Raw genomic sequence first — 62,506 nt, forward strand, 5'->3', positions numbered from 1 at the left:
GTTGGCTAGGGTGTAGGTCTGGACAGAACTTCAGGCCAAAATCTTGCAAGCGAGCCGCTGGGTGAGTTGAAACGAGATGGAGCACTTGCTGAGTCATTTCCTGTAGTGCTGGAGCCACAGGTTGAAGCGTATGCGTCCTTTGAGACCCCCTTTGATATATAAGAGACCCTATACAGCTTACTTAAATGTTGTCGACACAGTCACCTATTGCATCACTTCCTTTAGGGCTTCGGCCTCCTAATTGATCATTGTAGTAGGCTATAATTGAATGCCCTCTTTCATATATATATGATACCTCCACCACTGGGACGTGGCAACAATTCTCCAAATCCATATGGGGAGGGGGGGATGCTTGTGGACAGTAGGGGTTTACCCTAGACATAAATAGGAAGTAAAATCAGGAGAAGGAATGACCTCTCACAAATATTTATTGAATAAATTGTTTCAAATAACCCTCCCTCATTAAATCAATGAGCTTGGTGTTTTGCTTTCAAAAATTAGTTATAGAAGAAGTCTAAACTGCAGAAAATAAACACATCCTAGCTGCCTTTTAAGGATAGCTTGGAATATCTGTCTATTTTTCAACCATCGGACCCTAGTTTACGACAAAAACAACCCAATTGACGGCAGCTCCTTTGCCGCGTGGTTTTTAGAGCCACGAGTATTAGAGGGGGCGGTCGATAGCAACCACCATAGCAACCATGACGGTCAAGTGACTGGATTCAGCCCCGTTGAAAAAAATAGAATACCTCCCTACACACTCAGTAGTAGCTTAATGATATTTTAATTATTATGACCATGAAGTCTTTATTTGTATGGGTTTACATTTCATCACGTTCTGTGTAGCATGGAAAAATCGGAGAAACACTCCCATTCAGAATGCATTGGTTTACATTTCGTTCTTTGGGGCACAGTTATTATTATTATTTATTTTTTTCAGTTTTTGTGGAGGTGCTTCAAAGATGCTAATTTTTCTGCAATAATCCAAAATCCAATGGAAAAACCCGTTGGCTTTTTGTCAAGGGAAACCCAGGTCGACGCTCACTTCCGGGTTTGCCAACATACGTCATCCCTCCACCACTATATACTGTAAAAACACATGTTCAAGTTGAATGATAATGCATGAATCTATTCATGCTATTCATGACAATTATTTTGGCCATGGTGGATCCAGATCTGCTCCGGAGCATTTCTTCACCTCGGTCAACAGCGCAGGGTTGCCAGGTCCTGCCTGCAAAAAACGTCCTGCCCACATACCGTTCAAAATCCACCCAAAATGTCCGAGAAGCAGCCCAAGTTGTTGTTTTAGCAGCGAAATGCATTGTGTGTGCGTGTGTGTGTGCGTGTGTGTGTGTGTGTGTGTGTGTGTGTGTGTGTGTGTGTGTGTGTGTGTGTGTGTGTGTGTGTGTGTGTGTGTGTGTGTGCGTGTGTGCGTGTGTGCGTGTGTGTGTGTGTGTGTGTGTGTGTGTGTGTATGTGTGCTTAGCACGCTATTTTATGTTGAAATGCGACGTAATCCAGTGTTCACGAAAACGTACACTGTCAACGTATGCTTTTGGCTACTGGGTTGGCTCTCAGATAAACGGGTTTCTAACAAGATGATATTTTAGCGTCACAGGGTTTGGGAGGAAGGTGCGGGCCTTCTGAGAGGGGGTTCCGGGGGTTTCCTTCCGGGCGGGAGTTTTGGTTGTTGTAGTTTTCCGGTGGAGCTGTGCCTGCCTGTCCGATTGTGGAATCCAATAAACCTGCTATCAAGCTTACTTCGCTCAATACCTCGCCTGTGGTTATTACAATATCATTAAAAGTTACATAAAGTAACGGTTTAATAACACAAACGCAGGAAACACGTGAGCTGCTAGTTTAGCGAAAGCAGCGTCCCCAACCTGACGTCGTTGAAACATGCGAGCGAGACGATTAAATCTTCCTAATAACTATACAACTAAAGATCAGACACAATCACTGAATGAAGATTATGCAAGTAAAAAGTATATTTCTTGCTAGAAATGTTATTAGAAACACGTTTAACGCTGAATCGATCCTAAAATATTGCATTTCCCATTCAGATAATAAAGATCATACACATTCACTGACTGAAGATTATGCAAGGAAAATGTACATTTCTCGCTAGAAATGTCATTAGAAACACGTTTAATTGTGTATCTGTCCTAAAATATTGCATTTCCCATTCAGATAATAACGATTAATATGGCTACGCGCGTCCCGAGCAACCACGAGCGGCCCCGAGACTTCAGAATGTCGTTATTTGCATGACCGCTAGAGGCGCTAAATACGCTCCAGTGGGTCGTAATTTGGGGCGGTACAAACGACCTATGCGGTCGTATTTTCTAGGAGGACAGGCTGAAATTTTAATACCTTATTCTAGGGCCTAACTTGGACCTCCGCTCCGAAACTTGGCCCGGTCGGACCCCGAGGGCAGGAAGGGGGGGCCCTTCCTGCCCGAAACTTGGCCCGGTCAGACCCCGAGGGCAGGCCCCCCCTTCCTGCCCTCGGGGTCCGACCACACACACACACACACACACACACACACACACACACACACACACACACACACACACACACACACACACACACACACACACACACACACACAATGCATTTCGCTGCTAAAACAACAACTTGGGCTGCTTCTAGGACAGGGGGTCCTTTGAGACCCCCTTTGATCTATAAGAGACCTCAAAGTACAGCTTACTTAAATGTTGTCGACCTGCAGTCACCTATTGCATCACTTCCTTTCGGGCTTCGGCCTCCTAATTGATCATTGTAGTATAATTGAATGCCCTCCTTCATATATATGATACCTCCACCACTGGGACGTGGCAACAATTCTCCAAATCCATATGGGGAGGGGGGGGGGGGTGATGCTTGTGGACAGTAGGGTTGTACACTAGACATAAATAGGAAGCAAACTCAGGAGAAGGAATGACCTCTCGCAAATATATATTTAATAAATTGTTTCAAATAACCCTGCCTCGTTAAATCATTGAGCTTGGTGTTTTGCTTTCAAAAATAGGTTATAGAAGAAGTCTAAACTGCAGAAAATAAAAACAACCAAGCTGCCTTTTAAGGATACCTTGGAATATCTGTCTATTTTTTAACCATCGGACCCTATTTTACGACAAAAACAACACAATGGACGGCAGCTCCTTTGCCGCGTGGTTTTTAGAGCCATGTAAGGATTAGAGGGGCGGGTCGATAGCAACCACCATAGCAACCATGACGGTCAAGTGACTGGATGCAACACCGTTGAAAAAAATAGAATACCACCCTACACACTGAGGAGAATAATGATATTTAAATTATTATGACCATGAAGTCTTTATTTGCATGGGTTTACATTTCGTTCTGTGTAGCATGGAAAAATCGGAGAAACACTCCCATTCAGAATGCATTGGTTTACATTTCGTTCTTTGGAGCACAGTTATTTTTATTTATTTATTTATTTTCAGTTTTTGTGGAGGTGCTTCAAATATGCTAATTTTTCTGCAATAATCCAAAATCCAATGGAAAAACCCGTTGGCTTTTTGTCAAGGGAAACCCAGGTCGACGCTCACTTCCTGGTTGGCCAACATACGTCATCCCTCCACCACTATATACTGTAAAAACACATGTTCAAGTTGAATGATAATGCATGAATCTATTCATGCTATTCATGACAATTATTTTGGCCATGGTGGATCCAGATCTGTTCCAGAGCATTTCTGCACCTCGGGCAACAGCGCAGGGTTGCCAGGTCCTGCCTGCAAAAATCGTCCTGCCCACATACCGTTCCAAATCCACCCAAAATGTCCTAGAAGCAGCCCTGTTGTTTTAGCAGCGAAATGCATCGTGTGTGTGTGTGTGTGTGTGTGTGTGTGTGTGTGTGTGTGTGTGTGTGTGTGTGTGTGTGTGTGTGTGTGTGTGTGTGTGTGTGTGTGTGTGTGTGTGTGTGTGTGTGTGTGTGTGTGTGTGTGTGTGTGTGTGTGTGTGTGTGCTAACACGCTATTTCATGTTGAAATGCGACTGGGTTGGCTCTCAGATAAACGTGTTTCACGTCACAGGGTTTGGGAGGAAGGGGCGGGCCTTCTGAGAGGGGGTTCCGGGGGTTTCCCTCCGGGCGGGAGTTTTGGTTGTTGTAGTTTTCCGGTGGAGCTGTGCCTGCCTGTCCGATTGTGGAATCCAATAAACCTGCTATCAAGCTTACTTCGCTCAATACCTCGCCTGTGGTTATTACAATATCATTAAAAGTTACATAAAGTAACGGTTTAATAACACAAACACAGGAAACACGTGAGCTGCTAGTTTAGCGAAAGCAGCGTCCCTCGCAACCTGACGTCGTTGAAACATGCGAGCGAGCCGATTAAATCTTCCTAATAACTATAAAACTAAAGATCAGACACAATCACTGACTGAAGATTATGCAAGTAAAAAGTATATTTCTCGCTAGAAATGTTATTAGAAACACGTTTAACGGTGAATCGATCCTAAAATATTGCATTTCCCATTCAGATAATAAAGATTAATAAAGATCATACACATTCACTGAGTGAAGATTATGCAAGGAAAATGTACATTTCTCGCTAGAAATGTCATTAGAAACACGTTTAATGGTGTATCTGTCCTAAAATATTGCATTTCCCATTCAGATAATAACGATTAATATGGCTACGTAACAATTTCACCAAATGCCCTGTTGGTCATATATGTGGCATACATACCTCCCGCGACCTGTAGAGGCGCTTGATACGCTCCAGTGGGTCGTAATCCGTGGCAGTACAAACGACCTATACGGTCGTAAAATTTTGCGGACTTGTTGCAATTAACAATTGCCGGTAGATTCATTTATACATTTTATTGGTTTCTGATTGTGGCAGATGATTTAATTCACATTACAGAAATGATTCGCTTTAATTAATTTTCTTACATTGGAGATGACAATAGTTGCAAATGCAAAGTCAAAATACATAAAACAGCAACATTACCTTGTAATTATTACAGAGATTGAGGGAGAAATTGAGGTGGATTTCAAGAGCGATGAAAAGGACATGACAGGAGACACCGAGAGCAATCAAGAGGCCACTTTGCCAGGGGCAGGTGATTCAGGGGCAGCTGCTCCAGGGCCAGTTGCTCCAGGGACCAGACTGCCAGGGACTGATGGGGCGACTGGAGAAGTTAAAACAAAAAAGCCATACAGGTTAAATTCACCGCCCATCATAATCAGCATTGTTGAAGCGGCGGCATCTGTAGGGCTTCATGTGCTGAACATCACCCTTTCCAGGATATAATTAAACAAACACTGTTATTTCTACTAGCTATCGCATCATAAAACCCGTCCTTAAATCAACCTAAATGATCCTAGTAAACCAACATAAATAACTAACTAAATAAAAGTTTGATTCACTACTGAACTTCGTAATTGTTGGTGTAGATACCTTCACATGGCGAAGTCGAGCTCACAAACCAGCAGGCAAGGTCGTCTACCAAGATAAAAATATATATAATTACGCTGTGCATATACAAATAAATGTCAGTATATGCATCATAAAAGGACCTCTAATACAATAGACAGTTGACAATTCAAAAGAGGCAGCCATTTAATCAATTTACCCCTGAGATACCTTCATAGGTGGTGAAGTCGAGCTAACAAACTAGCAGGCAATCGGTCGTCTACCAAGACAAATATATATATATATATAATTACGCCGTGCATATTCAAATAAATATCATTATATGCATCATAAAAGGACCTCTAATACAATAGACAGTTGACAATTCAAAAGAGGTAGCTATTTAATCAATTTACCGCAGAAGTTACTCGACGGCCAGCAATGGAAATGGATGATCTCCTACGCCGTAAAATGGTTGTTTGGAACTATTCGAAGCTCCATACCCCAGAAGTAGGCGCTACAACGGAGTCCCGTCCAATGGAAGTGTCGCCACTCTGTTATATCCATAGATAGACGGAGCATCGAATGCTACCGCCTACTGGCGCTGACGAGACGCGGGGCCTCCATCTTGGAGTGGTCATCCGCTCCACTCAGTGTAATCCGTTTGGCTGGAGCAATGAACTGTCAGCGCATTTAATCAATCATACCTCACTGAATACCATTGATTTTCATGCGGTTTTTTGTCATACGTGTAGCTATGATAAAGGCCACATGGTTTGGCGTGTTTTATTATTCAATACTAATTATACCAATAGTACGGTAATGTTAAATCTTGCTTGTGAAAAGTAATCCCCCAATTCCTATTATGGATTGTCCGCCGATTTGAGCAGGAATACGCTGAACAACAGCCCGGCATCCTGTTTCTGTTGCTGTTGCTGCTCCCGGTTGACCACTCCAAGATGGCGGCCGTATTTCTCGCGTACCAGCAGCCCCGCCCGTCTGCGAATTTTTTTTTTGCAGGGTGGTAGCGGGAAGCTCGTGAATATTCATGAGGGAACTGATCCCTGATTGGCTGGGACTTGTTGGCTGGGACAGAGCTATAGAGAGAGAGAGTTGCGACACTTCCATTGGACTCCGTTGTAGCGCCTACTTCCGGGGTATGGAGCCTCGAATAGTTCCAAACAACCATTTTACGGCGTAGGAGACCGTTCATTTCCATTGCTGGCCGCCGAGTAACTTCTGAGGTAAATTGATTAAATAGCTACCTCTTTTGAATTGTCAACTGTCTATATTGTATCAGGACCTTTATGATGCATATATTGATATTTATTTGTATATGCACAGCGTAATTATATATATTTTTATCTTGGTAGACGACCGATTGCCTGCTAGTTTGTTAGCTCGACTGCACCATGTGATGGTATCTACACCAAGAATTACAAAGTTCAGTACTACTGAATCTAACTTTTATTTAGTTAGTTATTTATGTTGGATTACTAGGATAATTTAGGTTGATTTAAGGACGGGTTTTATGATGCGATAGCTAGTAGAAATAACAGTGTTTGTTTAATTATATCCTGGAAAGGGTGATGTTCAGCACATGAAGCCCTACAGATGCCGCCGATTCAACAATGCTGATTATGATGGGCGGTCAATTTAACCTGTATGGCTTTTTCGTTTTAACTTCTTGTTGACTGAATTGTTTCTCTTTCTTAGTGCCAAATTGATTCTCTTTCTTAGTGCCAAATTGATTCTTTTTTGTTTTGCAATAGCCCTCTCTGCTCTCCTTCTCATAAATTTTTCCTTTTCTAGTTGCCTTATTAGGTCCTCCACAGTCGCCCCATCAGTCCCTGGCAGTCTGGTCCCTGGAGCAGCTGGCCCTGGCAAAAGTTATTCCTTCACTGTTGACCCCTGACTGACTGGCCCTCGGCACACAAATCCCTGGATCACCCGCCCCTGGATCACCTGCCCCTGGATCACCTGCCCCTGAATCACCTGCCCCTGGCAATGTGGCCTCTTGATTGCTCTCTCTGTCTCCTGTGATGTCCTTTTCAACGCTCTTGAAATCCACCTAAATTTCTCCCTCAATCTCTGTAACAATTACAAGGTAATGTTGCTGTTATATGTATTTTGCCTTTGCATTTGCAACTACTGTCATCTCCAATGTAAGAAAATGAATTAAAGCAAAACATTTCTGTAATGTGAATTAAATCATCTGCCACAATCAGAAACCAATACAATTTATAAATGGATCTACCGGCAATTGTTAATTGGGTAGAAATGTGTCGATTATCTACATTGTGTGCAAATCCTCAGAGAATCCCTGCCTTCTGGTTGTTTTTTAAACTGAATGTACAAATATGAATTATGTAATCTCATTAGGAGTGTAGTCTATCCTTGAATTACATAAAATGGGGAATATTGTTAGCTGCATGGATCATACCGAAGTTTAATTTGGCGCAATATGTGTGGTCCGTTGCACTTGGTTCCGGAGGCACCCTCACAGAAGGGGGGTTTCCTCCTCTTCGGTTTAGGGCGATGGATGAAAACTGTTGGGCCTGCATCGGGCCTCAACTTCAGCATCCTATCTACTTTTGTGGCTTTGAATTGGTCATTTTCAAAGTGTACCTGTAGGTAGGCTTGTAAGATCAGTTTCCATTGCACTTCAAATATCATTGGAAAGTCATAATTCTCTACACTTAGAATTATTATGCCCTTTGAAATGCTAGCAAGTGATCTGAACATTACGTTACATCGTTTTTGACTGTTGCTGACTGTCAATAAGTTTTGACGGCTGACCGTTGCCATCCATTTCTCCCTGCGCTCTTGGTCCTTGGGGAAGCCGTGATAACCCTTCTCGGACCGATTGGAGCATCCAAATGCTGCACAGCCAACCATGGTATGACCATTGATCTATAAAATGTTAGTTGTAACCAATGAACCATGACACCATTGAAGATCACAGAGCGGGTAACAACTGTTCCTCAACCACTTATGCCCCGACTTTTGAGAATAGGTTAGAGGTCAGAGTTCATGACAAAACGAGGATCCTCCCTCCTAAACCCATTTTGAATTTGCTCAGGGCTATTCTAAGTATTGTAATGGCATAAAGTATAGTATATTTGCAACGTTATATGTTAATGGTTTGCCCTATATAGTGTTCCCTGCTGTGTCCATTGTTGAATCTGTTCACACAATCGCAATCACTTGTTCTTGTCACACTAATTGTTTAATAAAAAAAAATACAATTTCATTCATCCAAGCGTAATGAGTTGTTATTCTTTAATATATTTGATACTTTGTGTGGCTTATATCTTTAAATGATCATGGTAGAACATCTTGAATACTTTGATTTCAACACAGATGTAAGGTAAAAGTTAAGGTTAGGCCAGTATGCTAACACGAACGTGAAGCTTTCCCTCAAACTTAAAAACGTATCTAAGTAATAGTAGGCTACTTATAGATAGCTTTCAGTTGCCCCCCTACCGCTCTAAATGTAAAACTGACATTTACAAATATGCAATAATGCAATAACAGTCAGACAAATACTTGTATGTGATTTTTTCATTCATATTTACCATTTAAAGGTTGGGTACGGAATTTGCTTTTTTGGCCATTTTTGCAAAATTACTTGAAATCCTTATCATAACCCGCTTACAGCCACTGAGTTAGAAGTACTGACATGAAAATTAAACAAGTCAATCATCTGTGGAACGGGCAGGGCTCGAAAAACTCCAGCCAATCATTTGGATTGCCACCTCGTTGCATTGGACAGTAAGTACGTCAATCAAACGGTCGTACTGCACTCCCCCTCCCCCGCGCCCCGCGCGCGACCCCTTCGTGCAGTACTCGTGACCCAGAGCAAGCTCCTGTTTGTTGTTATCCTGCGGTAGCTACTGGAACTAGTTAATCCACATTTGGACCTAGCAGTAGAAGACAATTTCCATGGCAGACAAGACGCCACCATCCCCACCACCACCACCACCACCACCACCACCACCACCACCACCACCAGCAAAGAGAAGGAAAACTCTTTTTCAGAGAGTAATTGATAATAAAAACGCTGAAAGAGAAAAACTGAAATCAAGAATAATCCTAGGCGCTGCTTTCGAACGTTGGCGGCAACTGAAGGACGAGAAGGGTCTAAAAACCGATGCTTGTGTGGCGGTTGACATAGTTTCAAAGTTTATACCGTTTATACTCGGTAATACCGGTGTTGAGACGAGTGTATTACTCGTTGTGAAAATGTCCACACCGCAGCAACCCTAGTGAAAACCAGGACTTCCAATACAATTATATGAAACAAACATACATTTTCTAAAAATAGTAATGATTTATGTGACCGTTTAATGTTTATAACATCTGGTGCAACCACAGCCGCGAGAACGTATTCTCAGCAGGGGGTGCTGGAAAAAAAAAACTCAGCCTACACTAGACTCGCAACTCGTTAAGGTACGGCCACACCAAACGCGTTACCTGCGTACCACGCGTATAAAATCGGCAATTTTTCCATAGGGAAGCATTGGTTTACGCGCGTATGAGGTGCGTACACGCGTATCATGCGTACCAAGCAACATTTTACTCGCTGTAGGGGCGTATGAGGCGCGTACATATACTCGCGTACATGCACGCGCGTACATGCACGCGCGTACATGTACGCGAGGAGTTCAAAAAATTGAACTTTTTAAGGTGCGAACACACCAAGCGCGTACCTCGCGTACCATGTACGTGCGTAACGCAGCGAAAATGTTGCTTGACCATTTTGTGTCAAAAATGGTCAGATACGCGCGTACGCATACGCGCGTAGATGAGACCGCCCAAAACTCCCCCCCCCCCCCCAGCCTGTGGCTGCGCTGGATTAAGGAGTCCGAGGAAGGAAACCCAAACGCCGCCGTGTTTGGATGGATGATAGAGCTTGGATCGGGTTAGATTAAATAATCTCGGATATAAATAACAATAATCGGGTTAAATAACTTCACATGGTGTGTCTGGTGTGTTTCCAGCATTCGTAGTGTTGATCAGCAGAGAAATAGTCCGCCAAGACGTTGAGGTTGCTTAGCAATCAGAGACTCTGTCCATGCAAGTGAACGGAGCGTTCACTCTTCGTCATAACTATCAAACCAAACATCCTTCACATTCACCGAGCGAACATTATGAGAGTAAAATGCAAATTTCTCGCTAGAAATGTTTCCATAAACGCATTTAATGGCGTAACTATGTTACTATTTCCACTCAGAATAAAGAAAGTTGCCGGCCGTGGCTGCCATGGACATGGCTGCTCTGGAGTCCGAGGTAGGAAACCCAAACGCCGCCGTGTCTGGGTGATAGAGTTTAGATCGGGTTAGATTAAATAATCTCGGATATAAATAACAATAATCGGGTTAAATAACTTCACATGGTGTGTCTGGTGTGTTTCCAGCATTCGTAGTGTTGATCAGCAGATATATAGTCTGCCAAGACGTTGAGGTTGCTTAGTAACCAGAGACTCTGTCCATGCAAGTGAACGGAGCGTTCCCTCTTCGTCATAACTATCAAACCAAACATCCTTCACATTCACCGAGCGAACATTATGAAAGTAAAATGCACATTTCTCGCTAAAAATGTTTCCATAAAAGCATTTAATGGCGTAACTATGTTACTATTTCCACACAGAATAAAGAAAGATGTCGGCCGTATGCTTCTGTCCAAGCTCACTACTCTCTGCCAGTGACGTCGGGTCAAGCTCAACGCTGATTGGCTATTGCGGCGCGTATGAGCGTAAAAAGTAAAAAATTTTGAACTCCTCGCGTACATGTACGCGCGTATATGTACGCGCGTATATGTACGCGCGTATATATACGCACGTATATGTACGCGCCTCATACGCCCCTACAGCGAGTAAAATGTTGCTTGGTACGCATGATACGCGTGTACGCACCTCATACGCGCGTAAACCAATGCTTCCCTATGGAAAAATTGCCGATTTTATACGCGTGGTACGCAGGTAACGCGTTTGGTGTGGCCGTACCTTTACGCTCATACGCGCCGCAATAGCCAATCAGCGTTGAGCTTGACCCGATGTCACTGGCAGAGAGTAGTGAGCTTGGACAGAAGCATACGGCCGACATCTTTCTTTATTCTGTGTGGAAATAGTAACATAGTTACGCCATTAAATGCTTTTATGGAAACATTTTTAGCGAGAAATGTGCATTTTACTTTCATAATGTTCGCTCGGTGAATGTGAAGGATGTTTGGTTTGATAGTTATGACGAAGAGGGAACGCTCCGTTCACTTGCATGGACAGAGTCTCTGATTGCTAAGCAACCTCAACGTCTTGGCGGACTATTTCTCTGCTGATCAACACTACGAATGCTGGAAACACACCATGTGAAGTTATTGAACCCGATTATTGTTATTTATATCCGAGATTATTTAATCTAACCCGATCCAAGCTCTATCATCCACCCAAACACGGCGGCGTTTGGGTTTCCTTCCTCGGACTCCTAAATCCAGCGCAGCCACAGGCTGGGGGGGGGGGGGGGGAGTTTTGGGCGGTCTCATCTACGTGCGTATGCGTACGCGCGTATCTGACCATTTTTGACACAAAATGGTCAAGCAACATTTTAGCTGCATTACGCGCGTACATGGTACGCGAGGTACGCGCTTGGTGTGTTCGCACCTTTACATTGATAAAAAAAGATATATAGCAGCCCAGCTCAATAGAGTGGCGAAGTCACGCCCCTTCCGGTAGGGCTCATGGGACCTATGAGATCGAAAAATATGAATGGGTGTCAATGGAGAGAAAATAATTATTTTCTGGTCCCAGTCTTTATATGCCCTGGATTACACATATGTTGTTTATGGATTTAAATGATAATTTTTCATGCAAAGAAAACTAAAAATGTTCGTGAAGAAGTTTGATTATTTTAGGTTTTATGTGAGGCCGCTTTGTGAACTACAGCTCTTCGCTGCTCTCGACGCATATGATATACGTCACCACACCCGCCCTTGGAACTCGGCACAGAGATGGCGATCTCTCTGCCCCACTTCACCGCTTTTTCCAAGGGGAGGATAAAAGCATCGAAAGAGGTGAAAACCATTATAAGTCGGGGCACGTGCAGAGTTTCAGTTATGCCGATGGGAAGATTGTCGGTCTTCTCCACGCCAGTCGCAGGGAGCGTGACGTCACATACGAGCCGTGTAGTCTTTCTCGTTGTGTTTTCTCTACAGCCTGAACAATTGCACAATAAACGGTCGAACTCTTTGCATGAAAAATTATCCTTTAAATCCACAAACAACATATGTGTAATCCAGGGCATATAAAGACCGGGACCAGAAAATAATTATTTTCTCTCCATTGACACCCATTCATATTTTTCGATCTCATAGGTCCCATGAGCCCTACCGGAAGGGGCGTGACTTCGCCACTCTATTACACCAGTGCATGCGCGCACAGTTGAAAATCGATCGTTGTGTTCACTTTCTTCACACCATGGTTCACATCCAGCTGCTCACAGAACAAGTTTAGCGCACCACCGCTACCCTCACACTTTTTCATGTAACCTTTTTTCAGCACTAGGTCATATGAGCATTAAAAAAATGCTGCGTCTCAAAATGCCTTGGACAGCAGCGAGGATGACTCGCTTTGCCACGGGCCGAAACAGTTCGGAGCGACCACAGCCAGAGCGAACACAGCGGGGCAGAGGAGTGTCAGGAATAGTCTTTGGTGTACACATCAGTACGGCCTATTTGCACTACTGTTTAGTGGCAATGCAGTGTTTTATTCTATGCCTTTTTATTTTCGTATATTATTTCAATGAATACAATTTATTTATTCATAAAAACAAGATCTGGTCTTCAAATCTTTTTTCCAAATATAGGTCGTCTTACAATGGGGTTTGTGTTTATATTCGGACCAATACGGTACAGCGGGCGCTCACATGACGTTAAGCATTTCCTGGTGCATAATGTGACGCTTCAGAACCTAAAATCCCGTTTCTCCCCGTTGACACGACAACACATAACCGGCGTTTTCAGAAATCTCCACTTTGGCCGGAGTTTTTAGAAATGATCGTTTTCTGTGATAAGACAGGGCCTCGGACAGGGGGTGTTGCAGCACCCCCAGCACCCCTACTTCCCGCGGTACTGGGTGCAACTTACAGCTGAATGTAGTGCCATGTTGTTAAACGAAAACCTACGCTAGCCTGGCTCGCTCTCGCGCATCTCTGTTCGCGCTCGTGCATGATTGCGCGTCCAGGTACTTGGAATGGGTGGAGTCAGAGTCAGCGTTGAAGGAGAGGGGGTAGGACCATTTGAGTTGTGTGTTTTCAAAATCTGCTGGCGTTTCGCAAATTGCATACCCAACCTTTAATATTGAAATCTCTACTGTCGTCCCATAGAATAACATTGAAAGCGCGGCGTGTTTGGAACGATTGAGGCTTACATGAACCACGTGACAACCACGTGACCACCCTGTCGGCGAGATCATAGCGTGTCGCAACTCTCTCTCTCTATAGCTCTGGTTATATCCATAGACATTTATATCTACCACTCTGGTAGAACCGACAAGTCAGCGGGAAATATGCCGGATTAATGCACCCCTCCCAGCCAATCAGAATCGAGCATTCTTAAATGAAGTAGAATAAAATATAATAATGAATACATGACAAATTATAATTATTCATAGTATTTATACAATTATTTTATATTTCGTTAGTTTCATATAAATGCATCAATTTAACACATTTCTATTTTTTTTGCCCGAAACGTCATGACATTTTCCCATCTGCTTTCTTGCAGACTAATCAACTGGTTGTCAACTCTGCATCCTCAGCATACGGGTGTGTGTGCGTTCACATACAGGTGTACGTATTTGCGTGTGTGCGCTTGTCTGCGCTCAGCCCATTGTTTGCAAACATGAACGGACCACAAGGCCACATATGCCGCTTTTCCACTGCATGGTACCAGCTCGACACGACTCGACACGACTCGACTCAGCTCGCATTTTTTGCGTTTCCACCGCGGTACCATGGTATCTGGTACCTGAAGTGGCTGCTTTTTCTAGTACCTACTCGCTCTAGGTTCCAAGTGAGCTGAGCCGATGCTAAAAGGTGACGTCGGCAGACGGCCGGCGACTGATTGGCCAGAGAGTGTGACGAAGTCACGAGAGCGACATGGCAACCATGCTGGTAACATCCATAGCAGCGCCGCAGCCAACATGTTCCACTTCTCCAACTTCTTCAACATGCCAGCTAATAATAGTAATGTGATCGATGTCCTCCATTGTTGTTATGTGGGTTCTGTCCATGTGTGGGTTGCGTATGTGTTGTTTGCGTCGCGTACACAAATACGTCACTGCCCTTTCGCGCAGCCGACCCCGCCCACGTCCAGGAGGTACTTTTTGCGGTGGAAAAGCACCCGTGCTGCTACCGTGTCGAGTCGTGTCGTGTCGAGTCGAGCTACATGTGCGGTGGAAAAGCGGCAATAGACATGCTTCACAAGCTCCCAGGCTGTCACATGTCATCCGAGCTGGCCAATGAGAGTCCGTCTTCACCCGGGGGGCCGGGAGTTGTCCTGGCAGCCGCAGAAGGGGAAGGTCCCGCAGCACGGCTGTAACCAGGGCTTCCACAGGATGTGGTCCCAGGACATCTGGTTGGGGACGCCGTGCTCGGGGCCCTTAGTCCGGGGCCCCCCGGTCACAGGGCCCTCGTTCAGGGTGCCCCGGTGTACCGCCACAATCTCGTCCACGCGCCGCAGGACCTCGGCGAATCTGCGCTCGTTGGCGGGGCTGAGGGGGCGGGACTCGGTGGGGTCATGGAGGAGGTTGTAGACCAGCGGGGGGTCGTGGGAGGTCACTTGATCGCCGTAACAGGAGCAGAACTCCTGGTCGGAGCAGCCGCCCGTGCCCGCCGGGGAGAAGACGGGCGTGACGTAGTGAACCTTGAAGACGGAGTCGCCTGGAGACAAGGACAAATAGGCTTTATGGCTGGAGACCACAGCTCCTCAGGGGATTTACACCAGCAACCTGCTTTGTTTCTTCAATAAAGGGCATTTTATTACTTATATGATTTTAATATTTAATTTTTTTATCTGGCGAGGTCGAAGAATGACAGAAATAGTTATTCATGATAAATAATGAACTTTCTCATTCTCCGATTATCACTTCAAATCACAGCGGCTGCCCTTACATGACCCTTGACCTTAGTCATTCATCCTGGCTCCTAGCAAGCTCATGGCTACGGTGTTAGGCTCTGTCGGGACCACGGCCCCGACCTCAGGGCCCGAGCGGGGCTGAGGCTGGTGTCCTCTGAGTGGGAGGGAGGGACTCACAGTCAGGGGGCTGCCAGCGCACGGCGTGGAGGTAGCTGCCGCAGTAGTGGAACATGAACTGGTGCTCCGAGCGCCGGCTCCGCCCCTCCAGCAGCGGCATGAGGTCATGGCCGTCCAGCGGCCTGAGGGGACACAACACAGCGTGGTGAAGACCCCCGCTCCCCTCATGGTGCCCTGCTCAGAGGCTGAATAATGCTCATCCGTTCATTGCAAATCAGCCGCCATTACCCCCTTGTCAGGTCAGATCTGCTTTTATTGGTCCTTTTCTTCGATAAAAACACCTCTACACCATCTAACTACACCCACTAACCCCACCCTCTCTATCAGGTAAAACACCTCTACACCTAACTACACCTACTAACCCCACCCTCTCTACCAGGTAAAACACCTCTACACCTAACTACACCCACTAACCCCACCCTCTCTACCAGGTAAAACACCTCTACATCTAACTACACCCACTAACCCCACCCTCTCTACCTGGTAAAACACCTCTACATCTAACTATACCCACTAACCCCACCCTCTCTACCAGGTAAAACACCTCTACACCTAACTACACCTAGTAACCCCACCATCTCTACCAGGTAAAACACCTCTACACCATCTAACTATACCCACTAACCCCACCCTCTCCACCTGGTAAAACACCTCTACACCTAACTACACCTAGTAACCCCACCATCTCTACCAGGTAAAACACCTCTACATCTAACTACACCCACTAACCCCACCCTCTCTACCAGGTAAAACACCTCTACCCCTTACTACACCCACTAACCCGATCCTCTCTGAGGGCCAGGTAAAACGCCTCTTTCCAGAGACGGTAATAAGTGCAATCGGTCCAAATAGGCAGAGGTACAATAGTAGCACAACTAAAGTCTTTATAAAGTTATTAGAAAATAGATGAGAAATGAGGAATCTGGTGAGCGTTGAGCGGTTTAATCAATAATACAACAGTGATCTAACCCTTTCTCACCCCCCCCTCCTACCTGTCCGCCTCCGTGTCCTGGGCCAGGTGCCTGAGGGTGGGGTACAGGTCCATGAGGCTGGTGGGCTGGTCAACCACCCGGCCCGCCGGCAGCCTTCCCGGCCAGCGGAAAATACCCGGGACCCGGATCCCCCCCTCCCAACCCCCCATGGCCTTGCCCCCTGCAGGGACAGAGAGAGGGGGTAAGCTTCCCCCTGCTAGCGTGCTGCGGTGGTGTGCTGATGACAGATGACTGGTGATGACACCAACAGCCGGTTTACAGTAACACAGACACATGTGTACTGCCAGAGGACAAGAGAGCCACTGCAAGGCACATCTGCATTCAATGCACTCCCACTTATGCATATTTATCTCAGGACAATTCATATGTATCACACACAACACTAGTTCTGATGTCTGGATGGCTCCTAACATCCTCATACAAAGACAGAAATAGGGGAATCTGCATTGAGTTATAATGCTCCCTAACTCTGAGGCGAGCAAAGTCAGAAACTCAAGTACTCATCCTTTGAGAGGCTTTTAAAGGTTATTTGCTGTTAACCGTGTCAATATTGGTGAACACGTTGATTGATGAGTCTAGGTTTGTAGGGTCTTTTGTGATATTTTTTGTCTGTATAATTGTTTCAGGGCTCTCTTGCTGAAGAGATGTGCCCCCCTGCAGGAGAACTGAACCCAGGGTTAAAGTCAGCTGATCCATTGAAGTTTATTTTATTCTATTCATTAGAAGTATTATTTAAAGGTTGAATTAGTAGTTCAATAACACAAAGAGAAATTGCACAGCAGTCAGTTAAGATTTTATAATTTATGTTCTTTTTTATCTTAAGTTGATTGCAATTTCTATAATTCTTTGTAAATTCTGCTTTATAGGCCTCAAAGTGTCTTAAGATTTTGCCACAAACTAAAATCTAGAACCTCTGTCTCTTCTGCTTTGGTGTTCCCTTCTGAATACGGACAGAAAGCAGAGAAGAGCTTTATAACCCACAAACCTCACCTTACAGATACCGTTGGGAAGTCTCACCTTTATAAAAACTGTTCCATTCTGAAGCCTCACCTTTACAAAAACTGTTCCATTCTGAAGCCTCACCCTTAGAAAAACTGTTCCATTGGGAAGCCTCACCTTAATAAAAGCTGTTCCATTGGGAAGCACCGTCTTTATAAAAACTGTTCCATTGGGATTCCCCACCTTTATAAAAACTGTTCCTTTGGGTAGCCTCACCTTTATAAAAACTGTTCCATTCTGAAGCCTCACCTTTATAAATCCCGTTCCAGCCGCCCCGTTGCGGGTCTTCTATGTGTCCGCCGTGGTCTGAGGTGAAGTACATCATGGTGTTGTTGGCCAGCCCCAGTGAATCAACCGTCTCCGTCACTTGACCTGCACAGGAGAGGTAACCTCAGACATTTAGAGGCCCATATAAATTCCATATTTATCACAAATATGTCTTGAAACGGGGCCAGAACTTGCATTAGGTAGAATGATTTGTGCATGTTGTAAACAGGAGCTTCTAATATTCATATCACTTTCTTTCCCTCTGCATCTCCAACTTACGTCAGGAATATGCATCAAATCCCACTAAAATGATGTATGGGAACCTCTGCCATCATCTTTATTTGACCTGAGGTTGGCTTGATGGTGTGAGTGTTAAAGCGGCCAGGCTAATGTAGCAGCGCTTTGAGCATCCATAAATTACTTCACCTGTCTGACCGCCACAGAGGATAAGGTTACACTGGGCGGTTAGTTTAAACAAGATTGCAGTACATATTATGGCAGACTTCACTGCATCAAATGTGGATGACCCCTCATCTGAGAAACAAGACATTTCCACAAACACAATCACACACACACCTATAATCCAGTCCATTTCCTCAACATTGTCACCATAGACACCGTGGCGACTTTTGCCAGCGAAGGCGGGGCTATTGAAGAGTGGCGTGTGAACGTGAGCCAATGAAAAGAAGAGGAGAAACGGCTGATGGGCATTCCTGCGGAGAGAATTATAAATCACTTAAAAAATTCATCCTGATTAAACATGTCCATGGCTTATTACTTGAGGAGCCTACATTGCCTAGTACTCTCTATAGTGCTCATAAATTTAAGAAAATCGAAAATATGAAACTTAAATGATATTGATAGAGCGCAACAGTGACCGCTTTATTAAACAGTTATGGTTCCAGAAGTAAATTTCCCATTTATTTTCTCCATTGACATTTCATAAAATCGTTATATAAAGAGTTTTAAGCCTGGAACAAAGCAGTGGCGTAGCCATATGGGCCTCTAAAATGAAATATATGCACTATTAGTTTGATCTAACTTTGACCTATTATGCTTATTCAAAGTGTTATATTTTGACGTCATGAACAAATTCCACTCAAGTATACGTGGTATGTATACTTTGGAAGGTTACGACATTATGGCTTCAATCAAAATCACTATGGAGAAAATGAATGGGATTTTTCCTTTTGGAACCACACTGTTGCTCTCTATTGACTAGTCCTACAGATGTACTAATACCTGGAACGTTTACCTTGATATGAAGTGTTGGGCCTCGTTCAGCATCCTCTCAGCCAGGGTCTCCATCACCAGCGGCTGCTCCACCACCTCCTGGTTCCTCATGACGATGCAGTTCCAGGTCTGCAGGAAGCAGAAGGGGACGTACCACACAGCCACCCCCCCAGCGGTGAGGCAGGTCAGCGCGACCAGGAGACCAACGCTGACACTCAGGAGGCCCAGCGCACGAAGACACACCTGAACCAGGAATCCAAACACACCCCCATAAGAAACACAGCCCGACACACTACACACCACCTGCGACACAAGGAGACACACACGTCCCAACAGGGGTGAACAGTCCAGATAAGCTGCAGAAATGCCAAAGACATTTAGAAAGGATTAACCTTTTCAAAACAGATTTGGTTGATCTTTTATTTTTTCAGCGCTAAAGACTTGTCAGTGGTCCCGCTGGGTTGTGCCCCGTCTGTCCAACCCGGGGAGCAGGGGAAGCTGCACAGGTCCCAGAGTTTATCCGAAGCCCTGATTCCATCATGGGGTGCAGCCTTGAGACCCTTCTGATCGCATGACCTCAGGTTGTGTTCCATGGATCGGTCTGATTACATGACCTCACGTTGTGTTTCTGTCCACGGATCAGTCTGATCACATGACCTCACGTTGTGTTTCACTAAACAGATCGTTCTGATCACATGACCTCACGTTGAATCTCACTAAACAGATCGTTCTGATCACATCAACTTACGTTGTTTTTCGCTTCACGGATCAGTCTGGACTCTAGCCTGCCACGTCCATTTCAACCTTGACCCTACTTTACCATGCTTCCACTTATTTTTTGCCTGCATTAGTTGGCACTCATGCAGACACATTTATCTAAAATTGTACGGTATTGAGCTAGGCACTTCAGCCCGTCGGCAGCTGTATGTAAGCCTGAGGGGCATTAGAGCCAATCAATGCACGCCCTCTGAAAGGGCAGTTTGCGCCACTGACAGGCTCAGATTGTTACAGGTTGAGTGGCTGCAGGAGGAGAACAGTGGAAACTTGGATTTAGTGGCATGCTTAGGCAGAACATTGGCAAACACAAGCTTGTGAACATATAAGAAACCAAAAAATGGATATTCCAATTTAGTGTCTCAAGCAAGCAGTGGAACCCGCACCAACAATCCTGTTCAGAACAGAAACCATTCCTCTGACCGGAGAGGGTGAGATTGATGGCCGCGGGGACATCGGCTCTTCAGACCTTGATGTGACATTCCCTTATCACAGGTCGAGTCCCCCAAGGAGGGTCAGCACACACAGCATTTAGAAAAGCACAGAAAAGGCTGAAGAGCTTCTTCGTGGTGTTGCATGAGGAAGACATGTTGCACCAATGGGAGTTAAGGCTGCAACATCGACGGATGTTTTACTTAAATAGAAAAATACAATGTTTTAATTGTCATAATTATATTGATACACATTATGAACTATTGTAGTTATTATTCATTTTTATTAACAATAATAAACTATTGTGTAGGTGTGTGTGTGCGTGCGTGCGACGTGCGTGTGTTCGTGTGTTCGTGTGAAAAACACGAACCCGAAAATGGGATGCTCATTTATTGCGGGTTGGAAACTTATATTTTCCTGTCCCAATTTGCCAGATAATATTACAATTTAGGGAAATTATAAATTTGCAGCTGAGAAATATTTTATTCAATGCACACCTCTGTATGTTGTTTTTACCACCGGCCTCAAGAAACCAACGGCTGCTCCCCAGGGAGTCCTCCCCATCCAACCCACACAGCGTTCTCTATCTTAGCCCCAACCCTTCTCACTGTTCCTCCACCAGCCTCCCTCTCAGCTCCTCCACCAGCCTCCCTCTCAGCTCCACCACCAGCCTCCCTCACAGCTCCTCCACCAGCCTCCCTCTCAGCTCCTCCACCAGCCTCCCTCTCAGCTCCACCACCAGGCCCCCTCTCAGCTCCTCCACCAGCCCCGCCACCGGGGGGCGGAGCTCATCACTATGACTGGATATCATAGCGAGGGCCAGAGCAGGCAGATACTAATTGCATTCTGCCTCACTGCTCATCGCCGTGCCAACCAAGCGCTGCAGGGTGCAAAGCCGCTGGGACGCTTTAGTCACACAAACACAAGCCCACGCCCCGTCTCTCACCTCTCACTCAGTGCGCCCCGGCATCGCTCTGCCCTGGGATGGAATGGCACATCCTCATTTAGATTTTCCTTTTATAGCAAAAAAACAAAAGGGCAAGCCGATTCCTCTTTTTGATAATAAACAAGGTAATAGAAATGGATAGAAATATATATATTTTTGTCATTCCATTTGACGACCTTGCTGCTGGTGCACTACTACCATCACTCTATGACTAGGCATCCAAAGCGACTTACAATAAGTAGTATTTGTCAGAAGAAAGAGAAACAATATATCTCTGTCAGTACAGTAAGGATGTTCATAGAACCAAGTGCCAAGCACAATGATCTCTAGGTTAACCCATTCCACATACACAACAAAGATGACTAGGATAAGATGCTGCACAATGCTAAGAACTATTTTTAAGTGCCTCCCTCATCCACAAAGAACACTTCTCCTATGTTCATGGTACGCGTCATTGGCATTGTTAGTCAAGTCCCCTTGATTACCCTAACCACCACCAGACACACACACGTACCAGCGTGAGCAGAGCGAGCCCCAGCAGCTGGGATAGGCTCCTGAGGACCTGCTCCACGTCGGCCAGCACGTCAACGGGCTGCCCGGGAACACAGTTGTTGAACAGGGTGAAGGGAAGGCCATAGAAGTAGTGGAAGCCATGCTGGTTGGGGTGGTGGCAGTGGTCTCCCCTGCTCACGCAGTTCACACCCAGGTGCCATTTACCTGGAGAGAGAGGGTGAGTGAGTGAGTGAGTGAGTGAGTGAGTGAGTGAGTGAGTGAGTGAGTGAGTGAGTGAGTGAGTGAGTGAGTAGAGCCCTGACTCTTTATTTCACGACATGCACAGTATTATGCGCTGACAACATATTTATGTATTTAGGTGTAATCAGGGTCTTGTTACCCACGAGGCCGGTGGTGTACCCCTGCTTCTGGAGCCGCTTTGCAAAGGTGGTCTCTGTGGGGGGCAATCCCCCTGACCCAGCCAGAAACAGCAGCACTGGCACACGACCACTACTGGCCAGCCCTGGGACACACACACACACACACACACACACACACACACACACACACACACACACACACACACACACACACACACACACACAGATGATATGAGCACGTACACACACAAGCATGAGCATATGACACAAACCCACATGACGCATAACAAACACAACATAGCATCAATATAGAAACATGCTTGAATGCAGATCCATGCAGTTGACTATTGCATACCAAACCCTTTAATCCGTAGTGCTCATAAGTACTGAACTACCCCCCCCCCCCCACCCCTTGCAGTAACACTCGCTGCAGCTCTGCTGATCAGTAGATGATATCAGGACCACAAACTGCTTATGTCAATGGAGTGCCCCTACATCTGCTAAATAGCAATTTAGTTTTAAAAAGCTTCCGATCTTTATAGAAAATAAAGTATGCACAAAGCACCTGCTTGAGAGAACAATTTAAAAAAAGGATTTACTTTTTACCCCACTTCTTCAAAGTTATTGATTTATTTATAAAATAGCTATTGTTTCTTATTGATAAGACCTACTCACTCAATCACCTCATGTGGTCTTAAGGTATAATTTTAGATAGTGACTTTGACATCCCTGACATTGTATTGGATTGTGTTTTATACTGTTGGGTCCATTTTCATCTAAGTGAGGCAGTGAATGTGTTAACACAAAGCTGCCTAATTTGCCCTGTTGGTCTAACATTTATGCAATTGTCCAAACATTTTTATCCATTCCATTCATTACCTCCAACCCACGCTACCCACGCACAAATGTGGTTTTAGTCAAATCGTATACATACAGCCCATCTCAATCAAAAGGATAATACGATTATCTGATTGGTCAATGTTGCGTTAGACAGATAAAGATATTGATATGCATTTAGCAATTTGGACTCCTAATAGACACTTTCACAGATGCACAGACAGTCAATACCATCAGACTGTTAAAATACCAAATGAAAAAATGTAAAGTATCAGTCTCAAACTGGTTCTCGGTTAGAATGATTGAATGTGTGTGAAGCTGTCTATCTGTCAAAAGGTTTGCCTGTGCACATCTGCCTGATGTTATTCCAAAGAGTGCAGCGCCTGTTCGGCCAGTTGGGAACAGATGGCCTGTCTCGTACCGGACACATAGACCGGTACGAGACAGACGGCCAAACACAACCGTTTATCTAATATGAGGCAGGATAATCCAGAGGAGTGCCATGGAGGATGTAATTGGCTCCTGCTGACCTAGAACGGTCTGTCGATCCCGTTATCGAGACAGTATTAAACAAAGTGGACGGTATATTTTCACTAAAAGAAGAACAATCCTCATCCTCATCTTCAAATCCACTTTACCGGGGTCGGGTCGCGGGGCAGGAGCTCTAGCAGGGGGCCCCAGACTTCCCTTTCCTGGTCCACATTGACTAGCTCTGACGGGGGGAGGCCAGTGTTGAGATATCATCTCTCCACCTAGTCCTGGGTCTTCCGCGAGGTCTCCTCCCCACTGGACGTGCTTGGAACACCTCCCCAGGGAGGTGCCCAGTGAGCAGCCTTACCAGATGAAACACCTCAACTGACTCCTTTCTAAGCAGAGGAGCAGCGGCTCTACTCCAAGTTCCTTCCAGAAAGAAGAACAAACGACTGCAACTAAAGCGTTATGCGATTGGCCGGTGGCCTGTCCAATGGCGCCCAGAGGCATTGTGTCTGCCCCGTTGGGGACACCGACTCCCCTTGGAAAATGGAAAATGAAGGGAGCGGTCCCAGACTTTTTGCAGTTTGCATTGGTCTCGCGATGCCAGGCTAGTCCTTATCCACTCCCTCGAGGAGACATTAAATTCATAGTAGAGGGCAAAAACAGACAACATATAAAGGCCATTGGACATTACTCGCCAACAATTACTGCTGATATTCATAACTGCATGACCCCCAGTGTGATATTGCTTCTCCAAGTGACATTTATTCATTCACAGTAATGAGCGACCACAGGATTAATCAATAATTAATTTTCGGCGGATCTCGGCGGCAGCTCAGCTCCCGGAGTGCAATCCCTTTCTCCTCCATGTCGTTCAATATGGACTACAGAGAGTCAAGGCCAAAGTTCGTTTCCCCCAATTCTTCTCAACCACGGCCGAGATTACCCCCACTACAAGTCTTTACTTGTTGTGGAAGTACCAGAGACGTCAGACGCAGTCTTTATGATTCATAATATCATCCGAGGCGCACATAGCTTTTGGCCGTGATATTAGATATAATATTATATAAATACAATATTATTATTATTATTATGATATTATATTATATAGATATAGAGCTCCAGGAGACCGCAAACGGCAACAAATTGGTCAATGGGGAGCAGCTCATTTGCATTAAAGCTACAGACACCAGAAATACAAAGAAGAATGAAATTGCTCATGTGACCATGAATATCCAGGAAGTGTGTGACATAATATAGAGTAGACCTAACAGCCCTAGAGCCATTTAATATAATATGCCTTTTCACTTTGTGAGTACCTAATAAGGGCTCAGCCAGACACTATGTTGTTGGGAAACAGTCAGAAAGCCTTAACTTACTTAGTACTACGGAGTTTAATAACTTTAGAGCTTCCAATGTAGGTGAAATGGTTTTGGGGAACACTTTCCTATTAACCTTTGAGCCCCTAAGAGGTAGGTTGCTAAGGAAGTTAGCAACTAGGCTTTTGAGAAACAAACCCCTGATCAGAACGTACTGTTGATACATTCATATAACTTCACATGTTCACCACTTCTACATAGATGCAAATGCTTCACCTGGAGCTGCTTGTTCACTTTAGTACTTGATGACATGTAAGAATACGTTTTACATCCCAGCCACAGGGTGCCACACTGCCATTTACAGAGGTTTGATTTGCTGACCAATTTAAAAGCTGCGGCAAAACCAACTTTAGGATCACCTCGGGATAAACGCCATCATTGCACATCAAATGTTATAGTACACCACATTATAAGTTTCAACCACATGCCCAGACATTTTCCCTTTCTCTGTTTCACACCTCATACGTTGATCATTTGAAGAGCCTATCTTTTCATCCTGATTTATTTACGGTGAAAAACAACAGTCGACTATAAAACAGTTCATCACAAAAGGTTAATATCTTGATTCCAAGACCACACAATACCATTCAATGACGAAATAATTTACCATAATTCATTATTGCAAAAGATTTTGCAACTGAATGTGGTTCTGCTCCTTTATGTACCAGGTCACGGGCAATAGACTAGGGAAGTCTATAGGGGAAGACACTAGGGAAGATATCACACACGGTCCATAATCCATGTGTGGTGTCTTCACCATTAGCTGCCCTGGTACATGAGAGGAGCAGACCCAGAGTCGTAGTGGTATGAACTGTGTTTCTCCGACAAAGACTTCTTGTGAAACGGGTCTACGGCTTTATAACAGACACAAGAGAGAACTGCAGCAGTGAGTTCGAGCAGTAGTGGAAAACGGTGAGTGGTGAGTGTGAAACTGGCTGCAGCTCTCTCCTCAGGAGGAGCATAAAGGAGTGCCTGTGCTCTACCTGAGCGCAGTGCGTAGCGTCCGGTCAGGAACGCCGCACGGCTCGGGGTGCACAGAGGAGCCGCCGCGATGTGTTGACTCAGCTTCACGCCTTCCAGAGCCAGGCGGTCTATGTTGGGCGTCCTGGAGGAAAGAGAGGTAGAGGGAAAGGGAGAGAGGGTTAGAGTGAGAGGGAGAGAGTAAGAGAGTAAGAGAGAGAGAGAGAGAATACTGTGGATACTGAATCGATGAGGCCCTCGAAATCACAATTGAAATGAATAATTGTGTTGTTTGTTGTTGGAAAGGGAAAAAGATGCAACAAAAGAGATTAAACCAAACAGATAATGTTGTTTTTGGATTATTATTATTTTTTTTTAAATCGTATTGCCTACTAAGGCTTTAAAGCACTATCTAAAAAGACAAACAGAAAAAAGTTAAACAATACAAACATTGGACTAGCTTTTTTTAAGTAAGTTTGCGTTACTAACTCAAAGATGTTTTGCTTTTTTGAAAGACAGATATATATATATATATATATATAATACGTAGATTTATATGTTCCTATTATCCACCATCTTGGGACAGGGGTAAGCAAATGACTCGTGTATCACCTTCTAGAGGAGTGGACCCCAACCCACTGCTGCTGATTACATCATAAATCAACTTATCGATGTACAGATCCTTACAGAGAAAACACAACAGGGTCATATAATTAGGACATTGTTTTAAGGTCATATTACCTTATAGTGTGGTTGCCATAGCAGCCCACGTCGCCAATCCCCAAGTCGTCCACCATGATCAAGACGAAGTTGGGCCTTGAGTCCAGTCCTAACCCGGTGACCTCATCAACCCCCAGCATCAGCACCAGCAAAGCCAGAGAGGCCAGCCGGGTGGGCCTGGTGGAGGAAGGTGAACACTAATTCAGCTACAAATCAAGAAAGACTGCCCCCTCTAAAACACCGAAGTCTGGGAGGGGGAGGAGGCATCGATTTTTCATCGAAAAAGTAGTAATTCGGCCAATGCTGTTGTTATGGAATTCGTTAAATACAGAGACTATGGTTGCCTTTTTTGACAGGACAAATACGTACACAAGAAATGCCGTAGTGTCTCTACCTGAACTGAAGTTTGATGTTTTATGGACCTGTGCAATGTGGTTCCTCCCCATTTGGTAACCGTTCTATCAACCCTCTTGGGTCCTCTCAAAATGAGTATCGGTAACAAAATCTCCCATGATGCATCCTCAAAACGTCCAAATGTTGCACCAATGTAGCCTAGGGGAGAGCCGGGTCGATTGAAACACGGGACGATTGAAACACAGCGATTTCCTCGAAAACAATGCAAGGCATTCACGTCAAATTTCGTCACTACGTTCAGCACGCAAGACTGACCAACCCCGGGAAATTTCGTGTAATGACCTGACCACCATTCAAATGTAATCCGCCGAACCTGTTTTCGAGTGCGCCAAGTAAAATCCTTCCTGCGGTAGTTTTTTTGTAATAAATAGTTGTGTTTTTCGTTTCATGCCATAATAATATGACTATACAACCGATGAATTAGTACTTAAACCTATGCTAAAGTGTGCAATGTCAGAGTTTTGAAGTTTAGAGGTAAAAAAGGTTTAAGTGTCAATAGTCGCTGTCGGGACGATTGAAACAATTGTTTCAAACGCAACAGTTGTCATGTTATCCGGTGGACCTGGTAGTTTTTGTTTAAAATAAATAAAAAGATGTTCATCTGTGTATCCCTAAACATGACTTAGGACTGGGAAATAAGTACATTTAATGCAAATTTAGTCGTCCAAAAGAAGAAAGGTGAGTTTTAATCGAAATTTTCACCCAAAAATATATTTGACCTATTTATAGCCTATTATGCGGAATTATGTGAAATTTTAGCAATGACGAGTACACTAGTATGGTGTCCGGTATGTTGCATAAAAACAAGAGTACGGTCAATAGTTTATTTTGAAAAATATGCTGTTTCATTCGTCCCGCAGGTGTGTTTCAAACGTCCCGACTAGGCGGGGCGTTTGAAACAAATGTCAACTTACGTTCAAAGTTAAATAACAGCTCGATCATCCATCACGTGTGTTGAATTACGCTTGTAACCAGAGAACACACATGTGAGTTGAGTTGTTGATCACATGTTGAAATTATTTGTATACGTAACGTCATCTTTGGAAAAGACGTCTAACTGAAAAGTGTTTCAATCGACCCGCCGGCTCTACCCATGACATGAGCCCCAAGATTCTCGACAAAACACAACATAACAGCTCACTTCCCTCAACGTGGCAGCAGCAGCAGCAGCTTTGCTGCTAGATGAGAGTGCACCTTAGGAATTGTAGTTGTTGTAGGTTTGGCGAGTCAGACGCGCAAACATTTTTTGCAACTTTTCTAGATAGCCATCTAAATTGATTACACTGAACTATGGCCTCGTCACACCTTGTGGTTATCTCCTGTGAACACAGGCGTATACACAGAGCTTTAGCAATCATTTGAAAGTATGACCTGCTATTCTAACTTTATACACGATATTAATATTTATATTACACTGCCTTTTCAGTGTGCCACCCAAATGTTTTACCAACCCCTGCTGGATTCCCCTTTTCATATTGATCTTATCAATATAAAAATCAAAAGTAGAAATCTAAATTGTTAATTGCACTCACTTTGCAAGGAAGTTACATACCAGTGTATAATTTCCACATCCAAACAGCCAACATTTATTTTTCGATATATTGAAGACACGGCCATTATTCTTTAAATAATCATTGTACAAGTGTAACTACCCCTTGTACTCATGAGTCAATGTCCTGAGTCGTAAGTCAATGTATAGTAAACCTTACCCAAAGGTAAGACAGATACAACAGAAAACATTGACTTACCTGAGAAGGTATGGCGTCATGTCTATAATAAATGGGAGCGCAAAAGACTTTAAGAGGCGCGCGCAACTAACGCAGCCATGCACGCGTATTATTACGGCGTGCACGCGTATTATTACGACGTGCAGGTGCATTACATGGTGCACTATAGAGCTCGTAAGTCGCCATTGCTCATGGGACCTATGAGACCGAAAAAAATGAATGGGTGTCAATGGAGAGAAAGTAATTATTTTCTGATCCCAGTCTTTATATGCCCCGGATTACACATATGTTGTTTGTGGATTTAAATGATAATTTTTCATGCAAAGAAAACTATAATTTAGCGGGTAGGAGTTTGATACGGTTAGTTTTTGTGTGGGGCGCTTTGTGGACTACAACTCCCGCTGCTCTCGACGCGTATATGATATACGTCACCACTACTCGGAAACAGATCCCGCAGTCGGAATATGGCTGTGTGTGTGTCTTTGGTGCACTTTACCACCTTCTTTCAAGGAGAGCACAAAAGCCTTGATCGAGGTGAAAACCACTACAAATCTGGACATGTGGAGAGTTGCGCTCATCTTAGGAAAATCACATTTATGGGGCGCGCACGTAAAGCAGCACGCACTTGAAGCCCCCCCCCCACGCTGATATTGACTCTGTCGTGCGGACGCTTGTCTTCCTGGCACTATATGGCCAATTATATATATATATATATATATATATATATATATATATAGACACACACACGCATACATATTATGTGTGCGTGTGTATGTATTTCACACACACACACACACACACACACACACACACACACACACACACACACACACACACACACACACACACACACACACACAGGAAAGCTGATTTATTCAACTTCATCAGAAAATTCCTGTGTTAGAAGTACACTAAATAACTACAATACATTCGCTACAGCAAGGCAATGCTTTCGATTTGTGTAGTTTTCTTTGAATGATAATGCAAACTGTTTACATTCTGGCACAATCTGAATGTTACTCAGTATTTATTTCCTTTCTTGGTCTGTCACACAGGAGCGTGTCTATGTTCCCCGGGTCCTATGTTCCCCTCTTTGTATGAGACTGGGGAACATAGGACCCTTTTTTAAAAAAAAGGGTCCTATGTTCCCCTCTTTGTATTGCCGCGTTTCCACTGCAGGGTGCGGAACGGATCGGATCGCAAAGGGGCGGTAGGGAGGGGGCAGTATAGCCCAGCTCAGTTCCGAGGTCGCGTTTCCACTGCCGACAGTACCCTTGGTGGTAGGCCGGATGTCAATCGCCGCGGCAGCTACGTAAACATCGTAAACAACGTCTTCCTCCGCAAGAATGCAGACGAACTTCTCCACCTCCTTGTTCGCCCAAGCAAGCTTTTTACGCGACATGTTAATTGTAAAGAATAATACCTCGAGGCTACTGTTTGTTTGTTTTTATCCCCGCGTCACCCGGAAGTGACGATTCTGTCGACCAATCAACGGAGGGGGGGTGTAGCTAGAATTCCAGGGTACCCTTTCAGGCGTCTGGTCTCGTTTTGGGTACCGCAACGGAGGAGTCCCTAGAATGGGGTCGGAACGGGTACGGCAAAGTCCGGGTCACGCCCACTTTTGGCGGTGGAAACGCGATCCGACCCGCACCTTTGCGATCCGATCCGTTCCGCACCCTGCAGTGGAAATGCGCCATATGAGACCGGGGAACATAGGACCCTTTTTCAAAAAAAGGGTTCTATGTTCCCCGGTCTGTTAATTTTTCCACCATTACTGCCAAATTCTGGCCGAGATACCTACCATTGCATGTCTTTACCTTTTGTGGAAGAGGGAGAGACGTCTGAGAACCTGACGCAGTCTATTCATACGCCGGTAAACAAACCCCGAGAAGCCCAATCCCTACGAGAGCTCCCCGCGCTACGGCCATCCGGAGGCGCACAGAGCTTTTGGCCGTGATATTATTATACAATTATATTATATAATATACATAAAGAGCTCCGGGAGTCGCAAACAGCAGCAATCACTTTCTCCTCAATGCTGCAGTTCACCCCGGACTGCACTGCACTGAGTTGGCCGGTTGAACGCTGATTGGCTGATACGTTACACATGTCACTCAGTGGCCACGCTGTTGAACGCCGATTGGTTGTCATCACGCGAATGTCGCGTCAAAGTTTAAATATTTTTAAAGATTGATAGATTGCGGGGAACATAGGACCCTTTTCCCAGAAAAGGGTCCTATGTTCCCCGCTTTTCCCAAAAAGGGTCCTATGCTCCCCGGTATGTATGGCTACAGGGGAACATAGGACCCTTTTTAGGAAAAACGGGGAACATAGGACCTTCTTTTTAAAAAAGGGTCCTATGTTCCCCGAGCGGAGAACATAGGACCCGGGGAACATAGGACCCAGGGATCATAGGGATGTCCTCCACTCACACTAGGCCATCTGGCCATGGCCGTTGGCCGTTTTCACACCTAACCGTGCTCAACTGGCCCCATTGTTCTCTGGCCTACACTCACACTAGGCCATCTGGCCGTGGCCGTTTGCCGTCGCAACTGTGGCCTGGGCCACGGTAGGCTCTTGTACATACGTCATCACGTCGTAACACGTCATCACCAAGCGTCCGCTGCATGGACCATAATAAAGTCTGCCGCCAGTCAGAGTTTTAACATCAATGGACAACAACACAGAGAACACAGTTCGCACTTTGCTGAGTCTGTTGCTTATCGTCTGCCCAAAGGACTAACAGACACTCGACTTCTCTATGGGAACAACGTGAACCAACAGTTGAACCGCTTGACGCCATGTTAACTGTTTAATGGGAAAGAAGGCTCGTTGCCTTTATTATGTCCATGGTCGTCGCATGAACTTCACGTCATCCAGCTCAGGTTGCGTAGCCGTGCGTGTGCACGTGTCGGCTTATTAGCATCTGTACCGTGGCGGCCCGTACTGTAGCAGCACACCTCTCCCAAGTGGCCAAGTTGGCCAGACTGGCCACACTCACACTGGCAGATTTGAGCACGGTTAGGTGTGAAAACGGCCACGGCCAGATGGCCTAGTATGAGTGCGCCCTTAGGCTCTGGTTCACTGTGCCTGGTGATCCTGCTTTTATTCATTGCGTGCATGTTAATGTTTTGTGGAACTTCAAAACTGACAGGTACAACACTGAGGTGCGGCCACACTGAACACGTTACGCGCGTTAGGGGGCACTCACACTGGGGCCGCGGCCCCGTGCCTGAGCTCATTTGCATACTTAAGTCTAGAAAGTTTGGCTAGTGTGACCACGCCATCCGTATTCCAGCACGGAACAGCCCCTTGGCCACGGCACACTTGGGAGAGGTGTGCCGTGGCCAAAGTAATGATGCTAATGAGATGACGCGCGGATACGCAACGTGAGCTGGATGACGTAGTCCTTGCGCGACCCTTCTTTCTTTATAGGTCCATGCCCTTCTTCCCCACAACAATCATTTTAAACAATGGCCGCAAGCGGTTAACGAGTGGGTTTACATTGGTGCGATAGTGAAGTCGAGTGTTTACTTGAAATTTGGGCCGACCACAGCATTCAGTCGCAGCTGGACACCACGCTTGGTGATGGCGTATTTATCGTATTACGACGTGATGACGTATGTATGAAGGAGCAATCGTGCCCAGGCCACGGCCTTTGGGAGCAGTGTGACCAAGGGCCAGCGGGGGGAGTGGGGAGGGGGGGAATCGTGCTGAATCTTCCTGAGGCACGGAACAGGCAAACGGCCCTAGTGTGAGTGGCCCCCTACAGTGCGTTCACACCAAACGTGACGGGCGACAGGATCCCATACAAAGTGAACGTATATTGTTGACAATGGTGACCTTGGGTGTCTTGAAAGGCGCCTCTAAATTAAATGTATTATTATTATTATTATTATGTATAGACACGTATCGGGCGAGTTTTTCGCGCGAGAAAACCGGCGACAAGTTTTGATTTGTCGCGCCACACTTTCGCCAATTCACAGGCGAGCGCGTTCACGAGGATTTGTGGCCCGACAAATTCGCTCGAGTTCAAATATTTCAACTTTGACGCGAATTTCGCGTGATGACAGCCAATCAGCGTTCAACAGCGTGGCCACTGAGTCACATGTGTAACGTAACAGCCAATCAGCGTTCAAACGTCAAACTCAGTGCAGTGCAGTCCGGGGTGAACTGCAGCATGGAGGAGAAAGTGATTGTTGCCGTTTGCGACTCCCGGAGCTCTATAGATAATATAATAGTATATAATATAATATTTGTATATATAATATCACGGCCAAAAGCTCTGTGCGCCTCCGGATGGCTGTAGCGCGGGGAGCTCTCATCGGGATTGGGCTTCTCGGGGTTTGTTTACCTGCGTTGCTATGGTTTCCGGTCTTGTGGGTTCCAATGGTTTATTAGGTAGGCCTATCCAATAAATTTCTGTCTATTCAATATAATTCAAATAATTCATTCACTGCCTCTTCTGTGGTCATTACAATATTATGAATATACTGCGTCGGGTCCTCCGACGTCTCTCCCTCTTCCACAAAAGGTAAAGACATGCAATGGTGGATATCTTGTTGTGGCGCGACAAATTCGACAAAACTTGCACAGCGACAGGTTAGGGTTAGTCGGTTAGGTTTAGTTGAATACAAATGACTTGGACTTCATGTAAGTGGTTTCCCGCCAGGAGTTGTATCTCTATCAAGCACTGAAGTCATGATCATGTACCCGAAGAAATCCTCCGTGCACTTCGAGAGGAGTGTGGACTTCACCTTAACATCGACTTTAACCTACTGTGGCCATGGCTGGCTCCGGGCCAGAGGATCACCGCCGTGTGAGCAGAAGACATTAGTGATGAGCCATACCACTCATCTCCTCTCCCATACCAAGTAAAAACCAGGCTGGAATCACCGATACCAATACCCATACCAATACCTTTAGCATATTGTATTTCCTGTATAATTTTTACGACTTCAACAATCATGAGATACTTTTACAACTGCTGCTATTCAAGGGTTGCGCAACAATATGTCACTAAGGGTGCACTCACACTAGGCCATCTGGCCGTGGCCGTTTTCACACCTAACCGTGCTCAAATCTGCCAGTGTGAGTGTGGCCAGTCTGGCCAGGCCAATATGGCCACTTGGGAGAGGTGTGCTGCTACAGTCCGGGCCGCTACGGTACAGATGCTAATGAGCCGACACGCGCACACGCACGGCTACGCAACCTGAGCTGGATGACGTATAGTCCATGCGACGACCATGGACATAATAAAGGCGACGAGCCTTCTTTCCCATTAAACGGTAAACATGGCGTCAAGCGGTTCAACTGTTGGTGTGTTCTCTGTGTTGTTGTCCATTGTTGTTAAAACTCTGACTTGCGGCAGACTTTATTATGGTCAATGCAGCGGACGCTTGGTGATGACGTGTTACGACGTGATGACGTATGCACAAGAGCCTACCGTGGCCAGGCCACAGTTGCGAGCGACGGCCAACGGCCACGGCCAGATGGCCTAGTGTGAAAGCAGGCCAGAGAACAATGGGGCCAGTTGAGCACGCTTAGGTGTGAAAACGGCCAACGGCCACGGCCAGATGGCCTAGTGTGAGTGCACCCTAAGTGCAATAGCCACCTTCACTGGTGGAGGGACACCTTTGCACTCTAGAATATATTTTTGTGTTATATTTACAGTATATATATATATATATATATAGAGCAGCCTGTCCTCCTAGAAAATACGACCGCATAGGTTGTTTGTACCGCCCCAAATTACGACCCACTGGAGCGTATTTAGCGCCTCTAGCGGTCATGCAAATAACGACATTCTGAAGTCTCGGGGCCGCTCGTGGACGCTCGTGGTTGCTCGGGACGCGCGTAGCCATATTAATCGTTATTATCTGAATGGGAAATGCAATATTTTAGGACAGATACACAATTAAACGTGTTTCTAATGACATTTCTAGCGAGAAATGTACATTTTCCTTGCATAATCTTCAGTCAGTGAATGTGTATGATCTTTATTATCTGAATGGGAAATGCAATATTTTAGGATCGATTCAGCGTTAAACGTGTTTCAAATAACATTTCTAGCAAGAAATATACTTTTTACTTGCATAATCTTCATTCAGTGATTGTGTCTGATCTTTAGTTTTATAGTTATTAGGAAGATTTAATCGTCTCGCTCGCATGTTTCAACGACGTCAGGTTGGGGACGCTGCTTTCGCTAAACTAGCAGCTCACGTGTTTCCTGCGTTTGTGTTATTAAACCGTTACTTTATGTAACTTTTAATGATATTGTAATAACCACAGGCGAGGTATTGAGCGAAGTAAGCTTGATAGCAGGTTTATTGGATTCCACAATCGGACAGGCAGGCACAGCTCCACCGGAAAACTACAACAACCAAAACTCCCGCCCGGAAGGAAACCCCCGGAACCCCCTCTCAGAAGGCCCGCACCTTCCTCCCAAACCCTGTGACGCTAAAATATCATCTTGTTAGAAACCCGTTTATCTGAGAGCCAACCCAGTAGCCAAAAGCATACGTTGACAGTGTCCGTTTTCGTGAACACTGGATTACGTCGCATTTCAAAATAGCGTGCTAAGCGCGCACACACACACACACACACACACACACACACACACACACACACACACACACACACACACACACACACACACACACACACACACACACACACACACACACACACACACACACACACACACACACTGCATTTCGCTGCTAAAACAACAACTTGGGCTGCTTCTCGGACATTTTGGGTGGATTTTGAACGGTATGTGGGCAGGACGTTTTTTGCAGGCAGGACCTGGCAACCCTGCGCTGTTGCCCGAGGTGAAGAAATGCTCCGGAGCAGATCTGGATCCACCATGGCCAAAATAATTGTCATGAATAGCATGAATAGATTCATGCATTATCATTCAACTTGAACATGTGTTTTTACAGTATATAGTGGTGGAGGGATGACGTATGTTGGCAAACCCGGAAGTGAGCGTCGACCTGGGTTTCCCTTGACAAAAAGCCAACGGGTTTTTCCATTGGATTTTGGATTATTGCAGAAAAATTAGCATCTTTGAAGCACCTCCACAAAAACTGAAAAAAATTAATAATAATAATAATAATAACTGTGCCCCAAAGAACGAAATGTAAACCAATGCATTCTGAATGGGAGTGTTTCTCCGATTTTTCCATGCTACACAGAACGAAATGTAAACCCATACAAATAAAGACTTCATGGTCATAATAATTAAAATATCATTAAGCTACTACTGAGTGTGTAGGGAGGTATTCTATTTTTTTCAACGGGGCTGCATCCAGTCACTTGACCGTCATGGTTGCTATGGTGGTTGCTATCGACCGCCCCCTCTAATCCTTACATGGCTCTAAAAACCACGCGGCAAAGGAGCTGCCGTAAATTGTGTTGTTTTTGTCGTAAACTGGGGTCCGACGGTTAAAAAAATAGACAGATATTCCGAGGTATCCTTAAAAGGCAGCTTGGATGTTTTTATTTTCTGCAGTTTAGACTTCTTCTATAACCTATTTTTGAAAGCAAAACACCAAGTTCATTGATTTAACGAGGCAGGGTTATTTGAAACAATTTATTCAATAAATATTTGTGAGAGGTCATTCCTTCTCCTGAGTTTGCTTCCTATTTATGTCTAGTGTACACCCCTACTGTCCAAAAGCATCCCCCCCCCCCTCCCCATATGGAATTGGAGAGTTGTTGCCACGTCCCAGTGGTGGAAGTATCATATAATATGAAAGAGGGCATTCAATTATACTACAATGATCAATTAGGAGGCCGAAGCCCTAAAGGAAGTGATGCAATAGGTGACTGAGGCGAGAACATTTAAGTAAACTGTACCTTGGGGTTAGGGCTGGGCGATATGGGCCAAAATGGATATCTCGATATTTTTTTACTATATCTCGATACACGATATATATCTCGATATATTTTGAATCTCCTCTAGAGCACATCATAAATGCTCGATTCAACCATGTCTGGCATAATGTTACGTCAGTAATAATTCTAGTATTACTGAAACATAAGTCTGCATGTAGATTACATGAAACAACATATTGTTTAAACTCATCAGTGCTTTCTATTGGAACAATTTAGAACTTGCACATAAGAAAAGGAAAATCACAGCAAGTTAGATTTACCAACACAGCATTTATTCAAACCGTTAATTATTTATTGACAGTTTGAATAATAATTATTATATATACACTGCCAGACGAAGGATCCAGTGCTATTCTTTTTCGAAACCAAATCCTCAGTTTCCATCCTTTTTTCTCTTTCTGGCTGTTCTCACTCACCAGTCGGAGGTACACGCACCTACAGCAGCGCGCCTTCCAGACTACGTCACACACGCGCGTCCATGAGAATCTCGTGGACTCGCAATGGGCGGGGGGAGTGAGTTTAGAGAGCCACCGGAAATAGCGAGAGAAGGGAACGCTGTGCGTTAAACAAACCCCGAGAAGCCCAATCCCTATGAGAGCTCCCCACGCTACGGCCATCAGGAGGCGCACAGAGCTTTTATCCGTGATATTATATAACCAATTATATTACATTATATTATATATTATTATATATAGAGCTCCGGGAGTCGCAAACGGCAACAATCACTTTCTCCTCCGTGCTGCAGTTCACCCCGGACTGCACTGCACCGAGTTTGACGGTTGAACGCTGGTTGGCTGTTACGTTACACATGTCACTCAGTGGCCACGCTGTTGAACGCTGATTGGCAGATACGCGTCTCTACGTTCACTTTGTATGAGATCTTGTCGCCCCGTCGCGTGAAAGCACAACGAGTATGCCGGCGGCGGCAAAAAGAAACATTGTGTCCCAATTTATATTCGATGTTCGCGATATGGGCATTTTATACATCCCCTGGAGAACATCTCGCGATACATCGCATATATTCGATATATCGCCCAGCCCTACTTGGGGTCTCTTATATATCAAAGGGGGTTTCAAAGGACGCATATACGCTTCAACCTGTGGCTCCAGCCCTACAGGAAATGACTCAGCAAGTGCTCCATCTCGTTGCACCTGCACCCAGCGGCTCGCTTGCACGATTTTGGCCTGAAGTTCTTCCCAGACCTATACCCTAACAGTCCAACATGCATATCTGAGAATCAGGCCTCTCTTCAATAATGACAAAATGTTATGAGAGAAATACAGATTCACTTTTTGTTATCTCATAAGCGGCGTGGTGCCGGCTCCTTTTGACCTTTTGACCCCAGACTTCAAAGACGTGGCCACAGGCCAGCTGTGTCTACACACATTAAGCCACAAATGTACACCTCCATCCCGCAAAAAATGGGGCCTAGAAACTAACCTCTGCCTTATGTACAGTGACTGTACTGTTGGAGGTCACGCCCCATTTCCGGCCTTTTCGAGATAGCTAGGGATGCTAAAATGTTTACACACATTTCCCGGGGCCCCGAGAACGACATATCCAAGATTTGTAGTTCTAGCCCATAGAGAAAAAAAGTTTTCCCAAATGGACTGTCATTTGGACAAAGCCCCTTCAGAAGTGTTGCCTGCGAGACCTAATGGTTCAGAATGTAGTGGAAAAACAGTTTTTGAGATAGGAAGGTCCTACCGCCCTGAAATTTGAATACCATATTCGAGGGCATAACTGGGACCCCCGCACCGAAACTTGGCCCGGTCGGACCCCGAGTGCAGGAAGGGGGGGCCTGGACTTTCATAATCTTCGCTCGGTGAATGTAAAGGATGTTTGGTCGGATGTTATGACGAAGAATCATAATGTGAATGGGAATATTCTATTAATGTCTTGATATCATCTTTCGTCTCAACACTTCTGCTGCAGCCGCTTAAAGTCTCACTCCGAGAACCTTAAAATATGAATCAATCCATTAGAAGTATGAAAATATCTTCCCGGTCGTGCAACAGGGCAAACAAGGTGTCCTTTGACATCTACGTTTCGAGACGATTGCAACAGTGCCACACATGATCATATTTGAATATGTTTCGGGGTAGTAATTAGCTGTCGATTTTGGAGGCCTTTATCAATAATGACCAGCTATAGATTTGCTTCCCGATGGAGATTTTTGACAAATTACATGTTAATTAGCATCTACACGTTAAGCTGAGTCCAATGAGATCATGTCCTAGACCTAGGTGTACCATGTAAAATACATGTTACCATTAGCTAGAGTGTAATGCTTGGTGTCATTGGACTCAGCTCAACGTGTAGATGCTGTCATTTGTCACAAATTTTTATCGGGAAGCAAATCAATAGCTGCTCATTATTGATTAAGGCCTCCAATTTCGACAGCTAATTACTACCATTAAACATGTTCGAATATGCTCATGTGTGGCACCGTTGCAATCGCCTGGAAGCGTAGATGTTGAAGGACACCTTGTTCGTCCTCCTACGCCACCGGGAAGATATTTACATGCTTCTGATTGACTAATGAATTGATTCAGCTATTCCCCCAGAAGTCTGGGGTCAAAAGGTCAAAAGGAGACGGCACCAGCCCCGTTGAAAAAAATAGAATACCACCCAACACACTCAGGAGATTAATGATATTTAAATTATTATGACCATGAAGTCTTTATTTGCATGGGTTTACATTTCGTTCTGTGTAGCATGGAAAAATCGGAGAAACACTCCCATTCAGAATGCATTGGTTTACATTTCGTTCTTTGGAAAACGGTTCTTTAGTAATAATATTTGAGGGAATTTTGTTGTTGTTTTAGCAGCGAAATGCACCGTGTGCGTGTGTGTGTGTGTGTGTGTCTGTGTCTGTGTGTGTCTGTGCGTGCGTGTGCGTGTGTGTGCTTGTGTGTGTGTATAACACGCTATTTTATGTTGAAATGCGACGTAATCCAGTGTTCACGAAACGTACACTGTCAACGTATGCTTTTGGCGACTGGGTTGGCTCTCAGATATACGTGTTTCTAACAAGATGATATCATTAAAAGTTACATAAAGTAACAGTTTAATAACACAAACGCAGGAAGCACGTGAGCTGCTAGTTTAGCGAAAGCAGCGTCCCTATTCCTAACAACCTGACGTCGTTGAAACATGCGAGCGAGCCGATCAAATCCTAATAACTATAAAACTAAAGATCATACACATTCACTGACTGAAGATTATGTAAGGAAAATGTACATTTCTCGCTAGAAATGTCATTAGAAACGCGTTTAATGGTGTATCTCTCCTAAAATATTGCATTTCCCATTCAGATAATAAAGATTAATATAGGCTACGCCGTGTTCCGGAGTCACGGGGGATTCTGGGAATTGGGGTTGTCAGTTGACAAAAGGGGCTTTTGTTAACTCGTTTTGTTGTTAGGATTAAGTGGGGTTAATGGGTTCGGGATGTTATGTGGTTGTGTGTTGTTCTATTAACATTGTTCGTGTGTTCATTGTTGTCGACACCGTCACCGAGAGTGACGTGACCATCGTTTCGTGCAGCTGTTCCGTGTTGAAGTCTCGTTCAATAAAAACCAACTCTCGTTGTCGAGCGTTCAATAAAAACCAACTCTCGTTGTCGTGCGTGCCCCCCCCCCTACTAACGTGTCTCCCCCCCCCCCTCAACAAACGTGTCGCCCCCCCCCCCCCCCCTACAATCGTGTCGTCGTCGTCCCCCTCAACAAACGTGTCTCCCCCCCCCCGGTCAACAACAGTCTACCTCCCCCCCCCCCTAAACAATCAATCGTGTCCACAATTTGCCGCGAAAGCCGTGAAACCCAAACCTCGAAACCCGCCTCCACAGCGGCACGCGTGGATACTGTAGGTATAACGCTATTTTTTACGTTGAAATGCTACGTATCCAGTGTTCATGGAAACGTACACCGTCAACGTTTTTTCTTGGCGACTGGGTTGATATATTGCAATATATACAATATTGTATTCAACTTGAATATTCAATATTCAAGTTGAATACACACACACACACACTTGTTGTCTCACCCATTGTTTAAAGGCACCCAGTGCAACTTTCGAGGCTTAAAAATAAACATTCAATTTCTAGTCTTTTTTACACGTAGTAAGTTTCAATAACTCCATACCATTACATACCGACATTTAAGCAGCAAAGATGAGACGTCGTTGTGTGGTGAGAACTGATACAAAATCGATAACAACAACAATGCCGCCATTTTCTTTATTTTTTGTAACCTACAATAAATAAAGCAGGCTTCCAGTCAATGGAAAAATGGCTTCTCTCCACTGGCGATTGTTGTTTACGATTTTCTATCAGTTCTCACCACACAACGACGTCTCATCTTTGCTCCTTGAATGTCGATATGTAATGGTATGGAGTTATTGAAACTTACTACGTGTAAAAAAGACTAGAAATTGAATGTTTATTTTTCATTGAATGTTTACATAAAGTTGCACTGGGTGCCTTTAATAAAAAAAATACTATTTAATTCATCCAAGCGTAATGATTTGTTGTTCTTGAATATATGTGATACTTTGTGTATGGCTTAGTCTTAAAAATATCATGGTTGTGTGGTCAGCTCCTGCCTCATCAGAAGAAGTTGCCTGTAAACTAAATGCTAAATGGACTGTTGCTACTCTGCTTTCTCAAGCGCTCTCTGACCACGGGTAAGTGAATCGGAATTACAAGCAAAATCAAGGAAATGCAATAGTCCAGTTGCGCAAAAATTAACATCTTGAATCGGCTTTGATTTCAGAACAGATGTAAGGTAAAAGTTAAGGTTAAGCCACTAAAGTCAGTAGCCAGTGCTACCCATGCTAACACGAACGTGAAGCTTTCCCTCAAACTTAAAAACGTTTTTTAATTTATATTTACCATTCAATATTGTAATCACTGCTGTCAGTCCCATTGAAGAACACGCAGCATGTTTTGGAACTATACAGGCTTACATGAACCCCGTGACCAGCCTGCCGGCGAGATCAGAGAATGTCGCAACTCTTCTCTCTATGGCTCTGTATTTTTCAAATAATACTGGGACCCATCGCATGCCAGCCATGGACCTATAAAGATCGCATACTCTTTGCGCGGGATAATCCATTTCTGGAGAAGGGAAGAGGGCGTCCTACTGAACGGAGGTGGGTATCCTACATTATGTTGAATGAAATGACTTAGTTCAAGCAAATTCTCCCCAAAGTATTGCATTAACATGCCGCAAATGTCCTTCAATGTATTTTAATGGTCGCCATAACATGAGCTCAGAAATGTCTTGGCTGCTGCGCCGCCTGTTTGAAGTTGCCCCCCCCCCCCAAATTATTCGAAAATAGTTTGAATCCCCCCCATCGCCCAAATGATTCGAAAAGTGCCGGTTTGTACCGGTAAAATGACAATTTGCTTCGCGATCACCAGATAGCTAGGCTAGTGGTACTCATGCTTGTCCATTGAGCACTTGACAGAGCCTCGGGAGGGTCGCCGCTGCCGCATAGCCTTTGGCACTTTTGAATTGGTCTGAAATAAAATGCCAGTTGGCATGCAGCATCAAAGACATTTCTGAACTTATGTTATGGTGACCATTAAAATACATTGAAGGACATTTGCGGCATGTTAATGCAATACTTTGGGGGTAATTCACTTGAACCAAGTCATTTCATTTAACATAATGTAGGATACCCACCTCCGTTCAGTAGGACGCCCTCTTTACTTCTTGAGAAATTAAGTATCCCACGCAAAAAATGCATCCCTGCCGGTGACTCTCATTGGATTAGGAAATTATGGGCGGAACTATTTTGTCCCGCCCACGGACGCTCTGCTTTTTAGGCATCTACGGATACAAATCACTTTTACTACACATGTACCACCTAGACGTGTTGCAAAACTACCTGCTACCCCACACATGAGACTTAGACTTACAGGAGCAGATTTGAGCAGTTGTAATGATGGACTTGTGTTCGCTCATTAAAATGCTGAATCAACATAGCGTTCTTTATCATTTTATTTGTCAGGAAATTTTTCACTGTTGTGCAACTTCTGATGCATTAGCTCATATTTACGAATGGACACATTTTGGGCATGTTCTCAGATTATGAAACACGGGTGTGCGAATGTGTTTTGCACCAACTGCGCTGCAATGATTGTAGCAAAATGATTTGTGCACCTGTAACACAGACTTGTGTACTTATAGACCCTATTTAGTGTTTACAATGGTAGAAAAAATATTTACGACTTAAAATGTACTGAACAGTAGGCCTACACATGCAAAATAAACATTTACGACTTCAAATTTACTGTGACTTCAGTGTACGCATTCAAAATCTGCAGTTACAGGTGCTAAAGACTCTTGCTACAATAATACCTTCTTACAAAACAAGGATAATATTTCCACCCACTGCGGCAATTTTCTCCCCATGGTGCGTCACTCACATATACCCCAACCTTCTCCGTTAGGCCCCATTCATCCATGATTCATTGAGGCTCTGAACTGATATTATCAGCTGGATGCTGCCCATGGAAAATCCAAAACAAAAAGAACAAAAAATATTCACTCATGTGCCAATTTTCAGTGAAATGACTTGTGACAGTCAAGTAGCCTCTGGACACTGAAGTCCACATATCATCGGTAAGCACCACTTTTTGTGTGGTCCTTTAAAAAAAAAAAAACGTTGCCTTTGCACTCAAACAGATTAACCAGAGATTAACTGTCATTTTTTTGATTTATATCATGGGTCAAGAGCTCTCACAAATCCCTGGAAACCTTCCTCTTCCACAACAGACCGAGGCTGTAGGACCCTCATTATAACCTCTCCCAGGCTTCTTCTGAGTGTAGCTGATCAAACAATGCAAATATCGATTGATCGAGCTAAACGGCCCGTTTAACCTTTAAACCCCCGTTGTTTGATCACGCACACGCCAAACCAAGCCTCAGGCCTCGTTTCCACATACGTACATTCTCGTATGCGATCCAACCGTCTCCGACCGAAAGTCCATTCGATTCTCCGTAATGTCCGTTTTTCCTCCGAGACTCCTGCCCTCCGTAAAATTTCTGTCCGGTATGTCCGTAATACACGTTCAAAAAATTTAACTTTCGCCGTCGTTTTACGGAGATACCGTGAAAGTTTTTATGTTTTTCACAAAACATGTAAGTAGGCTACCTGGCAGGCCAAACTCCTCGCCGATCTCTTTCCAAGCCTGGTTGGTTTTGTTTTTATCTCTGTATATTTCGATCCTCATGTTCCAAAGTACCGGTCTCCTAAAAACGGCCATTATCATACGTTCCCCAATCTTTTTGGCTGACCTTAAATAAATGCATGTCCGTACGTAAAACACTAGCGCCCCCTTCCGTAAATGTACGGAAGCACGGATACGAAAAACATACGTATGTGGAAACGAGGCGTCAGGGGTACAAACGCATCAGGGGTGAACAGAAAGACAGATGTGCCAGTGCCACTCACCGTCTCCCCTAGGGGGACCGCCGTCACTATGCTATTACGTCACATTGAGGTCATTGAGGTCTTGTCTTATCGCGAGCGCGATAAGACAAGCTCACGACTCAAGCAAACTATATTATTTCAAACAATCAGTTTAACCATCATTCGCACAATTTAAGTATTTGCTGTGATTAAGTTAACTCGGACTGGTTGTTATCGAATACGGTGGCTGCCGTTTTCTAAATCAAAGCAACTCAACCGTATCATGCATATTAACAGTCGAAAGCCTGGCACACTGTCATTTCAACCATTTACAGTTCTCTTAGCAGGAGAGGTGCTAGACAGAAAAGACAGCGGTTTGCGTCCCTGCAGCCTCGACAGACAGTGATGACCGTTGCCATAGAAATGCACCCTCTCTGTACCGGGATGAGGGCTGCCGCTGCCAAACCACTCACTGATGGACGGCTGTCTGCCCGAGCAGCTACGAACTACCTCGACCCCCTCAGACCACCGCTTCATGATATCGATATGTAAATATCAGAATCAATCCAAGAATAGGAAATGTTGGGATCGGCAGTATCGCTATTTTAGGATCAATCCACACAACACTACATGAAAACGCTCTGCTTACACGAGAGCAAAAACAGCATTGTCAGTCACGTGCGGCCGCCTCACGCTAGGAGCGCGCTCCGTGACGGGATCACATGACATTAATCACATGACAGGGGGTAAGTTGTACAGAGAGAACGACCCGAGCTTCCCGTAGAGGATAAATATTAGTGAGTTCATCGCCCTTAAATACAATCGGATGTCGCTGATGTGAATAGAGGATGAATAGAGGAACTTTGACTCGCTTGCAGCTGGACTTACCTCATAGTTTATCTACAGAAATCTCTCCGGGCCGCTTTCTGCAATCAATAAGCATACAACACCAGAGAGTGCGTTTCTGTTCAAACCGCACCAATAGACCCTTTTACTGTTTGTACACAATGATGACGTAGAACGCATGCGCGCGCAGTCCGGCAACGGAAGTATGGCAGAGATCAACAGCTTGTCAAGCTATCAACACAAGATCGCGAATTTTACTTCAACAAGTTGACTTTGACAATGGTGTCCGACTTCCAGATCCGTGTACTATTAATGAGTGGGTTGAAGACGTCAGCAAGTGGCCGAATATACAGTGGCCAGATATATATATATATATATACTTATTACACGGGTCTTTTCAACGTTCCGTTCACTTGCATGGGCACTTCACAACTTCCGGCGGTGAATTATTTTTATAAGCCCCTTCATGGCGAACAGGACACCTCCGCTGCGCGTCGGTGTCCTGTTCGCCCTGTCGGGGCTTATTTTCTCGATAATGACCGGCGTTCTATACATTATCCCTTACGTATTTAATAGAGAAACCGAGCTTGTAGGCCTACACCAGAGAAATTACGAGCCTATAATGCCGCGTTTCCACTGCAGGGTGCGGAACGGATTGGATCGCAAAAAATGGCGCATTTCCACTGCAGGGTGCGGAACGGATCGGATCGCAAAGGTGCGGGTCGGATCGCGTTTCCACCGCCAAAAGTGGGCGTGACCCGGACTTTGCCGTACCCGTTCCGACCCCATTCTAGGGACTCCTCCGTTGCGGTACCCAAAACGAGACCAGACGCCTGAAAGGGTACCCTGGAATTCTAGCTACACCCCCCCTCCGTTGATTGGTCGACAGAATCGTCACTTCCGGGTGACGCGGGGATAAAAACAAACAAACAGTAGCCTCAAGGTATTATTCTTTACAATTAACATGTCGCGTAAAAAGCTTGCTTGGGCGAACAAGGAGGTGGAGACGTTCGTCTGCATTCTTGCGGAGGAAGACGTTGTTTACGATGTTTACGTAGCTGCCGCGGCGATTGACATCCGGCCTACCACCAAGGGTACTGTCGGCAGTGGAAACGCGACCTCGGAACTGAGCTGGGCTATACTGCCCCCTCCCTACCGCACCTTTGCGATCCGATCCGTTCCGCACCCTGCAGTGGAAATGGGGCATTTTGGTGCGGTAGGGAGGGGGCGGTATAGACCAGCTCAGTTCCGAGGTCGCGTTTCCACTGCAGACAGTACCCTTGGTGGTAGGCCGGATGTCGATCACCGCGGCAGCTACGTAAACATCGTAAAAAACGTCTTCCTCCCCAAGAATGCAGACGAACGTCTCCACCTCCTTGTTCGCCCAAGCAAGCTTTTTACGTGACATTTTAATTGTAAAGAATAATACCTCGAGGCTACTGTTTGTTTGTTTTTATCCCCGCGTCACCCGGAAGTGACGATTCTGTCGACCAATCAACGGAGGGGGGGTGTAGCTAGAATTTCACGGGACCCTTTCAGGCGTCTGGTCTCGTTTTGGGTACCGCAACGGAGGAGTCCCGAGAATGGGGCCGGAACGGGTACGTCAAAGTCCGGGTCACGCCCACTTTTGGCGGTGGAAACGCGACCCGACCCGCACCTTTGCGATCCGATCCGTTCCGCACCCTGCAGTGGAAACGCGCCATAAGTCACTGGATGATGCTTATGAATACGTTGTCTGTGTATGGAAAGCCAAGAAGGCCACAATCCGGCCCTAGAATGGCGCGGTAAAAGTGCAAAACCGTACGGTTTGGCAAGAATTCCGTACGGAATCCGTACGGTTTTGAATGACTAATAGCCGCGGCTATTAGTCATTCACTCAGGCTATTAGTCATTCACTCCGGCTATTAGTTATTCACTCCGGCTATTAGGTATGCAGAACGAGCCCCTCCCTCTTCTTTGCTTGACCACTAAGTTTGAAGGCTGTCTAACCAATCAGAGCTGCAGTGCCTCGATGTTTCGCTGTAACATAAAGCTGTGTTGTCTTTACTAGTTTCACTACAATGTAATGACCACCATTAGCTAGTGGAAAATACATTTGTGTCTAGTAGCCTACAGTGATATATTTGTATATGTTAGGCTATATATTGAGATGGCAGTGTGCGAAATACCCGACAATATTCGGGGATGTCCTCATCCCCAGATTGTTCTCGATATGCAGTAGCCAGCTAGGCCATAACATTACATAACATGAACATGAACTGAATAAATGCCAGGTATATAGCATATCGGAGACGGGCACACAATCAGTGCATTTGCAAAAGAGAGCCTGCAGTATGACCGATCTTGTGACATGTGGTCGGAGAGAGTTGTGTGTGTGTGTGTGTGTGTGTGTGTGTGTGTGTGGAGCAAGTTGTTGAAGGAAGTGTTTCTACTTGACGTTACAATATTTCATGGATGCAAGCAAGCCAAGACAATCAATCTATATCTATAGCCTACATGACAACACACACACACACACACACACACACACACACACACACACACACACACACACACACACACACACACACTTTATACACACTGGTAAAGCAATAGGAGCCTGCATTGGCTAAAGTTGTTGCGATGCGCGTTATTTTATAACAGGGAGGGGCAAAGTTGTGCATTACATTGATCCTGAAAGCCTATGTCCTAGTATAATTAATTTGTATTCCGTTTTAGGCCATCTCACTAAAGGTCACTTAAATGTAGCCTATTTAAGCTCACCAAGTCCAGTATTCAGAATGAAAAGCATTTATTCACAAATACGTTCTATTTCTTTGACAAGCGGAGCCGACAGTCATGTGCAAGTATGCAAATTAGCCATGTGCGTCAAACAGAAGATAGACGCAATGAACTGATTGTTGTGCATTGTTGTGGATATGTAGGCTGTTTAGTTGTGGTTGCTTGTGGTCTTAGTGAAACAGTCTTGCCTTGGAGTTGGAGAAGTTGGAGTGATTGTGTGAATGTGCGAGAGAGAGCGCACCTGCCGCGGTGATGTTGGGCTTGTAATGGGCTTATATGTGATCAATGATGTATCTGTCTGATCGTATTAGCTGTAGATGGATGGTTAAATAATGTCACAAGATCGGTCATACTGCAGGCTCTCATTTGCAAATGCACTGATTGTGTGCCCGTCTCCGATGTGCTATATACCTGGCATTTATTCAGTTCATGTTCTTCTGAGTGCGCAAGAACGGTGCCAATTATTGTCGTGTTTGCATTGTAATGCACAACTTTGCCCCTCCCTGTTATAAAATAACGTGAATCGCAACAACTTTAGCCAATGCAGGCTCCTATTGCTTTACCAGTGTGTTTAAAGTGTGTGCGTGTGTCATGTAGGCTGTAAATATAGATTGATTGTCTTGGCTTGCTTGCATCCATGAAATATTGTAACGTCAAGTAGAAACACTTCCTTCAACAACTTTCTCCACACACACACACACACACACACACACACACACACACACACACACACACACACACACACACACACACACACACACACACACACACACACACACACACACACACACACACACACACACACACACACACACACACACACACACACACACACACACCCCTCTCTCCGACCACATGTCACAAGATCGGTCATACTGCAGGCTCTCATTTGCAAATGCACTGATTGTGTGCCCGTCTCCGATATGCTATATACCTGGCATTTATTCAGTTCATGTTCATGTTATGTAATGTTATGGCCTAGCTGGCTACTCAACCCAGTCGCCAAGAAAAAACGTTGACGGTGTACGTTTCCATGAACACTGGAGACGTAGCATTTCAACGTAAAAAATAGCGTGTTATACCTTCAGTATCCACGCGTGCCGCTGTGGAGGCGGGTTTCGGGGTTTGGGTATCACGGCTTTCGCGGCAAATTGTGGACACGATTGTTTAGGGGGGGGGGGGAGGTAGACTGTTGAAGGGGGGGGGGGGGGGGGAGACACGTTTGTAGGGGGGGGGGGGGGGGGGCACGCTCGACAACGAGAGTTGGTTTTTATTGAACGCTCGACAACGAGAGTTGGTTTTTATTGAACGAGACTTCAACACGGAACAGCTGCACGAAACGATGGTCACGTCACTCTCGGTGACGGTGTCGACTACAATGAACACACGAACAATGTTAATAGAACAACACGCAACCACATAACATCCCGAACCCATTAACCCCACTTAATCCTAACAACAAAACAAGTTAACAAAAGCCCCATTTGTCAACTGACAACCCCAATTCCCAGAATCCCCCGCGGCTCCGGAACACGGCGTAGCTTATATTAATCTTTATTATCTGAATGGGAAATGCAATATTTTAGGACAGATACACCATTAAACGCGTTTCTAATGACATTTCTAGCGAGAAATGTACATTTTCCTTACATAATCTTCAATCAGTGAATGTGTATGATCTTTATTAATCTTTATTATCTGAATGGGAAATGCAATATTTTAGGACCGATTCACCGTTAAACGTGTTTCTAATAAAATTTCTAGCGAGAAATATACTCTTTACTTGCATAATCTTCAGTCAGTGTCTGATCTTTAGTTTTATAGTTATTAGGATTTGATCTGCTCGCTCGCATGTTTCAACGACGTCAGGTTGTGGGCTGCTTTCGCTATAGCAGCTCACGTGCTTCCTGCGTTTGTGTTATTAAACTGTTACTTTATGTAACTTTTAATGATATCATCTTGTTAGAAACACGTATATCTGAGAGCCAACCCAGTCGCCAAAAATATACGTTGACAGTGTAAAAACCACGCGGCAAAGGAGCTGCCGTAAATTGTGTTATTTTTGTCGTAAACTGGGGTCCGACGGTTAAAAAATAGACAGATATTCCGAGGTATCCTTAAAAGGCAGCTTGGATGTTTTTATTTTCTGCAGTTTAGACTTCTTCTATAACCTATTTTTTAAAGCAAAACACCAAGTTCATTGATTTAACGAGGCAGGGTTATTTGAAACAATTTATTCAATAAATATTTGTGAGAGGTCATTCCTTCTCCTGAGTTTGCTTCCTATTTATGTCTAGTGTACACCCCTACTGTCCAAAAGCATCCCCCCCCCCTCCCCATATGGATTTGGAGAGTTGTTGCCACGTCCCAGAGGTGGAAGTATCATATAATATGAAAGAGGGCATTCAATTATACTAAAATGATCAATTAGGAGGCCGAAGCCCTAAAGGAAGTGATGCAATAGGTGACTGAGGCGAGAACATTTAAGTAAACTGTACCTTGGGGTCTCTTATATATCAAAGGGGGTTTCAAAGGACGCATACGCTTCAACCTGTGGCTCCAGCCCTACAGGAAATGACTCAGCAAGTGCTCCATCTCGTTGCACCTGCACCCAGCGGCTTGCTTGCAAGATTTTGGCCTGAAGTTCTTCCCAGACCTATACCCTAACAGTCCAACATGCATATCTGAGAATCAGGCCTCTCTTCAATAATGACAAAATGTTATGAGAGAAATACAGATTCACTTTTTGTTATCTCATAAGCGGCGTGGTGCCGGCTCCTTTTGACCTTTTGACCCCAGACTTCAAAGACGTGGCCACAGGCCAGCTGTGTCTACACACATTAAGCCACAAATGTACACCTCCATCCCGCAAAAAATGGGGCCTAGAAACTAACCTCTGTCTTATGTACATTGACTGTACTGTTGGAGGTCACGCCCCTTTTCCGGCCTTTTCGAGATAGCTAGTGATGCTAAAATGTTTACACAGATTTCCCGGGGCCCCGAGAACGACATATCCAAGATTTGTAGTTCTAGCCCATAGAGAAAAAAAGTTTTCCCAAATGGACTGTCATTTGGACAAAGCCCCTTCAGAAGTGTTGCCTGCGAGACCTAATGGTTCAGAATGTGGTGGAAAAACAGTTTTTGAGATAGGAAGGTCCTACCGCCCTGAAATTTGAATACCATATTCTAGGGCCTAACTGGGACCCCCGCACCGAAACTTGGCCCGGTCGGACCCCGTGTGCAGGAAGGGGGGGCCTGGACTTTCATAATCTTCGCTCGGTGAATGTAAAGGATGTTTGGTTGGATGTTATGACGAAGAATCATAATGTGAATGGGAATATTCTATTAATGTCTTGATATCATCTTTCGTCTCAACACTTCTGCTGCAGCCGCTTAAAGTCTCAATCCGAGAACCTTAAAATATGAATCAATCCATTAGAAGTATAAAAATATCTTCCCGGTCGTGCAACAGGGCAAACAAGGTGTCCTTTGTCATCTACGTTTCGAGACGATTGCAACAGTGCCACACATGATCATATTTGAATATGTTTCGGGGTAGTAATTAGCTGTCGATTTTGGAGGCCTTTATCAATAATGACCAGCTATAGATTTGCTTCCCGATGGAGATTTTTGACAAATTACATGTTAATTAGCATCTACACGTTAAGCTGAGTCCAATGAGATCAAGCTCGCCCTCTTGCTACACCGAGATCATGTCCTAGACCTAGGTGTACCATGTAAAATACATGTTACCATTAGCTAGAGTGTCATGCTTGGTGTCATTGGACTCATCTCAACGTGTAGATGCTAAATAACATGTCATTTGTCGCAATTTTTTTATCGGGAAGCAAATCAATAGCTGCTCATTATTGATTAAGGCCTCCAATTTCGACAACTAATTACTACCATTAAACATGTTCGAATATGCTCATGTGTGGCACCGTTGTAATCGCCTGGAAGCGTAGATGTTGAAGAACACCTTGTTCGTCCTCCTACGCCACCGGGAAGATATTTACATGCTTCTGATTGACTAATGAATTGATTCAGCTATTCCCCCAGAAGTCTGGGGTCAAAAGGTCAAAAGGAGACGGCACCAGCCCCGTTGAAAAAAATAGAATACCACCCAACACACTCAGGAGATTAATGATATTTAAATTATTATGACCATGAAGTCTTTATTTGCATGGGTTTACATTTCGTTCTGTGTAGCATGGAAAAATCGGAGAAACACTCCCATTCAGAATGCATTGGTTTACATTTCGTTCTTTGGAAAACGGTTCTTTAGTAATAATATTTGAGGGAATATTTTTTTGTTGTTGCTTTAGCAGCGAAATGCACCGTGTGCGTGTGTGTGTGTGTGTGTGTGTGTGTGTGTGTGTGTGTCTGTGTCTGTGTGTCTGTGTGTGTCTGTGCGTCAAGGGCGTCAGTTTGTTTTTAGAAGTGGTGGGGACACTAACCATAAGCTTGAGTGTGGTCTGAAAAGTGCTGGGTACCCTTATGTAAGCTATTCATCCATTCAACGCTGCATTACAATATGCTGTACAGTGTATTGTCAGGTGTTGAAATTATTCAAATACTGGTTCGGAAAATTAGTATTTGAAGCTTAAATCAGTATTCGGAGCTTCGTTATTTTTTTTTTCACGTACGTGACTTTACCAGAGCGAGGGAGGGAGGCAAACTATAAGCGTCAGCGACACCAAGCAGAGAAGCGAGAGAGGTGGAGGAAGAATAGATATCTTGTTTCCCTTTACTTTATAACACAACATTAGCGGGATCTCTGGAGGAAAAGTAATACTTAAAACCTTAGCTTAGTTGTTTGTTTACGTTCGCTGTACAGCGCCGCGCCAATCAACTGTGACTGGCTTGCTGCAGAGCGTGAGCGTCTTGGGAATACCCGGTCAATATAATGGATATAATATGGACACATAAGACAATCAATATTCGGTATTTGTTATGGATTTATTGTACAAATTCCCTGAAAAGATGCACGTTCCAGGATGAATTGAAAAGCTCCCGTAAGGGCTGAGATGGCAGAGAACAGCTGATTTGGAACGGAGCAACAGCTGTTCGCTTTCACGAGGAAAAACGAAGGAACTTCAACCTACTTAGGCCTACTAATTAATGTTCAAAAGCTATTAAATCTTCAACAAAATATGCAGATACTGTAAAAATCGGTTCCAGGGAGTATATAAGGATTATTAATGTTGTTTTTGATGGTGTTTTTTTCTGGAACGAGTATTCGAATATTCGCTCGTAAAAACCAACGAGTATTCGAAGCCTGAAAAATGGCATTCGGGCCAGCCCTATGAAGATCCTATTCGAACAATAAAAGTTGAAGACCACAGTTTGTGTTTTGGCTTGTTTTGCAAAACGGCGTTGGAAACACCAGGGTATTGGCTCGGGATATGTAGGCCTAATACTAATACACACAGGACAAAGAACAGTGTTGGCAATTTAACAGTTATCTTGACTTCAACAAAGTTTACCAGACAAACAATGCCAGACTGTAAAGGGGGTACGAAATGAAACGAGGTACTGAGCATCAGCCTTTTGAAGACGAGCAAGGGCTGCTGGTAGCATACGTTATGCTGCATTAAAAAAAGAAGAAAAATACAAGCACCCAGAGGAGAATTGCATCTGCCAAATCCTGACCACCAGTAAACACTTGCGAAGGACCAATGTAGACTTCACTCGTTACAACATCATAAGAAAATTGTCCGCAAATAAAATCCCCTTCAGTTTAGGATAATCACACAGGTTATGCGAGAACATATTTATGTCAGGATAGGCCTACCGGGCTCCAAGTCGTCACATACCTCAATCAGACAAAACCCACTATAACCACATTGGCATAGCAATCGCACCGTGTGTAGCTGCTACTAGCTGCAATCTATATATACAATGCATACTAACTGGAGCAACCAGAATCAGATCAAAATCGCTTAGGACCGTGGGTAACCTTTGGCCAGGTCATCACGATTCACGAGCAAACAGAACCAGCAGCAAAGTTTACGTAAACCAATTTCTTACCTTATGTGGCCCTCCACATGCAGGCTAGATGACGTATCCATATCGATATCCAGTGTCACAAACATGCTTTTTATAGGAAGCAAAAGGACCGGCTATTTTCTGAATAAAAATGTCAATTTTGGCTGTCTGTCTTGAAACTTCTCCAGTGCGTTCACACCAAACGCAACGGGACGACAAGATCCCATACAAAGTGAACGTATAGACGCGTATCGCGCACATTTTTTTGATTTGTCGCGCCACACTTTCGCCGTGCACAGGCGAGCGCGTTCACGAGGATTTGTGGCGCGACAAATTTAAACTTTGACACGAATTTCGCGTGATGACAGCCAATCAGCGTTCAACAGCGTGGCCACTGAGTGACATGTGTAACGTAACAGCCAATCAGCGTTCAACCGTCAAACTCAGCGCAGTGCAGTCCGGGGTGTACTGCAGCATGGAGGAGAAAGTGATTGTTGCCGTTTGCGACTCTCGGAGCTCTATATATAATAGTATATAATATAATTGTATATATAATATCACGGCCAAAAGCTCTGTGTGCCTCCGGATGGCCGTAGCGCGGGGAGCTCATAGGGATTGGGCTTCTCGGGAGTCGGGGGTTTGTTTACCGGCGTTGCTATGGGTTCCGGTCTTGTGTGTTCCAACGGTTTATTAGGTAGGCCTATCTAATAAATGATGTCTTCGAGCGCGCCTATCGCATGATTTTAGACTCGACGATTTCGGTTTAGTATGTGGGGATTTTTTCAGTCGCAATTGGTTTGCACATTTTTAAAACTGGTGGGGACAAAATTCGTATTTCAAATAGTGGGGGGGACATGTCCCCCCCGTCCCCCCCGTAATCGACGCCTATGGGAGCAAGACCTTATTAGAGGCTGCTCCAGCCACAAAGGCAGCGCCTTTTAAATATATGAAGAAGTCAAAGCCATTACGGCACCCCGGCCACGCCCACTAGGCCATGCCCACTTGGCGGTCTCTACCTGAGGACACGAGGTGGGGATCGCCAGAGATTTTCAGCGACACCCGCGGACAGCCACGGGCCTCTGCCCGTGGCTGAAAGTAGCCAGAGTTATTATCTCTCACACGTGTTAGATTAAATTCCCTCCGTATAGCTTCACTTACCATGCCGAAACATGCCGACGACTTTATAATAAATGAAGTGAGTTCAAAGCAACCCGGGATTGGACAACTTTCTTCGAGAATATGCAACAGATTTAAATGATGATTTTTCATGTCAAGAGTTTGACCCTATATTGTGCAATTGTTCAATTAAAGGCTGTAGAGAAAACAGAATGAGAAAGACTACACGTCTCGTATGTGACGTCACGCTCCCTGGCTGCGACTGGCGTGGACAAGACCGACAATCTCCCCATCGGCATAACTGAAACTCTCCACATGCCCCGATTTATAATGTTTTTCACCTCTTTCGATGATTTTACACTCCCCTTGGAAAAAAGCGGCGAAGTGAGGCAGAGAGGTACCGGAGTTCCATGTGCGGGTGGTGACGTATACCATTCGCGTCGCGAACAGCGAAGAGCTGTAGTTCACAAAGCGGCCTCACACAAAACCTAACATTATCAAACTTCTTGCCGAAATTTTTCTTTGCATGAAAAATTATAATCTAAATCCACAAACAACATATTTGTAATCCAGGGCATATACAGACTGGGACCAGAAAATAATTACTTTCTCTCCATTGAAACCCATTCATATTCTTCGATCTCATAGGTCCCATGGGCTTTACCGGAAAGGGCGTGACTTCGCCACCCCATTAAGTTGAGGATGACGCGGATCAGGCAGCTCTGTACGGCTTTTTGTAATTACCGCTGCACTTTCTTATGAAAAACAAATGGGCAAGCAAGCTGCTGTCCAGCTACCGTATATAGAGTCTACCGTAGTATAGGCTAACAACCCCGTCGTAATGCCTTGACTAAACGCGTCTCTCCTTCTCTGGCGCCTCTTCTGGTTGGCACGTCACTAGGATTTAGAGGCTGGCTTAGCCCCTAGCAGTGCCCGAAATGCATGCGAAAAATTTTCATCACATCTTTAAAGTGGTTCTTTAATTCATATTACAGTAGAGAGTACAGCAGAGCATCTATCAGGGCCTGTTTTCTCTTACTCTGCCTGACGCCGACCCTTCAGAAAATGTAACGTTAAATGACCCCTCACCCCTAGCCCCTCCCGCCAGCGCTCTCGGAAACTATTTTAATCCAAAAGACAACTTCTAATTGTATTAGTATTTATTTCAACTAATACTCTGGCTTATTATGTTAAGTGTAGGCATGTTACGATTTCCTTGACAAAAAAATGAATATGTAGGCCTATTTTTTGTAAAAAAAATAAATATATATATATTTTTGTAGGGGGGGGCTTTTGAACATCTTGGGGGGGCTTAGCCCCCCCAAAATAGGCCTAATGACGTCCCACATCCCGCTTTGATCTTCGTTCAAGTTTATAGACATTTATACTGCGCATACTAGTCTGTTCATGGAAATGATAAAACAAGTTTTCTGTCAGACACCGCCAGCATTTTTTTAATTATTATTTATTTTTATTTACCTTGTGACCTTGTGTTAACTTGTGTAATGCAAGGTAACACAAGTTGTGTTACCTTACCTTGTGACCTTGCACATGGAGCAGCTAAAGCAAATGCCAGAAAGTGTAAATACTCTCAGTCGAAACTCTTCACTCACCAAGTCCACTAGTCGCACAACGAACATACAAGTTATATCCCCTAGACAGCTGCTCCATAGGTGCAGGCTCAAGGATAATCAAATCAGGCAGACCCTCGAGATTAGAGGGTTTTGTCTAGATTTTGAGGCAGAATCAGTTATTACAAAAAGCAGTTTATACATTACCCTGTTACCCTGTTTTTCGATCTTTATACTTGCCCCATCACACTTACTCTCACCCTGTCTTTATTTCCACACACCTTTGTGTGTTTATTGTACTACCTGTAGGCCTACATTGAGTTTAATAAATAACGTAAAATAATCTTCTATGTATTTTTTGAAGATAAGTTTGTTCCCTTGTTAACTTCCCCTGGGTTTGACTACGAGAAGTCCACTCAATGGAAGACAATTCCTTTATTAAGGCTTGCGGTTTTTCTTTGACCTTTGTGTCGATCTGTTAATGTGTTGATTGACATGACAGCTCACTTTCCATACAACTTTATGCACTGTCTAGGTCCTGCTCGGAGAAAGCCCACATCACAGTGTCATCTTTCATTGTTGTTGTTGTACTTTATTAATTAAATAGAGAATTTAACACAAATGAGAAGAAAATAGACAGGATCATCCAGTCTGTGTTGATCTCCCAGCTGGAAGGTTCTTCTGGGTTCCAGTGTCGGTTGTCTGCCTGTTCATCAGTGTTGGGAACGTTACTTTAAAAAAGTAATTAGTTATAGTTACTCACTACTTGTTCCAAAAAGTAACTGAGTTAGTAACTGAATTACTCTATAATAAAAGTAACTAGTTACCAGGGAAAGTAACTATTTGCGTTACTTAAAATAAAAAAAAGTTGCTATATGTGAAAGATTTGGATTTTTCTGAGCAGTTTTCACTTGTGTTAAATGGTTGAACTGCCCATTCAAGGCCCTGATATGCTTCCAACTGAGGCCCCGTCCACACTTACCCGGGTAAATCTACAAATGCATCAATATTCATCCGTTTAGTCCTTCCGTCCAAACTAAAACAGAGAATTCCGACACTGAAAACGATGCTTTTCGAAAACGATCGCTGAAGTGGATAAATGTGAAAACGATGGGTTCGCGTTGTAGTGTGGACAGACGGAGGCTTTCAGAAACGATGACGTTCGATTGCCATGACACTCCCACAAGCTTGCGCTATAGACCGAGAAGCTCATCAAAAGAATGGCAGGTGAAATGCAAATGAGGATCTCTCTGTACATTGTACTAATTTATCTCCAGAAACAACTCGACATATTGAGTCAAACATATTCGTTGCTCCAACGCCGGAGGCGAGCGCTGTGCTTAAAGGCACCCAGTGCAACTTTCGAGGCTTAAAAATAAACTTTCAATTTCTAGTCTTTTTTACACGTAGTAAGTTTCAATAACTCCATACCAATACATACCGACATTTAAGCAGCAAAGATGAGACGTCGTTGTGTGGTGAGAACTGATACAAAATCGATAACAACAACAATGCCGCCATTTTCTTTATTTTTTGTAACCTACAATAAATAAAGCAGGCTTCCAGTCAATGGAAAAATGGCTTCTCCCCACCGGCGATTGTTGTTGTTTACGATTTTCTATCAGTTCTCACCACACAACAACGTCTCATCTTTGCTCCTTGAATGTCGATATGTAATGGTATGGAGTTATTGAAACTTACTACGTGTAAAAAAGACTAGAAATTGAATGTTTATTTTTCATTGAATGTTTACATAAAGTTGCACTGGGTGCCTTTAATGTTCTTAAGTGATGGTAAAAAAAACCGAAAGACGACAGTTCAAACCGTAGCCTACTTGGAGCGGCGTTTCTGGACAAGACCGGGACGAAAATGTTGATCAACTGTAAATATCATCTGATCGTGCGCCTGTAATCTTAACAGAGAGGCGTGGCGGAGTAACGTAAGCATGGCAACAACTGTTTATCAAAATGATTTCAGTGTGGAACGTGGATGCAAAACATTCTGAAAACGATATGAAAACGATAGTGTGGACGGTGATCATTTTCATTGTGGATGTGCGTTTTTACATTTACCCGGGTTATTGTGGATGGGGCCTGGATTTCAATTTGCTTGGTTGCAAAGGCTGTGGAACATCTTCCAGATACTACTGAAAATTCCAACTTTTCATCGGATTGCTCCGGAATCCGGACTCGCCATTTCTGCTGCTTCATTGAATCGGTTTGGTGTGTGCGTTTGCGCGCGTGTCCTGGCTTGTGTGTAAAAACACTGGCAACGATTGGCTACCATGAAACATGACTCTGCCTTAGCCAATCATAATCGCTTATCTCGTTGTTAAGCCACCGGTCTCCTCACTAGCAGTTTGTGTTTGGAGCCAGGGGTGCGTTCGGATTACGCAGTTTATTCAATCAATTCATAGTAACGCACTGCATTTTTCGTACAGTAACGGTAACGGCGTTGTGTAATGAACCTACATTTATACTTTGTTTCTGAACTGTTTTGTTTTGTTTTGACACGATTCTGTATTTTATTTGTGGTCATAAGGACATCTAATTTGTTTTTGTCAATCATCAGGGGGCAATGGATGTTGGAGGGAGAAGTGCTTATATTAAGAACAGGTTCAGTGACACCAAGAAGGAGGTCCCCACGGGTCCTATTTGTCATTATTGTAAGAAACCAGGTCATGTTCTGTGCCTAACTCTTCGAAGAAAGCAGGAAAAAGAGGCCTCGCCTAACGCTTTGGTGAACTCTTTGACAGAGATGCCTATTGAGTGTGGTTCAATGGAATCATTTTGTCCTGACAGTGCTAAAAAAACTGAGTCATCTGATCTTCTGAGGGAAGAGTTCCTTCCTTTCGTGTCTGAGGGATTTGTTTCTTCAAGTGAAAATTCTGCTCCTCAACCCATTCGAATTCTCCGCGATACTGGGGCTTCCCAGTCGCTTTTGTCAGGAGAGGCATTGCCCTCCTGTGGAAATGAAGACACTGAAATGGGTGACTTCATTCTTGTTCAGGGTATTGAGGGGAGAATTGTGACTGTACCTCTGCACTCTGTGTTTCTGAAGTCAGACTTAGTAACAGGACATGAAGTGGGGCTTATGTCCAGCCTCCCTATCAAAGGTATTTCTCTTTTACTCGGCAACGACCTAGCTGGTGGGAAAGTTGTCCTCTCTAAGCCGAGCACTGAAGATGAGTCTAATTTAGACATTGAGATTTTCCCTTCATGTGCAGTGACTCGAGCTACGGCCAAAAAGGCAAAAGAAGAGGAGGACTCGTTAAATCAAGACCATGTTCATTCAGAGCAGGGGTCAGATAGTGGCTCTAGTAAGAGTTCAGGTTTTGATGAGCTGTCAGATACATTTCTTAGTACAGTCTTTGAGAAGTACAGTGGTGAGTCACCACAAGAAGCTGGGAACGATTTACAAGTGTCTGATGATTTGTCTTTGTCAAGAAAGCAGTTGATTGAGAGGAAAAGCTCTCCCAGTTGACGAAATTGTCAAAGTACCAGTTGGTTATGACCTCAAAGATGGGGTTTTGATGCAGAAATGGCGTTCCCCTGATATTCCTGCCAATGAAGATTGGGCAGTCGTCAATCAGGTTGTCGTACCTAAAGTTCACACTTGTCAAGTGGTGGGTAAACACAAGTTAGACCCTCCTGTAGCACCATTGAAACCGATCCCAGCCTTTGGTGAACCTTTCTCCAGGGTTATTGTGAATTGTGTAGGACCTTTACCCAGGACGAGGACTGGAAATGTGTACACGCTGACTATCATGTGTGCCTCAACAAGGTTCCCTGAAGCAATTCCACTTAGGAATATCAAAGCAGTTACTATTTCTAGGGCCTTAAAAAGAAGAGAAGAATAGAAAAAAAGAGAAAGAGAGGAAGGAAAAGACTAGAGAAAAGAAAGAGAGAAGTAAAAGGAAAGAAAAAGAAAAGGAAAAAAAACAAGGCAGAAAAAAGGAAAAAAAAAGATGAGAAACAAAAACAGAAGATTGTTAAACTGGAGTTTAATCAAGCATATCAAGGGTAAAGATAATGTTATTACTGATTGTCTATCTCGGTGTTAAGATGTTGAAATTGTAGATAGACCTGTCTGAAAATTTTGATCTATGGGATCAAAATTTTCCCATTAAGGGGGAAGGTGTAATGAACCTACATTTATACTTTGTTTCTGAACGGTTTTGTTTTGTTTTGACATGATTCTGTATTTTATTTGTGGTCATAAGGACATCTAATTTGTTTTTGTCAATCATCAGATCAGCATGCGTGGTTAGCGTTAGTGATTGGCCCATTCCTGATTACACGCAATATATAGCGCAGAGAATTACGGACGGAGGGGGCTTGACTCTATCCGCGCCCGTGGATGCCCTATCGTTCGGACGTCTCTTCACTCCCTCCGCTTTCGTGGACGTCGTATTTTTGGATGGCCAACATTCTTCACTTCTTCCCTCGTGACGCGGACGTCTCTTCACTCCCTCCGCTCTCGTGGACGCCTTGGCTGTTTCCCAATGTCAAGGAAGCATGCTCAACGGCCGCCCTTTTAAGGACGCTACGTCATAGAACGCCGACAAGCACTGTTCCAATGTTGAGGACACTCGAAAGCCGCGCCATTTTTGCGTCCTTTGTTTTTGAGAATTCCGCGATTTTTCAAGGATGCATCGCTGCATCCTAGACGGGCCAAAACGACCCACAATCCTCTGTGTTCACTGGGCGGGTTCTTGAAAATGACAGAGCAGTACACGTTCAAATGAAGTGAAGTTATATTAGTTTTTCAGAAATATTTTGTGCCGTATTGCTTTTTATAGATTCATCATGTTAATGCAAATAATGAAGCTTAAAGACCTGTGCCACTTTTCAAACGTTTTTGCAACTTAATGATACGTTGCTATATTTTGCATGGACGTAGCTGGTGTTAAACACCACCGTCACCAATATCAATTTACTCGCTCACAAGATTACATTATTTATGTATAGGCCTACCTATTTATGTTTGTGTTGAATCGTTTTTTTTAGGGTCAGCCCAGCAAACGGAGGCTTTTGTGCGCCTTAAAGATCTTGGCCCTGCTAGCGCCCAGTATGTCTCCCCAACGAGAGGTAGGCCTATAACAAAAGCTAGTAGCCTCAAACATATGCTAAAAACATACCCTAACATACTAGTGTTCTTAAGGTTTTTGTTAGGTGAAGCCAGATGCAGAGATATTTATAAGAATTCACCATTTTAATTTGCACATTTTAAACAAACAAATGTATGCTTTCTTTCACAGGTGGTGGCTCAAAGTGAAGAGGAGATATCTCCTCCCTCTCCCAGCCTATCAGAGTCCGCTGTGGACACCTCTCCTCCATCTCCTCCCACTACCTCTACGGTGGCTCTGGTCACACCGCTGCGTCCTGTACCTCCACCACCACGCAGGAGACAGCTGGAGCAGCCGCTGTCTGTGTTCCAGCAATCAATCCTGTCCTCCATCCAGAAAGAAAAGGAGAATACACTGGCTGTGGACGAGGATGAGCATTTTATGCTCAGCCTCGTCCCATCATTGAGGAGGCTGTCGAACCAAAAAAGGGCCCAGGCGCGCATGAGGATGCAGCAGGTCCTTTACGATGTGGAGTTTGGAGAGTAATTAATTTGTAATAATTTTCTATTTAGATTTAGTTTTAAGATTTAATATTTTTTTAAATGTGTAAATACAATTTGTAATCAGTTTCTATTTAGATTTAGTTTATGCTTTAAGATTTTTTTAAATGTGTAAATAAAATTTGTAATCAGTTTCTATTTAGATTTAGTTTAAGCTTTAAGATTTTTTTAAATGTGTAAATACAATTTGTAATCAGTTTCTATTTAGATTTAGTTTAAGCTTTAAGATTTTTTTAAATGTGTAAATAAAATTTGTAATCAGTTTCTATTTAGATTTAGTTTAAGCTTTAAGATTTTTTTAAATGTGCAAATAAAATTTGTAATCAGTTTCTATTTAGATTTAGTTTAAGCTTTAAGATTTTTTTAAATGTGTAAATAAAATTTGTAATCAGTTTCTATTTAGATTTAGTTTAAGCTTTAAGATTTTTTTAAATGTGTAAATAAAATTTGTAATCAGTTTCTATTTAGATTTAGTTTAAGCTTTAAGATTTTTTTAAATGTGTACATAATATCTTGGAATCATTTTCTATTTAGA

At 44.3% G+C, this 62,506-nt stretch overlaps 1 protein-coding gene and 1 long non-coding RNA gene across 3 annotated transcripts; one reads left to right on the forward strand and one right to left on the reverse strand.

The window, feature by feature from the left end:
• The first annotated feature begins 6,480 nt into the window (after positions 1-6,480).
• On the forward strand, positions 6,481-7,635 carry LOC132448494 (uncharacterized). The gene is made up of 3 exons (XR_009523370.1): positions 6,481-6,627; positions 6,969-7,046; positions 7,196-7,635. It is a non-coding gene; the product is annotated as an uncharacterized LOC132448494 (long non-coding RNA).
• Positions 7,636-14,032: 6,397 nt separating this feature from the next.
• LOC132448493 (arylsulfatase D-like) lies at positions 14,033-45,045 on the reverse strand. Of its 2 annotated transcripts, none has more exons than XM_060039856.1 (11): positions 44,930-45,045; positions 26,598-26,753; positions 25,880-26,001; positions 22,227-22,349; positions 21,849-22,051; positions 19,205-19,425; positions 18,526-18,662; positions 17,932-18,054; positions 16,684-16,843; positions 15,692-15,813; positions 14,033-15,318 (listed from the first exon to the last, which is right to left on the reverse strand). In XM_060039856.1, exons 1-11 carry the CDS (start codon positions 44,932-44,934, stop codon positions 14,912-14,914), a joined length of 1,779 nt encoding a protein of 592 aa, XP_059895839.1. In that variant the 5' UTR covers positions 44,935-45,045; the 3' UTR covers positions 14,033-14,911. The 2 variants fall into 2 exon arrangements, with proteins under 2 accessions (XP_059895839.1, XP_059895837.1); XM_060039854.1 differs by lacking the exon at positions 44,930-45,045 and adding an exon at positions 28,739-29,126.
• Positions 45,046-62,506: the final 17,461 nt, after the last annotated feature.

This window comes from Gadus macrocephalus, chromosome 20 (genome assembly GCF_031168955.1).
Source record: "Gadus macrocephalus chromosome 20, ASM3116895v1".
In the NCBI taxonomy this organism is placed as follows: Eukaryota; Metazoa; Chordata; class Actinopteri; order Gadiformes; family Gadidae; genus Gadus; species Gadus macrocephalus.

Excerpts from the sequence above, each read along its gene's own strand:
- LOC132448493 (XM_060039854.1), bottom strand. The coding sequence starts at position 28,869 with ATGCACCTGCACGTCGTAATAATACGCGTGCACGCCGTAATAATACGC. Across the intron at positions 26,754-28,738 it reads ATGACGCCATACCTTCTCAG|GCCCACCCGGCTGGCCTCTC; the intron begins GTAAGTCAATGT and ends TTCCTCCACCAG. Across the intron at positions 19,426-21,848 it reads GGCTCGCTCTGCTCACGCTG|GTGTGTCTTCGTGCGCTGGG; the intron begins GTACGTGTGTGT and ends TTCCTGGTTCAG.